The following is a 72089-nucleotide window of genomic DNA, read 5'->3' as shown; positions in this document are numbered from 1 at the left end:
ATATGGTCCCTCTTTGCATGACATTATTTGGTGGTATTGAAAAAGTCTTGATCTAAATTAAATTTTTATTGAGGAGGTGTTCTCATTTCGGGTCTATCAAGACGAAAAATCATGTCCCTTAAGTTGGGACACAAAATCTCGAATCCTCAAAAATAAAAACACTCACCATTTAATTATTTATATTTTAATTATTTTTTTAAATAAAGAAGGGACGTTCGATTATTTCGGTTCAAGGAGAAAATCGTGCCCAGTAAGTTAGGGGCACAATTTCTCAAATCCTCAAAATAAAGAATATCACCTTGGTTCAAATCATTTCTCATGCATTTGCGGAGAAAAACAAATGAATGTATGTAGCAATATTTACAATGCACGATGATGACAAAATTATGACATTAACAAAATAACAACATAAACAATAAAATAAATGACAGTAATATAATGAGTACAAATAAAAATAATGAAATAAATAAAAAATATTCAATTAATAATATTATTTAATAATGAAATAAATAAAAAAATTAAAAAAATTCATTTGTGTCAGCTTAAAAAATCGTTTTTCTTTCTTTTCTCTCTAAACCCCCTCTTGTCTGATCATAAAGGCGACGGAGCTCTACCGTGGCCACCGATCATCGAAGACGGTGACCGCCGCCTCTGGTGATCGAAGTTCGCCTAAAATTTCCCCTTTTCAAGCCCCGCATCCCTAGAACATAGACCTGAAGTTAGATCTAAAAAAAGAAAGGCCAAAAACTTTAAAAAACTAAGAAAACCTTTCGATTTCTTCCTCCCCGATGAGGCTCCGAGTGAATCCGAAGGGGCTCGGAGACCTTCAGCGACAGAGAAGGCCACCTTTCCTTAGGGACGAAGCCCTCATTCATCGCGAGGAAGCATTGCAGGTAAAAACTTAACCCTTTTATTTTTTTATTATTATTTAAAAAAAACTATAAACTAAAAAAAAACCTTTATTGATTTATGTTGTATTTCAATTTTTTATTAATTTTTTTTTGTATTCTCTTTTCTTGTATTCGATTTCTCCTTCTCCGTTGAGGCCGTCGACAAATTTCAATAGGTTTGAAGACTCTTCGAATCTGAAAAAAGCCTCCACCAGCGGAGGGAGGAGTAGAAAGGATGCATTAAGTTTTTCTTTTTTAGACATTGTTTTTATTTTTTTTATTTTTTTTATTTTTTTATTTTTTTATAAAATAAAAATAAAATTGTAACACCCCAAACCTGACCTAAAAGTTTAGACCGAATTCGGAATGCTACATTGATCACTGAAATGACCGTGAGAAAATATTTATATAAACATCATTTACTCGATTTTCGAAAAACATAAATATTACATGTTCAAAATCTGAATAATAAAATGATTAAAACATAAAACAACATTCTACCACAATGTTAATAAAAACCTTACTTTCAAAACTAAATAACAAATAGAAATCAAAAACCATAACTAATAATTTATTAGTCTTAAATTGCCTGAGTCCTCCGCATACCGAGTCCAATAACAAAATTTCGAAATTTACCTGAAAAGGGAAACAGAAGAGGGGGTAAGCTATATAAGCTTAGTGTGAGATCAAACTAACTAATACCGAAACAGAAACAAATACAGTAAACCTGAAAATAGTTCAGTAGCGAAACATACTTACAGAGCGACTTAACAAAACAGACCATATGTAACTTTACAGTCATATGGCTCTATTAAACACAATAACTGAAATTCTCAGAAGTCACAAACTGGGCCTAAGCCTTTTTCTAGAATCTGAGTCGATTGGGCCTTAGCCCATCACACAAAATTCCTTTAGCCACAAGTGCCTTCCAGCCAAATATTGCAATCAGATTTCCCAAACAATTAGAAAGAAAAGTTTCAGTCAAACAGATATAGTAGTCACAAAATCCAACAGATGCATATGAGTACGAATGAGTTATAAAATAACCCACCCATCCAACCAACACCGTCTTCGTCCCCCATCAAACCTCAATAGAGCTGTAAGCTCATCCAACCAATCACTCCAATAGGACCTCGAAAAGCCCATCCAACCTTATATCCCCTATTTATTGTCCACGACCCTCAGGGAATTGGGACTATCAGAAATCTGTACAGTGCTATGCGGAAGACCGCGGTACAAACATGCAGTATAATTGCCAAATTAGATTCGCTACGCAGAAAAGCTAGCGTATACTGTATTGTGCTATACGGTGAATTGCGGTACAGATGTGCAATATAAACTGCCAGATCAGATAATAGTACGTAGCGTAGCTAACGTATATGCGGTATAGTGCAAGACGGTAAACTGATATACGGTTAACGGAAATGTCCACAACCCTCAGGGTATTGGGACCGCCTATGACCCTCTGGGTGTTATTAAGGCATTCAGAATGTAGATCAACTGCCAGATAGTAAATCTCCCTTCTCTTCAACATCCCACCCAAAAAAGTTTATGCAGATGAGTGTATGCGATGGTATGAATGCCTATGTATCAATCCACAACACAATCTTAAACAAACATTCAGAAACATTCACTTGCAATCAGTCAATCAATTACAGAAACGTACACACTTGTGCACTCAGATTCGATACCTAACATGTCACACTTCAATCACAAGCAGTACATAAATCGATGTGAGAACAGAGTCATAATCACCCTCAGAAATCTTAGTCGAAAGGTTGGAACAAACAGAGATCACGAATATACTTAAATCAACCTAAAATCAAACTTGGTAAGATAGGGCCACACGCTCGTGTGCTCCGATCGTGTGAAGCAATCCAGGCCATGTGGGGGTCCAAATGCCCGTGTAGGGAGTAGCACACAGCCGTGTGGCAGAGGCACAAGCCCATGTGGTGCAGAGGCACGGTCGTGTCTAATTTCGCTAAATTCAAGTGCAGAGTAGACACGTCCGTGTGAAGGTGTCACACGCCCGTGTGGCAATCAGGCACTGCCGTGTGTCCCACAACTGTAATGCCCCATACCCGAGACTGTTGCCGGAGTCGAATACGAGGTGTTAACAGACTTAATTCATTACTTATACAGCTCAAACAATTTATTTTTAAAACTTCCAGACAAGCAGGCAATTTACTTTATAGTCGCTTAAAAATTCATATCTCGAGTTCCGAAACTCAAAATCCAATTCCGTAAATATTTCCTGAAACTAGACTCATATATCTATCTACTAATTTTTTTTAGAATTTTTGGCTGGGCTAATTAGTACAGTTTATTAGTTAAATTCTCCTCTGTTTTAGGGATCGACTTCTCTGACCTCTGTGTATTACGAATCAGATTTGTCTCCGTACAGAATTTCAATGACTATGTCATTTATTTCTCTTAAAACTAGACTCAATAAGGAATCTGTACATATAAAGAATGAATTGTAATTATTTTTTTATAATTTATGGTGAATTCTTAAAGTCAGAACAGGGGATCTAGAAATCACTTTGGCCCTATTTCACAAAGATTCAAATATCTCATAAAATATACTTCATCTACCTGTTTTGTTCAATCCATATGAAAATAGACTCATTAAGCTTCGATTCCTTAACTTATTCATCATTTAAGTCAATTTCTAATATTTTAGTGATTTTTCAAATTCACATCATTATTCTGACAATATTACATTTTATAACAAATTTCACTTTACTATAGATTTCCATGGACTAAATAGCATTTTAAACATACATGGCATCAAATATGATTTAGATTGGCCATTCCAATGGCTAATCATTCACAAACCCTTTTCTTACCAAACCATAACCATGTCATAAAATCATTTACACAAAGTGAGTATTTTGCCATACATGCCACATTCAAAATACACAAGCCATTTTACCAATTTAGGCCTTCGGATAGTGTGAACAAGTCTTCGACCTATCCCGATTCTCAAGCCGGCTTGTCAACAACTACAATGAATGAAAAGGAGGGGGTAAGCATAAATGCTTAGTAAGTTCACATGCAAATAGCAAGTAACAAAATCATGCAATTCCACATAAAACATCATTTGCATAAACAACATCAAGACATTCGTGTTTCGTTTGCATTTAATATCTTTCTACGATTTCATCATACCAAGTTCTCAACCTGAGGATTTAAGCACATACCTGTCAAATTTTCTCATTCACCACACTTACCAATATATCACCTTCGTTTTAGGCATTCTTCTTATTCACTTAAGATTCACCCGTTGAACACATCAGAATATAATTCGAATACGCGGATTTCATGAACGTAAGTGCCATACCCGCAGCTAGACAAACTCAATAGCCTGCGGAACTTATGTAGCCAAGCTACCATGTAACCCGCCCATAAGTGAACTCAGACTCAACTCAACGAGCTCGGCGTTCGCATCCATAAGTGAACTTGGAGTCAACTCAACGAGTTCGGATGCTTAGTTACATCTCACGAACTCGGACTCAACTCAACGAGTTCGGAACTCAAATATCCTAGTGACATGTCACTTGTATTCTAATCTATTCCCAAGGTTCAAACGGGCTTTTTCATCGATTACACATCTTTGCCGTCTTCCACGGAATATCGAAATCGATACTTTGGTGATAGTTCATACTTATCAAGTAATTCACATAATTACATATTATTCAACAATAACCACAAAACATAACATTTCATGATAATAATAAGCATCATATCATATAAACAACATTAAATTGCTTAAAATGACAATTATGTTTCTACATTTACACATGAACTTACCTCGATACAAAATATTAGCAATCGAGCCTATTCTTCGTAAACTTTGTTTCTCCCTCGATCGCGACTTGAATCTCGTTTCTCTTGATCTATAATGCCAAATTAATCTTATTTAATACATACATTCATCAAAACAGTCTTTAATACGAACTTTGGCAAAATTACATTTTTGCCCCTAAACTTTTGCATAATTACACTTTTGTACCTAGGCTCGGGAATTAAACTTCATCCCTTATTCTTATGTTTTATGACATTCTGATCATTTTTCCTTTCTATAGCAACATCAAATTCACACTATAACATGCACTTATGACTATTAGGTATTTTTACCGATTAAGCCCTTTTACTCGTTTTCACTTAAAACCGAGTAGTACAAGTTATCTAACCTAATTTAAAACCTCATATTCTATCATAAAACACCAAAATACACAAATTTCACCTATGGGTATTTTTCCAAATATGACCCTAGGTTGAATTATTGCTAGCATAAGCTTAATCGAGCTACCGGGATTCCAAAAACGTAAATAACATTAAAAACGGGGCTTGGAATCACTTACTATGGAGCTTGGAAGCTTGAAACAAACCCTAGCCATGGATAACCCTTGAAATTTAGGCCTAATGAAGAAGATGGACAAAAATTGGCTTTTAATTTTGTTTTTAATTCATTTTAATAACTAAATAACCAAAATGCCTTTCCTACTAAACTTTCAAAAAAATTCCATCCATGTCCAATTTTTGTCCATAGACTTAGAAATTGGTCAAATTTCTATTCAAGACCTCCTCATTAATATTCCAAAGCAATTTCATACTAAAAACTCCTAGAATGCAAGTTTTACAAATTATTCGATTTAGTCCCTAATTTCAATTTAAGCACTTTAGGCATAGGATTTCATCACGAAATTTTCACACAATCATGCAATCATATCATAAACATCAAAATAATTATAAAATAGTTATTTCTATCTCGGATTTGTGGTCACAAAACCACTATTCCGTTTAGGCCCTAATTAGGGATATTACAACAACACACACCCGTGTAGAACCCCTTGGCCCCAAATTGGCTACACGACCGTGTGTCCCGAAGCACACGCCCGTGTAAGAACCCTAAAATTTCCAAATCAGTCACACGACCATGTGACTAGGCCGTGTGACCCCAAATCTCAAATCCTTAGTTCCCAAACTCACACGCCCGTGTGGTTTCCTACAAAAATCTCCAAATCGGCCACACGTCTGTATGGCCAGGCCGTGTGGCACCTATAACTAGCCTGGAATCCTAATCTCCAAGTCCACACGGCCGTGTGCCTCGGCACACGCCCGTGTGGCCGTCGGGGCAATCACGAAACACCCAAAAATAGCTCCGAAACTACCACTTAAGCCACCGAAACGATCCCTAAGCCTATCCCTACCAACAGTACATCAGAAAGTGGCTATTTCTCACCACTTCCATCGACTAACATCCCCAAAACAACAGTTTAACATACTGACAAGAAAAATCGAAACAATTACTTAAAACAAAAAGGGAAATTAGTCAAAGTTCGAATCTCACACCTGTTTGACAGCGAAGAGTACACGACAAAGGAGCATAAAGATCGAAGCCTTTCGACCCCACAACACTACTGATCCAAAAATGAGGAGAAGAAAATAAGAGCCAATACCAAAAGAAAAGAATAGAAACTAATGTATAAAGTAAGAGAAATCAAAGAGAATAAAATAAAATAAAATAGAATAATATCCAAAATAAATGACAATATCCCTAATCACATTTAATAAAACAATTACTTAAAGTTAAACTTAAAATAGAAATAACTAAAACGTTTTCTAAAATGCCTACACAGTAACTCAAACTCCAAACCTCTAACACATTAACACACACCTTAACCGCTAGACCAGCAGGCCCATTCTTGTCACTAAACTGCACAACTTAGCTTATGTGTGCAGCCTCCCCACTATCCCTACACTCAAAACCCAAAACTTCTAGGCCCAAAATTCAGGGCGTTACAAAAAAGAAAATAAAAAAATATTAGATTGAAAATAAAGAAACCTTTTTAACTTGACTTTTGGATTCTGTTGAATTTCTTCGTAAAAGTAAAAAAAAAATTACAAGTTGTTCTTTGTCTTTTTATAGTCGAAAATACAACACATTCTTTTTGCCTTTTTCCTTTCTTCATTTTCTACTTTTCTTCTTCCTTTTCTCCGTCTTCTGCAAGTGATGGCGGCAAGGACAAGGCGATAGTGTCAGGCTTCAGATGGCACGCTTGTCAACGTGGCGAAGGGAGCGGCAGCTGATGGTGTTATGGGGGCTAGGATTTCTGAAATTTTTTTAATGATTTGGGCTTGGGGGCTTGGGTAATTTGAGTTTGAGGGTTTTGTTATTTGGACTTATATTTGGATTGGACTCTTTAATTAATAGATTTATTTGTGTTTATCTATTTTTTTTATTTTTGGTTGAGTTATTTTTGGGCCGGATAAAAATGACCTCTACAGTAAAAGAAAAAAATTGACAAAAAAATAAATAAATGAAAAAAAAACAAAGTGAAGATAGAACAAGTAAAACGATGGATATGATGGATAAATAGATAATGTCCCATTGAACCCTTTGAGATATAAACCTCAATAAACTCAATTAATCAATTGAAATAAATAAATAATAAAGTAATAAAACCTAATAAATACAATATTAGGCTCATATATAATAAAAATTAAGTCTAAAAATCGAACCCAATGTGATTTAAACTCGAATTAAAAGTTTGAAACTCGTAATTTCCGTAATAATCTTGTCTAGAAATTCGAATAAGCTCCAAAACTCAAAATTGAGTTATTCAAAATGTGTTTCGAAATTAAGAGATCAATTTTCAAACTCTGCAAAAACATCTCATCCCAAAAATATCTTAATCCCATTGAAAAAATTGTTACAAGTTAACTAATTTTCCAAACTTGAAAATTTACACTTATGTGAATGTTTATTTAGTGGTTCCTTTGAAACATCACACTCACCAACTCCCTTTATTTGACTTTGTTAGCTCTAAGGTCAACATGCTTCAATCTTGTAATGGGTTGTTTCTTTGCTAACCATTCGATTATTATAAAGATAGGGACTCATTCTACACTACATATACTAAGAAACATATTGTCGGCACCTACTTCATTTGCAATCCAACTACTAAGAAATTCAAAAGGCTTTCTTTTCCTACAAACCCCATCATAGGTTTTGAGTCTTACGTTAGTTTAGCTTTTGATCCTAGGAACTCTACTCATTACAAAAGCATTGTTGTCCGTCAAGTATCGGAAAACTCTTGCACGTTCGAGATGGATATATATGCATCTGAAACTGATCGTTGGAAAGTATCCCCAATTGTTTTTCAAGTCAGAACCTGCGGATCGCATAGCGTTTGAGGACTTTGTTTTCCGCAACGGTAAAATTCGTTGGAATAGTTATGGAAATGAGTCATTGAATTTCAATTTAGAGAAAGAGTGTGTGGCAAAAATGCCAATGCCGACAAGACATGTCCTTCCTAAGACTTACAGGTATTTGGAGATACCATGGGTTACGTTCATGCTTTTGAGTTAGATGTTCATGAGATGGCTAGCGACTACCCGCATTGGTTCTTGAAGCATCGCCTGGTTGTTGGGGACAGCAGGGAAGTTTACCCGGAGCTGGAGTTGTGTCCATTTTCACCTGGATTCTCTGGTGTGAGTTTCGTTGGAGCCGATGAGGCCAAGGTTGTGATGTGGGCGGATGGTAAAATTTCAATTGCGGGGCGTGGAAAATTGTGTACGAAGATTTTGATCATTTACAGGAACAAAGGTTGGTTGCATGCAAATGCTTTGAGAATCTGTCTTGTATTTGAGTATGTAATTAACTTGTAGGAACACCAATCAATGTTGTTCATTCTTATTTGAGTTGAAGCCTGAAGGTGTGATATCTTTTGACTCATTTTTGTGCAAAACATATTTTTTTGGGACCCTCTCTAGTGTTTCAGGAAGTCTGTCTGTTACATTGTGATTGATTGTGTAATTGAAATTAGCAATCTAAATTTTTTAAATTATTTTTATTTTTATGAAATTTTAATAATTTATTTAATTAATTCAAATAATAGAATTGTGAAAATGGTGGCGGTAGTATATACCTTTTATTTCATTTTAGACAAACCAAAAATAGTTAAATATTTAAAATATTTTTAAAGAAAAACAAATTTTGTTGCAAAACTATGTTTTTAATAATTTATATAAATCCTAATGATATTATCTTTAGAAAAACATTATAACAAAATATATGCATAGCAATCTGTTATCTATTTATATATTTTGTCATATTATAATAATATTTAAAATAATACTTCCAAAAGGAAAATCTTATTGAGAATTTTAAGATAAGTGAAATATTTTAAGTCCTAAAATATAGTCACATGTTTTTTCCTTAATTTCTTCATTTTTCATTATACCTTAAATAGAATATGCATAACCTATGATAGTATATTAAATAATTTTTATATTTTATTTATTTAAATTTTAACCTATGTTTCTTAATTTGTTGGGTTTTTTCATAAATAATATAAAATAAATAAATAAATACTAGAATAGGATAAAGAGATTAATATTTACAGGAATAGGTAAATGCAATATTGATATACCGGTGTCACGACCAATCAACGATACCACTTTAATTTTTTTAAAATTATTTTTTTCGAGTGCAGTCTAAACAATCGGCGACTCTCATATTTAACACTAAAAATAAGAAAATTTTAAACAGTATACGAAAAATTAAAAAAAAAAAATCTTGATGCTGTCAATGTGTTAGGCGGCACCCAAATATTTTAAAAAAATTTTAAGCTGAAACATTAAAAAAATTGATATGATAATTTTTTGGGGTATTGAAACCCGAGCATGTGACCGATGGGTTTGACGGGCAAACGTTTGTGACAAACAATTTATTGAGTTTGTGACCAACAATTTTAACCAAACGTTTGTGACCAACGATTTTTCAAGTTTGCTCAGTACACCTCGAGGACCGCTTATAGGTGATGACATTATAGTTTTAAGTGAGACAGACATTAACCATCGGGAGCACCAGCAACGTGAAAGAAGGCCACCGCAGCGATACACCTTGCGAACAATCCTGTCAAACCATAGATTTTAATGGTTTTAATTCAAATAATTCGGTCACGGGCTCGGGTTCCAATACCCTAAAAATTTATTATACTAATTTTTTTACCGTTTCAGCTTAAAAAAAATTAAACACTTGGGTGCAGCCTGATACATCGACGGCACCAATAAAAAAATTATTTTTCTTGTTTTTTCGTATACTGTTTAAAAAACTTATATTTTTTGTGTTAAATACAAATGTAGCCAATTGATCAAGTTACCCTCGAAAAAAGAAAATTTTAAATTAAAGTGGCGTGGCTGATTGGTGAGGCAGCATTGGTATATCACAGTCTCATCTGCCTATTCCCATAAATATTAATTCTCTTATCCTATTGTGGTATTTATTTATTTATTTTATATTATTTATGAAAAAAAACCCTATTTTGTTGTTAAAATATAACCTTTTTATATCCGATATTATAATGTCTAAAATAACATCATTATATATAGATTAGGCCAGAAGTTTCTTCTTATTTCCTCCATAGATCATTCAACAACCCTCCGATTTGCTTACTTAAAAGGAACCTAACGGTCCAGATCAATCCCGCACCATCTTCTTTATCTTCTCTCACCCTTCCTTCCTCAGTTCCTCCACTTCTCTCTAATTCATCATCTTCCATCTCGAAAGACCCTTCCATTTGCCTGCCATGGCCGTTCTCCTCAAAACGCTGCCGTTTAAATCCACTCCTCTTCCTCCTCTGTCTCCATCCCTAAGACCCATTTCCTTGAACTCTCCAAGGCCCTTTTATGCCTGCTTCAAACAAAGACTTCCTCGTACACCCGGTGCCCTCCGGTTCAGCCCCTCTCCTTCTCTTCGGTTCGTAAAGTTGGTTCCTTTTGCTTCTAATGGTGGTGAAACTGAAACCGCTGAGACCCAAGAAGAAGTTGAAGAACCTCAAATTGAGGTAACTTTTTAACTTTTCTCTCAACAAGGTTTCACTTCTTTTATGGATTTAAGTTTCTGGGTTTGATTTTTTTTTTTAATGTTTAGTTTAGGTTTTTCCTGTAAATTTGACAAAATTATTTCTGGGTTTTGGAATTTAATGTTTGAAATGTCTGAAATAAGCAAAAAGAGTGTAACTAGTTAGTGTATACAATTTAGCTCTTTCAAGGAATTTACTTACAGCAAACCTTCTCTCTTTCTTTTACCAATTACAACCCTTGTTTTGCTACATTGACTGCTTGTTAATTTCTAATTTATTGTCGGACACCATGTTCAAGTAGACATAATGAGATAGCTTGTGAATAAAACAAATTTTGGGGAAATAAATTTTATGTCTAGCTAATACAGTGTTGGCTAATACATGTTGCTCACTTTAGCATTTTCCATTGTCTTGGCTGTCTTAGCTTTCTATGATTATCTGTAGATTACCAGTGTCAAACATTGATTGGTTTAGGATTTGGAATGGATAGATATGTAATGATTTTGAATAGGATCCAATCAAATTATTTGATAATTCTCATGAAGGAGCAGTTTTTTATGTTGAGTGGAAGGGAAGAATGGATGGAACCTAGCAATAAACTAGGGGATTTTTATTTGTTAGGTCTCGAAGATGAGATGAAGCCAAAATTGATGAGAACTTTGTCGAAGATGGGAACCAGGACTTGAGTTTCATGTGCATACATCTGCCCAAGAACTATGGTGAAGGTTATGACCTTGCTGGAAACCTGAGTTGACAGCTTCAAACTTTATACTCAGTTCAATGCTAGTCGTCTCAAAATTGAAACATGGTTTTAGATTGAAATTTGGAGTCAAATTTTGTGGTTGGCTCTTTCCTGCAGATGAATGTAGCACGGCTTTAGTGATTTGTGCCATAATGTTACAACGATAGTTGTCTATTTCAAAGCTACCTTTTTATATTTATAAAAAAGACATATTTGGTTTTGACTTCTGAATAGTTTGATGACAAAACGTTTCTTCTGTCCCCCATTTATGAGTATCACTATGCTTCGATATCTCCTTATTTCTGAAAATTTTAGGTTGCTATGTTACAAAAAATTTATCTCAAGCCCTTTGGTTTCTATTCCCTTTCTGGACTCGGTATTTACTTGCTTTTGTGCGGCAAGAAGTCTATGGGAGCCAACACTGTCCTTATAAACTTACTGTTGTTGGAGGTGATCTTTAGTGAGGTAGGAAAAAAGTGGGTTTTAATCTGATCGACTCAACAATTCATATCTGATTCTCGGGTCCAAAAGTGGGGTGCTTAAAACTCTTTTGTTGTTTCTTTTCTTTTTTGCTGATAAGTTGGTATTCCGATGTTTCACAAGTGCATATCGTTTCTGACAAAGTTTCGATATCATATTGACTATTTTCAACCCTAAAAGTTCCCAACTATTATCGCATGATATGATACTTTAGAGTGATTTACCAGTTCCTTAACCTGATTTTGACTGTTTGTGTCAAGGAGCACCTGGCCTAAGGTTAAGACTACAGTGTTCAAGAGATTTCCGTATCATTCGATTTTATCTCAATATTTTTCTTTACTTGATTTTTCTTTTATTGCCTTGTCAGAGACATATTTGTGGCCGCATTTTTCATCCTGATGGATATATGTACAGGACTCTTCAGATGGTGCTGTCAGTGTTGAAGAGGACACCACTGGAGATGAGAGTAACGATTTTGAGGACACACCATCTCCAACTATCGTGTCATTGCTCCAAACATACAAAGAAGCTTTGGCCAGTAATGACGAGTCAAAAGTTGCCGACATAGAAGCGTTTTTAAATTCCATTGAAGATGAGAAAGTTGATCTTGAAAAGAAAATGGCTTCTTTGTCAGAAGAATTGTCAATTGAGAAGGAACGGGTTCTTAGGATTAGTGCAGACTTTGACAACTTTCGTAAGAGAACAGAGAGAGAACGCCTTTCATTGGTAAGTAACACCCAGGGAGAAGTGTTGGAAAATTTATTGCCTGTTTTGGATAATTTCGAGCGAGCAAAAGCACAAATTAAGATCGAGACAGAGGGAGAAGAGAAGATCAGTAACAGCTACCAGAGCATTTATAAGCAGTTTATGGAGATTTTGAGCTCGCTCGGTGTAGAACCTGTCGAGACAGTGGGAAATCTCTTTGATCCAATGGTGAGTTAATCACTCTTTGCTCTCCCAACCTTTCATAGACTTGATATATTTTACTAGAAATTTCTTTTTAACTTAATGTTTTGCATCCTGCACTTCCATGCTATGTTATTCCGACTGTTCAATTTTCTTGAAATATCCTTTCAAGTAGATTTGGTATTTCATGTGTTCATGCTGCGTCTGTATATAATCACATGTCATAATCGTATTTAGGGGATTATATATATTAATCTTGAAATATTAATAATTCATGTTCTTAAAATGAAGAGAGACTTCACGGGAGCTTCTTATATACATATATATAACTTTCTTACGAATTGCTTTGTGTGGTCTCTGGTAAAAGCTGCATGAAGCGATTATGCGTGAGGATTCAACAGAGTTTGAAGAAGGGATCATTCTTCAGGAATTTCGGAAAGGGTTCAAGCTCGGAGAAAGGTTGTTACGGCCATCAATGGTTAAAGTATCAGCTGGTCCAGGGCCTGCAAAGCCTGAACAAGGAGAGTCGCCGGAAAGTACAGAGAAGGGGGAGAGCAATGAAGGTGGTGAAAGCAGTGGAAGTAGTGAAACCGACCCGGGAACTGCAGAGACATCTTGAAGACAAAATAAAGAAAATGGATTCAGTTTTGTTTGGTGGTGGTAATAGTGTTAATGTTATCTCAATTTTGGTTGGTGGTGGTAATTTTTGTTTCTTTACAATGAGATGAGGAAATGGCATTGCATTGGGAACAAATGTCTGTATAAACTGTTTCTATCTCTGCTTCCAAACTTCTTTATGGATTTACATATGCGTAACTCTACTCATTTTGATTACCATCTTTCAGAAATCATAACAACTTCAGATTTTATTGAATTCGATTATTCTTAAACGATTATGAAATTTTGATTGGTTTTTTAAACAAAATTCAATGAAACCGTTCTAATAAAAATGTACAGAAATAACACTTTTTACATAAAAATTTCATAGATTTGACATTGCCAAATGGTCCACCTTTTCTTGTTAGCATCAAGGTTAAAATCATGATACCCTCACCTCTTTTCCCATCTTTTAATTGTACCAAAAAAAAAAACCCATTTAAAGAGAAACATAACCTAAACACATTAGGGTTTGCGTTTCAAAAAGTGATTTTCCTATTTTTTATGTTTATTTTAAAAAAAAATAGATCAGCGGAAAATAATTTATTATTATCAGAGTCCAAGGAGGAGCAGGTATTTTTAGATTAACAGAAAATAATTTATTATTATCAGAGTCAAGGAGGAGTAGGTTTTTTTAGGTTTCGAAATTATTCAATTTGTTTTCAATATTTCTAAGTTCTGGTTTAACTGTCTTTATTAATATATTATTATTTTGCTGAGTATTAATACACAATAATTATGGGTTAGGCATGTCGAGGAGGAAGTATCCCTAGGCAATTATAATAATCCAGAAATTCTGATAGTAGAACCCTCTTGTAGGAAATAAGAAAACAAAGAATGTTTCATTTCCTTAGAAGAACCAACTATTTTGCAAGCTTTGTTTCCAATCAATCTCAAAAGTTCGACCAAACCTCAAACAACACCGTTAATAAACAAGAAGAACATTACGAAAATATTCCCTAAAGATTTGGTAATTGGACTCTTCCAAAGTTCCAACAAACCAAGTTCACAAGAAAACAACTTTTGAAAATTTAAATTTTTTTTGCAGTTATGTCATATAAATAAAAGGAGTTTACCTATTCAAAAAGAATATGAAACAATCCAATTATTAGATAAAGCCATCATTAATAAACTTAAAAAAAACACACAAATATGTCCCTTTTGGATTAGTCCAAGTTGGTGCTAAACCTCTTAGTGTTGAAACTACTAAAAATTCCTCAATTATTAGGAACTATGGAAATAAGCTTATGTACTAGCCCAGTACATTTTAATTGTTATCCAAATCTTATAGTTTCTTTAATTGACAAAAATATTTTACAATCTTTGACCCTCCAAATTCATACCTATAACTACAAAATACTTCCTGATTCGAAGGTACTAACTTTAGTCTATAGACTTCACTTCAAAGCTATATATTCTATTGTTAATACCAAGGCTTCACTTCAAAGCCCAAAAGGAGAAACACTCTTAATAGAAACAGATACCTCGAGATCTCATACCACAATCCTAATAACAATACAATGACATGAAATCAACCTTCCTGATAGGTTGAAACTTGAGGGTGCTACAGACCCTATAACACCAACTCCAATAAGAAACACTTCACTAAATGAAATTTTCCAACACCAAGATGGCACAGTTGAATTAATATCCAACAGGCCACGAAGAATGCCTCTAAGACATTCCTTTGAAATAAGAAGTACCAGCATAACTTTTAGAAGATTAAATTTAGAAGAAGAATCAAATTCAGAAACACAAACTGCAGATTTTAGGACAGCTAAAGTCTCTGTCTTTTCTATCCCAACAACATTTAGAACCAATTTATAAGGAATAGATAATTCCTCAAATATAGCTCAACCTATCTATGCCAGATAGGAAGAGAGTCCCCAAAATTCACCTAATATGTCACCAACATATTCATCAATGACTGATAATGCAAGACAATGAGAAATTTCAAAAATATTTGTTCTAGAAAAATCTTTTGAGATAAATAAGGAATAGTGTAGAAAACACTTATATTCCAACAAAAATAAGCAAAAAAGAAAAGATTATTTTAAAAATTATAATGATAAAAAAGAAAGCATTCTTCAAGAATATTATGAATTCATGAATACCCATATTTTTGAATGGTTTGAAAAATATTATTCGGAATTCGTTAATATAATAAAACATAACACTAGATGGCAGACTAATAAAGTAGAAGTTGAATCTCAACATCCCCCTTTAATTGAGGTTCAATATACTCACAAAAATATTGGAATAAAAGCAAATCCTTTAAGAATGAGAGCTCCTGATCCAGGAGAACGAATCTCATCAAAATATATTAAAATGATAGTAGAACAAAACAACTATACAAATATTAGTTTTCATACAATAGGAAAGCAATTAGATTATATTGAGAATTTGGTAGAAAACCAACCGATTAAGAAAGAACCAGTAAAAGAGGTAACAGAAAAAAGTTCTAAAGAACCAATATTTACACCTTATGAAATTCCAAAACCTTTCGAAAAATCCCAAAATGATTTCTTAATAGAAATTCAAATATAGAATTGATGCTTTAGAAAATTACAAGTCTGAATTAATTGCACCTGATACCCCAATGCAAGCTCAACATTCAGTAAATACATTACACCAATCTTCCCAATCTAACTCTAACCAGTCAGATGAACAACAAATTAACAAAATGGCTTGGAAAGAACCAAAAAGATTATATTATCCAAAAATCACTGTCTTAATATAGAAGAAAAACTCATTTTCCAGAATAAATACAATGCTAATACAATTAATGAATGGAATTTAGAAGGAATGTCTGAATATAATATTCTCAGTTTATTACAACAAATGACAATGATTTCAAATGTTTATTAAACCCAAAATCAAAATGGATTAATCAGTGATCATACTATAGCCAATCTTTTAATTGCTAAATAAACTGGTCAATTAAAAGGATGGTGGGACCATGCACTCACTAAGACCCAACAAGAAGAATTCCTAAAAGCAATAAAAAAATATGATCAAGGGAGAATTATTTTAGATGAACAAGGAAGAGAAATCCAAGATGCAGTAGCAACTTTAATTTTCTCAATCTCTAAACACTTTATAGGAGATCCTTCTCATCTTAAAGATAGAAATTCATAATTAGAAATTCATAATTATTATCAATTTTAAAATGCAAAAAAATTAACTGATTTTAAATAGTATAAAAATGTCTTTATTACTAGAGTTATGCAAAGATCTAATAACCAACAACCATTTTGGAAATAAAAGTTTCTAGCAGAACTTCCTACTTTACTAGGAGAAAAAGTTAGAAATCAAATAAGAGAAAATTACAGGGGTATTATTTTGTATGAAAAACTTACATATGGTAAACTAATTAGTTTCACCCAAAAAGAAGGATTAAAAATTTGTCAAGATTTAAAATTACAAAAACAACATAAGAAAGAAGGATATCAATGTAGAAAGGAATTATGATCATTCTGCCACCAATTTGACATTAGAAATGAACATTCTTCTTCAAAAACATGTTGCTCTGTAAAACAACAAAAACTCAAATATAGAAAATACAAAAAGGAAAAGAAACAACAAAAATAGAAAACAAAGTAGATAAAACAATAAAATGTTATAGATGTGGAAAATTAGGACATATCTCAAAATATTACAAGATTAAAAGAAATATTAATAATTTAAATCTAGATAAAAATAAAACAAAAATTAAATGAGATTCTCTTAGAAACAACTTTTTCTGAAAATGATACATCTCTTGAAACAGAAAAATTACAAATAGATGAATTACATACAACATCCCAATCTTACGATGATGAAAATGAATCTTCAATTAATATGTTAACCAAAGACCAAGAATTTATTATTGAAATTATTGATAAAATTCAAGACTCATAACTTAAAAAGAGAATATTTTTGAAATTAAATCTATCATTAAAAGATAAATCAAAAAAGAAAAAGAAATTATTTCTAGTCAATCACAAATGTACAATATACAAGATATAATATTTAATAAATATGAAAAAATAAAACCGTGCAAATTACAAATTCGAATTACAATTAGAAATAAAATAAATTAAATTAGAACTTTCTCAGCTAAAAATGGAACAACAAGAAATGTAAAAACAAATGCAAACCTTAAAATATAAAATCCCAGAAAATAGTTCGCCAGAAACTAAATCTGAACCTGAAAAAAATACATAGGAATATATGATGGTTCTAACTGAAGTATCTATCCAAAGATATTTAATAAAAATAAATACTGTTATAAATAATGAATTTCAATTAGAAACAATAGCCTTTTTGATACAGGAGCAGACTAAAACTGTATTAGAGAATGGATAATTTCAACAAAATATTATGACAAAACATCAAAATCTCTTAAAACTGCAATTGGTAAAAAAACTAAAAATTACTTACAATATTTCTAATGCAGAAATATGCAACAAAGGTATAAAATATTAAACATGTTTTCTAATGGTAAAAGATATTACCCAATATGTCATATTAGGAACCTCATTCATATCCTTACTCAAATCATATAAAGTAACAAATAATTCTATCTCTACCAAAGTTTTAAACACTAAAATAAAATTTCCTTTTGTAGAAAAATCAAAAATAAGAAATCTCAACTTATTAAAATCTTTATCCATCCATAATGAGTAAATCAATGATTTAATTAATCATAAACAAAACAAATATCTTTTTAAAGAAGAAATATGCTTTAAAAAATTGACTGAACAATTAGAAAAAAGAGAAGTCCAAAAAAGAATAAATCAAATCAAAGAAGAAATAGAATCAACAATTTGTTCTGGCATTACTAATGTTTTTTGGAATAAGAAAAAACACGAAGTAACATTACAATATGAAAATAATTTTGATGAAAAACAAATACCCACAAAAGCAAGGCCAATACAAATGAACAAAGAAATGGAAGAATTTTGTAAAAAAGAAATACAAGATCTTCTTAATAAAAAATTAATTAAGAAAAGCAGTTCTCGTTGGAGTTGTTTAGCATTTTATGTAATAAAAAATGCAGAACTCGAAAGAGGAATGCCAAGATTAGTAATTAATTACAAAACTCTCAATTAAGCCTTAAACTAGGTTAGGTACCCAATACCAAATAAAAAAAAGTGTTACAAAAACTCTACAATGCAAATATTTTCTCAAAATTTGACATGAAATTAGAATTTTGGCAAATCCAAATAAAAGAAGAAGAAAGATACAAAACGACATTTACTGTACCATTTGGACAATATGAATGGAATGTCATGCTTTTTGGATTAAAAAATGCTCCATCTAAATTTCAAAGAATTGTGAACGATTTTTTTTATCAATATTCTCAATTCACAATACTATACATCGATGATGTATTAGTGTTTTCAGAAAATTTAGAAAAACACTTCAAACATTTATCCATCTTTATAAAAGTCATAAAAAATAATGGTTTAGTAGTTTCTAAATCCAAGATAAGTTTATTCCAAACTTAAGTAAGATTTTTAGGTCATTGCATTACCCAATGAACCATTACCCCAATAGAAAGGTCTATAGAATTTGCTAGCAAATTCACAGGCCAAATCCTTGATAAAGTTCAATTACAAAGATTCTTAAGAAACCTCAATTATATCATAGACTTTTATCCAAATGTTAGCAAATTATGTAAATCATTATATAATAGGCTCAAAAAGAATACATAACATTGGACAAATGATCACACCAATATTATCGCCCAAATTAAAAAAATAAATTACTAAGCTTCATTGTTTATATTTAGTTGATCCAAATGCCCCCAATATAATGGAAACAGATGCTTCTGAGATATAGTATGGTGGGATCCTAAAACAAGTTAAAAGGGGGAAAATAACAAATAGTCTAGTTTACTTCCAGACACTGGAATCCAAATAGTACTTTTAAAAAAGAAATTTTATCAATTGTCTGAGACAAAAGGAAAGGAAATGAGAGATCATCATCCTCTTCAAAATCTTCCAAAAATACATTCGTTCAAGATGTACAAGATCCAAATGAAATTGGTTCTCAAATCAAAAAATAGATTGAGTCCCTTTTTTAATCTCCAAAAGTGGCATTGACATTTTCACAAATGAAAGAGAAAACTCCTCTCAAGCAAATTACTGGTGAAGCAGCAAAGATTTCAAAAAATAAAGTGATTGTTTGACAGAAATCAAAATCTCTCAAAAAATATTTTAAAAGAGACATCTCTCCAAGATGTTTTTCCAAAAGAAATAATAGTTTCTTCACAGACTGCTACACAAAAATCCTCACAATATTTTCCAAACAAATGTTTTGAAAAAATTCTTATTATGGAGGAAGAATTTTCAGAAAAACCTCCACTTATACTTGCAAAAGAACTTTTAATGGATGGCATTTCAAGTCATTGGATTCTCAAAAACCCCAGCAGTATTAAGAAAACATACTGGTTCAAACTGGATCAATATTATTCAAACACTATACTGATTCAAAAGATTCAAATATTACTCATTCAACAACCCAAATGTTAAAAATTCTTCGACCAAGGGATTGGGGTGAAAATTCAAATTCTCTAAAGAAATTTCTAGCCAAATTGATCACCACCCATATTTCACATATTTGGATTACCAAATGGCATGGTATAACGCCTTCTTAATGAACGTGTAATGGCCTAAATTCAAGGTTATCGGAATAGTAGTTTCGTAACCACAAATCCGATTTAAGAGAAATTTATTTTAATATTTTTGCATGAAAATTGATATGATAGGAAAATCGTATGAAAATATTGATAGAAAAATTTTACCGATTTAGTGGTTAGTTAGAAAAAGAAATTATTGAAGAAATTGGGTAAAAATAAAGTATCGAGACCTTTATCTCGTAAAACCGAGTCAAAAATAATTTTATAAATATTTATGAAATGTTAGTAATGTGGTATTAAAATTTCGTTAATGGCCTAAATTCAAGGTTATCGGAATAGTAGTTTCGTAACCACAAATCCGATTTAAAGAGAAATTTATTTCAATATTTTTGCATGAAAATTGATATGATAGGAAAATCGTATGAAAATATTGATAGAAAAATTTTACCGATTTAGTGGTTAGTTAGAAAAGAAATTATTGAAGAAATTGGGTAAAAATAAAGTATCGAGACCTTTATCTCAGAAACCGAGTCAAAAATAATTTTATAAATATTTATGAAATGTTAGTAATGTGGTATTAAATTTTCGTTAGGAAATTTTAATGTTTGGATAGTTAATTAAATGAAAAGAACTAAATTGTAAAAGATGTAAAAGTGGATGGGATGATTAAATAGCTTAAGTGTCTAATGAGAGAGGATTTAAAAGGAAAATAGACCTAAAATTTATTTGGACTGGACTGCAAGAGCATGAAATCAGCAGAAAAATTGATAAATTAAGGGAAAATTGAAATATTGCAAAATTAACTAAATAAAGCTAGGACTAAATAGGAAATATCTAGATTTCTCTTCATTTCTCTTCAATTCCAGAGCTAAAAACGCCATAGGAGAGTTATCTAAGCTGGTATTTCATAATTTTTGCACCAAGTGAGTTAATCCTTGCCTTTTTCTTGTAATTTTTGTGTTTCTAAGACTTTTACAACTAGGTCCTACTATTAAATTCATTAGTTTTTGATTTCATGGATGAAATTGAAAGTCACCATGGTTGAGTGCTGTAAGCTTATAATGAAATAGAATGAAATTAAAGCTTTAATTTGTTTATGAGATGATTTTATTAGGTAATTTCAATAGAAATTGATTTTTAGGACCTAATTGTGAAAATGTTTGGAATTAAAGTCTATTGCTGAAATTATGATTTCTAAAGGTTTTAAACTAGTTTAAGGTGATATAATAAAGTGTTAATTGAGAAAAATAAGCTCAATTGAGAGGCTAATTAAGTAGGGACGAAATTATCATTTATTAAAAGCTTAGGGGAAAAATGGTAATAAACAGCTTGCACTAAAACAGTTTGGACAGCAGCAGTAGACTAACTTTAAAAAATCACCATAAATTGTAAGAATTGAATTAGAAGATGAACAAAATATTGAATTAAAGCTTATTGAGTCTAGTTTCTTATAGAAGAAACAGTGTAAGCAATGGATTTGTAAATTTTGAGATATAATGAATTTTGTGAGACAAGGTCAGAATGAATTCAGGTTCCCCTATTCTGAATTTGAAAAATCATAAAAAATTGAATAAAATAATTAGGGGCTTAAATTTATATGTCTAGAATCTTGAATGAGTCTATTTTTAATAGAAATAAACGAGAACATCATTTGAATCCTGTATGAAGAGATAATTAATTTTTAGTGAAGAAGGGTTAGAATTGTTAGACAGCAGAACATGGGTGACTTTAAAGAATAAATTGTACTGATTGGCTAAACCAAAAATTATGAAAATTTTATGGTAAGAATATATATGAGTCTAGTTGTAGGGAAAATTAACGGATCTTAATTTTGAGTTCTGAAGCTCAAGATAAATAATTTAGTGACTATGACTCAAGTAGACAGCTTTGAATGAACTATAAATAATAGTTGAATTATAGAGAATGTTGCATATGAACATGAAATGTATTAAATTGATAATTAAATTTATTTATTTAGATCCAGAAGATTCAAATACGAAGCTAGATCGAGGAAAGGAAAAAGTTCAGGATTAGTAGATTTTTGTACACGAACAAGTATCAAGGTAAGTTCGTATAACTTGAATTATATTTTTAAATGCTTGAAATGTATGTTATTTATGTGAATATGATTTGAATGTTCATTGTATGAAATTTTATGAAACATTGACATATTTGATAAAATGGGAAGAAATCCCGGTTGAATGAAAGGAAAATTCGATGGATCTCTAAAAAGGAATTGACGGTAAAAAAGGATCTAGCCCGGACGGGTGATCCTATCCTGATATAGCCCTCCCGAAGAATATGTGTAAAATGGATTTAGCCGGACGGGTAATCCGAATTAGGGTCTCAATTTAGCTTTGGCGGTAATTCAGATCCAAACTCATTAGAGTAATTGTCGTTCTGGGGATTTAGCTTTGACCGGTAATCCCGACAATACTCTATGAGTTTATATTGCGAGATTTAACTCGACCGTAATCCCACGCAAGGTTGAGGTTCAGGAATGTGCTCTCTGAAATGGAAATGTGCGCACATGAATATGAATTGACAGTCCCAGAATTGTACACTAAAAGTGTACCTCTGAAAATCCATCGAAATTCCGATAAATTCAACGGGATAAATATGGAAAAATAACAAGGAAATGGAAATCATGGTATTGATGAGCTCATCAATCATAGTATATATTATTGGTATATGGAAATTATTGTACTAACTTGAATGTTGAGTTTGTGCATGTTAGGGTAATAATGCATTGAATGGATATATGAATGTTTATTGTATTGTATTGAAAATATTAGGTAAGTATAATTCTTGTTACATGAGCTTACTAAGCACAAAGTGCTTACCCTGTTTCATTTTCCCCTGTTTTGTAGTGTTAAGAGCTCGGAGGTCGGATTCGGTCGGAGACACATCACACTATCAACCTCAGGATTTCGGTATATAAAGAAACTTTATTTTGTAAATCAATGGCATGTATAAGCTAATAAAGTAAATGTTAATGTGAAATGAATGTAAAGTTAGCCATTAGTATGGTTAACAAACCTGGTTTTGGGTATGTGATGACGTTATCTTATAAATATGCATGAAATTATCTTGAAAATATGTTGAATTGGTTTAGTTGATGTGGATTGGTCTCGAGTTAATATTGCAGGGAAGGTTAAATATTTATAAAGGGACTATATTGAATATAATATTGAATAAAAAAATTAATTCGTAAACTCCGGTAATACCTCGTATCCTATTCCGGCAATGAATACGGGTAAGGGGTGTTACAGAACGACCAACATATGAGACATTCTTGGCTCATATATTTCAAATACGGTGCCAAATTCAAATATCCAAACTGGTTCCAAGAATGGTGGAATTGGTATGGACCATCATCTTTCGAGATCCTATCAGAAAAAAATTCAAAACTTATGGCTCAAATTCTTTGACAAATTTCAACCTGAACCAGACCAAAAACACATTTACAGAACAATCCATTTTTTTCTCAAAATTGTGCATTTCTTGGATTGTTTCTTAGAATTACTACTATGAACAAGATCCATATAATGAAATTCCATTATTAGTTCAAAACTTCAAAACTAAATGGTGAGACAAATTTAATGATGAGAAATATGATTCAAAATATTTGGATAATTTTTTCAACAAGAATCCAAGATTATGTAAATCCGCATCCCTAGATCAAACCACAGCAAAATTCCTTCAAGCAAAATCAACAACTAGAGCAATGTTAGCTCAAGCCAAGACTAAGAAGGAATACAAAAAACTCATGGTTGAAATGCTCAGCTCAATGGCTTCTAAATCCAAAGACAAAAAATCTTCAACGTCTTCAATCAAAACGGTGAATCTTGCAGACGATATCACTTCAGTAACCATTGGCAGAACCAAGAAAAAATGATGCAAAAGAAAGAAATGAATGAAGATGAACAGGAAATATTCTCTAAAGTGAACAGGAAATATTCTCTAGAGTGAACAATAGAAATATCTTGCATAAACAGTAAATATTCTCTGTAGTTTGTACTTTTGTAATCAGGGAATATATTCTCAGAAAAGTTTTAATTATGTAATGGAAGTTTCAATTATATAATAATGTAAGAGATTGAATTTCCAATTTCAAATGGTATAAACAGACAATAGCCCTCTATAAAAGGCAATCAGATTTAGAATGAAATGCACAATTTAGAGATCAAAACTTGTTTCTCCAAATTTTAAGTTTCTAAAATTTAAGTTTTTAAATCATTTTCCTTCTCAAAAATTTAACAATCTTTTAAATTTTAATTTCAAATATCGACTATCACGTTACAAATTATATCCTCAGATGTTTTTGGGTTTACGGTTTACCTTGAAAGTTGTCCTTCCCTTTTTTCTGAAAAGTAAACGATAATTTCTGATATTTAGTCTTTTACGAGGAACATCATTTGTAGATAAAATTTAAATTTGATCAAGACACATTATTGTATATTAATAAAATTTTAATTTTAAAATATTGATCAACATATTATGCTTTTTAAATATTATATTAATATTTAATAGTATATAATACATTATTAACATAATTAATTGTTTTAGTAAATTTATTAAATATTATAATTTTATTTTAACAATAACTATATAGATTATAATTCATAAACATCTAGCAATAAATATTTAATAATACAAAATATAAATATGAGTACTATTCAAATTCTCATTCAAATAGAAAGTTTTAATTATTATTATTAAAGAGGGATACATCCACACTTCCGCAATGTAAAAATTAAAATAGATAACAATTTATATGATAAATATTTTTAAAATAAAAACAACCATTTAAAACCAATGTATCCAAAAAGAAAATAATTAAGAGCTAGGAAATCCATATCATGAAGAAATTAGACTAAATAAACAGAAAATCAACATTTTTAGGGTTGGGGTGACGCAGGTAATGGCCATAAGTATTATGGTTGAAGCTCGAAGCTTGATTTCTGTTGTACAAATCTCTCTCCCTAGGTCAACATTTTGTATATCGAAAAGCAGAATTCTCACACTCTTTCCATGAACTATATTCCATTTCTTCAATGAATGTATAATTTTCTTCGATTTATTACTCATCTACAAAGCAATTATGTATGACAAATATTGTTTGAATGATGAAACACATCCATTTTTCGAAGGCAAGACTGTGGTCACCTTCTCAGGAGATTGTATGCCGGTAAATCTTTCACAGTGGAGACATCTTCCAGTGAGAGCTCCCGTTCTAATTGTGTTCTTGTAGATTTCAGAACATCCTGCAAAAGCCAAAAAAAAATGAGATCGAATGAACTTCCTATGATGTCTAGGAAAATAATTAATATCTGTTATTCGAATTTAGGTGCGAGTGTCATCAATCCGACACAGATATGAACTTTGTAGGAATCAATTGTTAGAATAGTTTACGTTGAATTCCATGTACGAAGCCCGCTTCACAAGCCATTGTGCATCCATCATCTGAAAGGCTACACAATAAAGATCATCGAATGCCATTTCGTCTTCCCCCAGTAGTTTTAAGAATCGAATTCCAGCCAGGGAAGATGGTTTTCCTGCAGGTAAAATTTATTTACGGTAATGAAATTAAACACCAAGTCAAACAGGCAGCAGATGATGAACATACTGTACTTTGTTCCACACAATATGAGATTCCAATAATTTTTGCACAAGTGATGCCAGTAACAAATTGCAACCTATTCAAGGGACATTGCAAAAACCCCGGCATGCAACACTCAAGATGGCTAACACTTTGAAAAATCTCACTTTTTGTAAATAAGCCCCTATACTTTTATTGAACCCAAATAAACCTGTATCTTTTGATTTGTACCTAATTAAGCCCTTCTTGAGTTATTTCATACGAGCTGTTGATTTATGCTAAGGGTTTATTTAGTATAAGCTTCTTCGGATGAGCTTATTTGGGTACAGATTAAAAAGGTCGAGGGCTTGTTTGGGCATAACAAGAAGTATAGGTGCATATCCTTCAAAAAAAAAAAAAGTATAGGCGCATATCTGCAAAAAGTGGCAAAGTCTAGAACTTTTTTTTATTATTTCAACCACACAGTATCTAACTAGTTCTGAATTTAGATTACCTGATTGCAGATCCAACATCTGTGTTAACATAAATGAAATGTTGATACCAGCTACAGCAAATGGATATTCCCAATCAGCTCGGTTTCCATCTTGTTTGTGCAACAACCTTTGAAAAGATTCCTGTGCAAATAAAGATCAGATCAGCATTTGATCAACCACGGTTATATTTCATGCTGGTGAATAAAATAATTGTTTGGTTACGCATTATTATCATATGGTAAATCATAACAAACAAATGCAATCCAGGTAATTAGGGAAAGGAAACAAACCGGATATTTCTTGGCAAAAAATATGAGATTCTCCAATGATATGAATCCCCCACCCCTTCAAATAGCATGAAATGACAAGAAGAAGCATATATATCAGAAGGAGAAAAAGGTCCAAGAAAGCCAGTTAAAGCCAAATCCTTAGCATACCGAAAATCTGTGGAAGGATCTGGCCCTTGCCAACCCATGTCCTTCCAAAGCTCTGATTTAAGAGGTGGAAGCTCCCTGTCAGGATAAGCCAATCTCCATAGCAGCTTAAGAGCATCCTGCAAGTCAAAAATAAAACTACATCAGCAGTAGTATGATAAAGAAATTCTTAATTGGTGCATATAATTGATAAAGAAATTCTTAATTGGTGCATATAATTGGTATTGGGGTAGGTGATGAAGGATGATGGCCGACTTCCATTCCAAAGGAAAATTAGTAAACATACTTGATGATCCACCCGAGATCCGTCAAACGGGACTCCCAGTCTTTGCTGTAGATTTCTCAACCTTTCTTCCTGCAAGAAGACAGTATATAGAAACATCAATACACCACAAATTAGCAATATAATAAATTGAACACAATGGCCATTGACAACAAGGTCTTTTGCTCTTTTAAAAGATGAACTGAATGCGAATAAAGAGTTGTGATATTTTCTGACTCAACTCTTATACAAGAAAGGATTTTTTGCCATGAGTTCCAAATTTTGCCAAGCTGATTCGTGGAATCAACTTCAAAACTCCAACTAATTTTTCTTTCTGCCCCAATGACGGTTAGCACTTTTTCCACATAAGAGCTAATAATCTAATATTAGTCGAATTAGGAGCATATAAATAGATAGCAAGAACTTTGCATTTTCAATAAGAGATGCTTCAAGATCATCATATACCAAGAAAAGGAGGAAAGGTCCTTGCACCCTCTCCACTACGGGAAAAGTACACAAAAATAATTTTAAAGAACGAAAAACCGTATTTTATTATCAGAGCAGTGCCTCTCCCTCTCCCTCCCCCCAAAAAAAAAAAAGGCGTATGCACACAAAAAAGGGAGTTAACTCAAATACAGTAAAAGAAGTGCAATGATGATAATACCTGTAAAGGGCTAAGAGTAGGCACGACAAGTTTTGGGTTTGATCTATTTTTGGTGTTAGAAAGTAGAGGTATATGTCGTACAATAAATGATCCAGATCCAAAGACAAGGTTTGCTGGAAAAGCCAAAGGTTAAAATATCAGTAACCCAAACCGCTATAAAAGTCTCACCATTTACAAAAGAAGCCAAAGAAAGAAAAGAATTTAATAAGGTAATGGATCATACAACATTACATTTGCAGCAGAAAGTCAAGTAAAAGAGGCACTTAAATGGATATCAAATTGCTTATTTGAAACTTAGAATTTAAATATAATCAAAGAAAATATAAATTTTTATTTATACAAATGAATGCGAAGTTAAAAAATGATATGATGAGATATCAACACCAATAACCAAAACTGATAGTAATTGGGCATGTGTTTCCATAAACTACATTGATGGAGATATCCCCAGGAGCATAAGCACATTTAAATCAATCATACCTAGACTCTAGCAAAACTAAATAATATGAATAGCAATCTATAAAACCAAAATACTCGTAAGTAAGGATAACAATGGAGCAAGAAGGGACAGAGATAGCTTTATCCACCTCCACCCAACTCTTGCATGTATGTTGAAAACATTTGTCTCCACTCCACACTGCTCCACCCCTCTTTTTTTCTAATGATTTTAATTTAATATTGTAAAATAAATATTTAATAATTTATTATATATATAAAATTTGAAGCTGGGGTGAAATCTGTGGGTGAATAACAAGCAACCAAAGTAGTAACTGGCTAGCTTAATGGTTTAACATTCTTAGTTAGAAACCAACAACCAAAAAAGAATAACAAAACTACAATCATATGAATTATAAACCACAAATTCACAGATCTATAACTAAGAAACCACACTGATAATACCACAGACCTATCCATTGCGCCCATTGCGCGATCAAGTTTGAGAACAAAAGCGTCCAATGTAACTGTTCCTTCTTTCTCTCATCATCCCAAATTTCCTCCATCACCCTCCCCTATAACATATAAAACAAATTAAACTATACATTCACAAACTCCATCCACTTTCCAGCAAACAGGTATAATTAGCAAAAAATAACGACATAACCTCAGAATGTTTGTCATCATAATCACGTTTCCCTAACAAAGGTTCATCTAAACCATCTAATCCGGACGTCTCATAATTTTCGCTCCTTATACAGCCAACATCACTGTGATGAAGCCGCCTTCTCACAGTGCCAATGCCGGTGCCAGACCTCATTAATTACAGGTTAAATCTTGCACCAAATTCTTCTCAAACCCTGAAAACACTTTTTGATGATCAACAGAATGCTACAACGGAACAAAACAAGATAGTAATCAAAAATCCAATTAGCAGGACAGAAATTTGGCCGGCAAGAAATTTCTCTTCAAATTTTCAAATTAGCTACAAATCAGTGTCTTAAAACTGCTGTAGAGCAAATAATAATAATAATAATAATAATAATAATAATAATAATAATAATAATAATATTCGAAGTCTAAAGAAACATCCAATTTTGCGAGAAAGTTCTACTACAGAGGTTAAATCTTGGTTTAAAATCTGTATCCCAAACTATTGAAATTAAATGAAAACAGAAAAAAAAAAACGACTTCATTATTTCTCCGGAATAACAAAATTATCAGTAATGCACCAAAAAAAAAACGAAAATCAAAGGGGAAAAAGAAAGAAAACTAACCCGAATATTGAAGAGAGATAGTGAAACCGAATATGGAGAAAGTCTTAAAATATAGTAAGAGGAAACCCTAGAAGCTAAGCAAAGCACGAAAACCCCAATAATTAAACTAAAAAATAATAGAAACTGATTTGATTTGAGTTGAAGTGAATTGAATCGACTGTTTTGCTTAATAGTGAAGAAATTATGAAGAAACCGAAAATAAGGTTTTTCAGATCTAGTGTCCGATATTTTCTCCTATCTGTATTTATATTTTTATCTAATAATTGTTGTCATTTGGGAGAAAAGAATAATGATAATAAAATTTACTTAATTTTAGTTGAAATCTAATTGTGTATATGTTTTTTTATTGATTTATAATAATATAATTTATTTTTAGAAAGAATGAATTAGAAAATTATGTTTGATCTACAGCTCCAATTTAATCAAAGTTTTATTACAGTAGAAATACAATTTTAATTAGGATTATTAATAAACACCAATTTTGTTATAAAATTAGATGCTTAAGTGTTACTAGTTTTGTTTTCAAGTCTCATATTCAAGTTCTCTTATAATCACATTTGTACTTTTTATTTTATATTATTTTGAATTTTTAATTAATTTTTAATTAATAAATATATTGTTTTAATTTTTTAATTCATCTTCTCAATTAATAACTGTTTTATTTATATAAACAAAATAATAATTATACAATTATGTAATAAAAATATTTTTAGTTTCCTTATAGGATAGTTAAATCAAAAACTATAAAACTAAATTTAATAATTAAATTTGAAAGAATTTTAATTTTAAAACTGAATTTGATAATTGAAATTGGAGAATTTTTATAGAAACTTTTAAGTTGTGTATTAAGTCGTGTCTTTCATTACAAAATGAGAGCCTTTTATAGAGTGCTAGTATCTCTTTATAATGAAATTATTATAACTATTCATTTTTCATGTTATCATTTTTACAAAGAATATATTCTCTGGTTATAATCCTTTATTTTTTTACGAAGAATCTTTATTGTTTATTGTAGCGAATCTTTACTGATCATTGTAGAGAATCTCCATTGTTCTTGTAGAAAATCTTCACTGTTCATTGCAGAGAATCTTCATTATTCGTCTTTGTTTTCTCTTGCAGGGAATCGTTACTGTTTTACCCTGTTCACTTTTTATTTTTTCTATTTTTGGTGATTATTATTGTGGTGGTGTCATCTGCAAGATCCACTGTTTTGATCAAAGATGTGAGGATTTCTTAACCTCCGAGTCAAAACCCATGGAGTTGAGTATCTCATCCATAAATTTTTTCTATTCCTTTTTTGTTTTAGCTTGAGTTAACATTGTGCTTGTAGTTGATTTGACCTAGAGGAATTTTGCTATAATTTGATCTAGGGTAGTGGACTTGCATAATCTTGGGTTTTTATTGAAAAATTCATACAAATACTTAGAATTATATTTTTCATCGTTAAATTTGTCCCACTTTTTTGTCCTAAAATTTCAGATTAATAATGGGATTCCCATGTAAAAATCTTGTTCATATGAATAACTCTAAGAAACAATCCAAGAGATGCATAATTTTAAGAAGAAATAAATGTTTTTTTATAAATATGTTTTTTATTAGGTTCAGGTTGGAATTTGTCAAAAAAGTTGAGCCATAGGTCTTGATTTTTTGCTAGTAGGATCTCAAAAGAGGATGATCCATACTAGTTTCACTATTCTTGAAACCAATTGGGAAATTTAAATTGGGTACCATATTTGAAATATATGAGTCATGAATGTCTCATATGTTGATTATTGACAAGGAAAGCATTGTACCAGGTTATTTGATAGTGTGAACTCTGGAGTGATCCGACTGATATGTTCCACAAAAGTGCCAATTACAAACGCAGAAAATGAAACAAAGTAAACATTACAAATGCTTAGTAAGTTCATTGGAATTAAAACAATAAACTCACCTCAATTACTATTAATTTAACGAATTAGTTACTATACGACTTTCTTGTTTCAACATTTAACAATAGTAAGGTGAGATCATTAGTTGCGAGTCTCAAAACATTTACTCAATTCAATATTGTTTAAACAGTATCATCAAATATTTATATATTTCAGTTACATCATTCAATCATCATATAACTTATAAAATTCTGAACACATATCATCATTTCAATCATATAATATTTCCAATTTATACAATTCAATCCAAATCAATTCCATTCCATTGAAACCTTTGAACAAAATCAACATATACTTCATTTCAATTTCAAATAATCAATTCCAAGCACAAATTACAATTTCAAACAATCGATTTCTTTTAATTTTAAGGAAATTAGCCTGATGAACTATAGCAAAAGTAACTCAGATACTTGGGTACCTACACCACACCAAAAAGCACTATAGTGCAAACAGGGACACCAAAGTGTAAATAGGGGCACCGAAGTGCAATCTCGTACAAGCACGCATTCTAACCCTATTAGCATGCCAATAGTATCCTAATCGTTTACTACGTTCAAACGGTCATTTATACATTATTCATGACATTTATAATACAGGGGCACTTTCATGTTTTCACTACACATGTCATAATCAAGCTGCATTCATTCAATATTTCACACAAATAATATTCATCATGTATGCTTAGCTTTACGTTTAGATCATTAATTTGACTTATGGAAATGAGATCCTGATACCTCAATTTCCAAAACCACTTACTTTAGGGTCAAACCACTTGTACTTTAGTGAACTGTTCAATTAACAAATTTGTCAAATCAAAATACAATATAGCACTATAAAAAACTCGTAAATATTATTAAATAATATTTGTTAACCTGATCATTAGAATACGGGGTTCCAAAATTGTCGTTTTCGGTATAACTGAAAATGGACTTTTACAATTTTGGTCACTTTACTTCAAAAGTTGCAAAATGGTCATTGAACTATTTGAAGTTTTTATTTAAGTCATTGTGTTGTTAAGTGTTTTTTTTTTAAAGTCGATAAGCAATCCCCAAGCATGATTCGATGATTGGTACAATAGATTAGTACCCATCAACGAGTAACAGAACATACCTTAGATCCAAGTCAATTTGATAGTTAGTGTCGAAGATGAAAAATGTTTAGATTTTCGTTTGCAAATTCTTGATGTTTAAAGTTTTTTCAAGAAAAAAATTGAACAGTAGGAGAGATAGATCGATTTCGATTGGTTCAAATAGCGTAAAGAGAGAATGTTGATTTTAATAGCCCGATAACTGAAATAGAAACTTCCGAATAGTTGAGTGACCAAAACATAAGTTTATTAATAGTTTAGTGATATTAGATATAATTTATCTTTTATCTTTATATATCTTTTATATAAAAATAGATAAATAAAATTTAACATAAAATATTATAATATTTTTATTTTACCATTTAAACTAAAATAACTGAATTATCAAACAAACTCACTTATTTCAATTAAATCGATTCAGATTATAAACACCACCGGGAGAAAAGAGAGGAAAAAACTTTTAGAGGGACTTTTTTTATTGTGTCTTCAATTATACTGAATTATGACATTTTCTCACAATTTTTATAGCAAATGAAATAAGAAATTCACATCTTCAAATATAGTAATATATGTTTTCATTTATTCCGTGGGTCACATTTCATACTCATATCCACGTGTAGCTAGGCTTAGTAATTCATGTCAATTTTAATCCCTCAACTACAAAAAATTTTAATTTTGTCATCAAACATTGAATTTTTAGGTCATTAATCCTTTCAAGTCATTAAGGGAAAAATGACAGTGACTTTTTTTTTAATTCTCATAATAATAAATTTAATCATCAATGTCTAGAAATAATATCAGTTTGATCTCAATTTTAAAATTTTAACTCTTTTTAACATTTACACTTTTTATCAATATTCTCCTTATTCTAAAAATCAATTAAATATAAAGATAATAATAATAAATTCATAAATATTCAAAATTTCAATAAAAAGTTGCATCACATATTTATTGATAAAGCTATCCCTTTATTTTTGTCAAATAAAAATATGAATCTCACACTATCTATCTTTTAAAGTGATAAAAGTTGGTCCTTTATTTTATGGCTTCCCTATTGAAACAGTTATAGCATGGCGCAACATACAAAGACGAGAGAGACAGTAAAAAGGAGATTCAGGATGGAGTGATAAGTTATAGATGCAACTTTTATATATTTTGATCTATTTTTAAACAGACAAGTGATAAATCATAAATCACAAAATTTACATATATGACAAATCCATTGCACAACTGTATATATATTAGAATTCAACAATTCCTCACTTTTACAAACAAAATACAATAATTTACACAAATCTTTCAAGTATCAAAATCAATTCTACACCTCAGATTGCCTTGGCTTAACCAAAAAAAAAAAAAACAAATCAAACCATAACTCATTCTTTAATAACTCAATCAATCAATCAATCAATCAACAAAACATGATGATAACCAAACTAGGAAACCTAAAAATTCGTTTCTTGTAAAGGAAAGGGGAAAAAGAACCATTTTTAGAATAAAACTGGAAATGCCAAACTATATTTTTCTTTCTTTTTGTTGTTTTTTCATTCAGAATCACTGGAACTCGAGCTGGAGCTGGAACTGGAACTTGAGTCATGGGATTTTGTCTTTTTACCTTTAAGTTTTAGGTTTGGCTTTTCAGATGACTCCTCATGATGTTTCTGTTCTGGCTCACCAGCAGCATTCTCAGCATGTTCTTGAATACCAGAGACTACATTACTAGCTTCGATCTCTTCTGTTGAAATCTCATCATGCCTTTCTATTTCTGATGATCCAATCCTTAAGTCCGAAGAATGTGACAGCTCGCCTGGATTAGATTCAGGGCCTTGTTGGAAAGCATTATGTATATCCTCCAGAGATCTTGCCTCGACAACAGGTAATGTTGAACTGGTGTCTGCATGAACCTGTTGGTTCACAATCATACTTGGAATAATTATTTCCTCCACATCTACCCCTTCATGAAGTTGCTTAAATGCCACATCGATGTCTTCCATTGATTTTGCTTCAAGTAAAGGTAGCACCACCTCAGTCTCCATCTCTTTTTCTACCATTTCTTTGTATTCATTTTTCGGTCCACCAGCAGCATTCTCACTCATTGCTTGAATACCAGAGACGGGACTACTACCATCAATCTCTTCAGTAGAAACCACATCATGATGCTCTACTCCTGAGGAATGTGGCACCTCAGCTAGATTAGATTCTGGGCCTTGTTGAAAAGCACTCTGTATATCCTCCAGAGATCTCGCCTCAACAACTGGTAAATCCGAATTAGTATCTGCATCACCCTGCTGATTCTCAATCATGCTTGGAAGAATTACTTCCTCAACATCAACTCCTCCATGAAGTTGCTTAAAAGCCAAATCAATGTCTTCCAGTGATCTTGCTTCAAGAACAGGCAGCTCTGCATTGGTCTCCATCTTCATTTCCTCTGTTTCTTCATGGTCATTTTTTGGTTCACTGGCAGCATTCTGACTATTTTCAACTTCAATCTCTTTATTAGAAACCGCATCATGCTGCTCCATTTCTGATGATCCATTTCTCAAGTCTCTGGAAATTGGCAGCTCAGCCAGATTAGGTTCTGGACCTTTTTGGAAAGCATTATGTATATCCTCCAGAGATCTTGCCTCGACAACAGGTAACTTTGAAGTGGAATCTTCATGATCCAGCTGATCCTCAATCATGCTTGCAAGTACTACTTCCTCAACATCTACACCTTCATGAAGTTGCTTAAAAGCCAAATCAATATCTTCAACCGATCTTGCATCCAGAACAGGCAGCTCCGCATTGGTCTCCATCTTCAATTCTTCTATTTCTTCATATTCTTTTTTTGGTTCATCAGGAGCAACGTTCTGAAGATGTTCTTCAAAGCCAGAGACTGCTTGGCCAACTTCAATCTCATTAGAACAAACCACATCATGCTGCTCTACTTCTGATGATCCATGCCTCAAGTCTGCTGTATGTGGCAGCTCAGCTGGATTAGGTTCCGGTCCTTTTATGAAAGCATTATGTATACCATCCAGAGATATTGCCTCGACAACAGGAAATTCTGAAGTGGTATCTGTATGATCTGGCAGATTCTCAATCATACTTGGAAGAATTACTTCCTCAACATCCACTCCTTCATGAAGTTGCTTAAAAGCCAAATCAATATCTTCAACTGATCTTGCTTCAAGAACAGGTAACTCCACATTGGTTTCTGTCTTTAGTTCTTCTATTTCTTCTTCATTTTTGGGTTCACCAGCAGCATTATCAAAACCTTCTTCAATACCAGAGACAGCATTACTAACTTCAATCTCTTCAGAAGAAACAACAACATGCTGCTCTACTTCTGATGATCCATTCCTCAAGTCTGTGGAATGTGGCAGCTGAGCTAGATTAGGTTCTGGGTCCTGCAGCAAAGCATTATGTATATCCTCCAGAGATCTCACCTCGACAACAGGTAAATCCGAGTTCGTATCTGCATGATCCGGCTGATTCTTAATCATCCTTGGAAGAATTACTTCCTCAAAATCAGCTCCTTCATGAAGTTGCTTAAATGCCAAATCAATATCTTCTACTGATCTTGCTTCAAGAACAGGCAGTCCAACACTGGTCTCGGTCTCCATATCATCTGCTAACATTGCAGATTCAGTATAGGCAACATGAGATCTCTCCGGTAAACCAATTTCCCCAACATTAAAGTCCCCAACAGTGTCCAGTTCAGAGAGTATTCTTTCATCAATTTCTTTAATCTCATCAACTTCTTCATTATTATTTTCCTCATCAACACGAGGGGCATATACATCAGCATAACCAAAGTGGTCACCGGGGCCCTCATTTTCAATTTCTTTTAGGACCTTCTCTTTCAAGTCTTCTCGATCCATTGGCAAAGTATGTTTGAGAATCTCAGAAGGTAAGGAAGAAGATCCTGAAGTCATCAAAGAGAAATTTGCTGAAAGTTTGTCCTCAGAATCATCAACTTCATGCACATTAATGTCAGTGTTGACAATGTCTGCTCCCCTTGTAGACTCGGTTGCAATTATAGATGGTTCCTGACTCACAGTGGCACAAGTTAGTTTAGGCATCACCATTTTAATATAATTAGGATATGAGAAAACATGAAATGAAAAGGAACACGAGTGAAAGCAACAGAAGCAAACAATTCAACTCCTGAGAAAATTCATATATGTAAGGAAATTCACATATATAATGCAGTAAATTGTTTAAACACACAGTATTTAAGCATACATGCAGTGATAACATTTTTGACGAGGTAAATCACACATAGCAGTGAAACCTTAATTGTCCTTGATATGAGTATCACATCTACTTCAACATCATTATTCGACACAAAAGCAAATTATTGCTTTCAACTAGACTCGTTTTCTTGTGCTGGTACATCTAGCAGTAAAGCTTATTTTTATACAGCCATCAACTCCCTAGTAGATGAAAAAAAAAAAAAAAAAAGAGACAGGCATCATTTTACTCCTACCGGAGTCTGAGCTCGCAAAAAATTTCATAACAGGAGAACCTTGATCTAAGGAGGCCAACATAAGCACCGGTTTTGAATAAGTTAAAAAAATTATTGAAGACAAAATATGCAAAATAATTGATAATTATTCTTCGAAGAAGTATGACAATTCATCAAGGGAAGGAATTTTAAACAAACAGAAGAAGAGATGAATAATTTACCTCGAGCTTATCATGTTCATCAACAGGCAGTTCATCTTTATCAAACAACAGTTGTTTCTCTGATTCTGATGAAGGACTTTCTCTAGAAGACAGATCTTGGTGGCTAGAGTTTGAAGGAACTCCCTCATCACAACCTGTATTGGTCTTTGAATCAGAAAATGGCGCTTGGGTTTGATCCATTTCAGATTCCTTTTTATGCTCCTCCCAGATGTTAGCCTCTGAAGATTCATTGGGGTGCCTTTGATGCTGTTGTTCCTCAGGTGAAGAATCCACCACCTCACCCATTCCTTCATCAATGGCAAGAGTTGTCTCTGCACCAAGGCTCAATAAGTCCACGTGGTTCTGGATAGAGCTTTCTTCCTTATTTGGCACATCCTCCTCTAATCCCTCATCCGAAGATGACCTTGCCTCTCTTGAAACATATTCAACCACATATTCAGGCACCATTGATGCATTATAATCGGCAGAAGTGGAAGAAACCATTGCCGAACCAGCAAAAGTAACTTCATGCTTAATAATCTCTGGCAGATCCCTTTCCCTCGGTTCATTTCCATTAAGTAAATCTGAGGAGCCTCCATGCATCACTTGAAAACTAGAAGTACCCTGCTCAGCCATTTCACCATGTGCTTCATGTTTCTCATCAATAGATTCAACCAACATTGAGGGTGAACCCATTTCAGATATCTCAGCCTGTTTGTCAGAAGAGACAGTTGAAAATGAGAGGAAAGTCTCAACTGATGGAGGGTGAAAACTAGAATAAAAAATGGACTCCGTATGTTGATTATCATCCACCACTCCACTTGTAAAATGAAACTCCGATTCCTCAAATGATAGTTTTTTAGAAATGCCAGATTCTTTAAGTTCATTATCTCTGGGTTCACAACCTGCAGATACAACTCCTTTGACATCTGATATCTTTTCATCAATTTCTGATAATGATGACAAACTTGATCTACTGCTATAATCCTCCTCAGCTGGCTCAGTTCTGGGATGAATTTCAGTTGCATTGAGTTCCACATGAGTAGTTGCTCGAGCTACATCTCCCAATGTTATCACAACCGTATCGTGATGAACATCTCTGTTCTCGGCTTCACTAGCAGTGTGTTCTGAATGATCTGTAGCACCAGCTTCAGACACTGGTTCAATTTCCAGGTGACTTTCTCCGTCTCCCAATGTGATCTCAACCACATCATGATGAACATCTCTATTCTCGACTTGGTCGACATCCCTGGACTCCACATCGTCAGAATCAGATGAATGGCTCTCTTGTTCATCGACAGAAACATGATCTTCATTCAAGATCAGTTCAGTTTCTCGAGAAACATCTTGCTTATTTGGCTTGTTGTCCTCCTCATCCACAACTGAACTCACTGACTCCGAATCAGGAATGGAACTCAACTTTGACTCGCTAACTTCACTTGACTGCCTCTGGAATAAGGAAGGGCTAGCTCCTTCTGTTACTAATTGCTCCGGAACAAAGTAAGGTTTCCACTTAAGCTCTTGCCGAGGAACACCTAAAGAAGATGATCCGACATTAAAGCTTTCGTGTCTGCTAAAGAAGGCCTCTCTTTGGGAATTAGTTCCCCTTTGATTAAAACCTGAAAACTCTTCTTGGAAACTGTCTCCTTTAAGATCAGGTTTTTCCTCACTCGAGTCATAAGGAAGATCAAAAGGGTTTCTTCGGGGCTGCAAATTGGATGGAGCTGACCCAGGAATGGGAGGTAATCCAAGGTCATCATAGGAATATGGAAGGTCAAAAGGGTTACCTCTTGAGGTTGAAATTGGTGCTAAGTTTAAGGGAATATCAGCAAAATCCAAGTCTATTAGATTCTTCTCTGCCATCAAACTCATACTTTTACGAGCTCTTCTCCTTGCAATAAGCTTATCCAATCGTAGGTTTCTTTCAACCTCTAAATTCCCTAAATCCATGAGATTTTTCTGATCATCCTCTGTCCATTTAATGGCAGATTTACTTTCATCCTCGTTATCTCCCTTTGCTCCTCCTTCTTCCTCATTATTTTCTCCCTCTCCCTTATTTTCTGACTCATCACTTTCATCATCACTACTACCATGAGAACTCTCAGACGCAGAATCCAAACCATCACGAGACAACTGAGCAGCCTGTATAGCTTCCGAGCCCAAAAGCGGATGCAACTCATCAAGCATCAGACTTATATCTGCCAGTGAAGCATCGGGAGAGGAACTCTCAGCACCATCAGATCCAGAATCGGAAGATTCATCATCGTCATCATTGTCGTCGTCATCCTTATCACCATCACCAGCATCCTCGTCACCCGTAACGCATTTCCAAGATGACACCAGAGAAGAATCCAATTCATTACCCCTCGGAACATCATCGATATAGGATGTGAGTTTTCCATCACCCAATTCAACATTTCTATCTCCTACTTCCTCTGCCAAAAGATGTTGACTCTCCTCAGCCCTCCTCATACTCAACACCCGTTCACTCTCTAGCATCTCCCCCCGAATTCCCGTCATCTTCTCCAACAAAGAATGATTCAACAGTCCCTCCACCTCATCAATCATCCCATTCTCACAATGAACATCCCTAGAATCCAAATCATCATTGATTAACGGCTTATAAAGAACCGAACTGTCACCTTCCTCCACTTCATTGACCTCATTATCAACTAAACTGACTTTCTCATCGGCATTCTCTACAATATCCCACCTCTTCCCTACATGTCTTTCTACAACAAAATCATCATCATTGAAATCTCTTTTGACAACAGTATCATCCTCACTGACCCCAGTTTTCAACAGAGAAACTTCATGACTGACATTCTCTTCTTCATGTTTGTCGATTTCAGGTATGTTTGGTGACCCAAAACTCAAAAGGGTACCAAGCAATACAGCAGTGCAAACCAAAACAGGAGATGCAGTAACCAAAAAGGAAAACAACAAAGGAAATGATCTATACAAAAATATTAAAAAGCAAGCCAAACCAACCAAAAATGGATGATTACAAACAAGTTTATAACATGTTCTAACTGATATCACTATAAATTTCCTAACTTTAACTCCAACGTCCATTCTTTCAAGCCCCATCTCTCTCTATATAAAAGAATTATTTCTTCTCAGTTCCCAATCTGTAAAAAGAGAACCAATTACAAACAAAACAAAATATTGGATCCAGAAACAAATTCATCACAAAAGTTGTTAAGTGTGAAGTCACCTTAGAGCTAAAATTAAAAGCAAACAAATGAAGATCAACCCAACAGCAGAAAAGCAACAATTAAGAGCTTTTGAGTGGTGAAATTGCTGCAAAAAAAAAAAAAGACAGGAAATTTAAAGCAAAGCTGAAAACTACTCAATGGCAAACAAAAAAAATTCAAAAGTTCCAAGCAAGATATTAAAGACCCAACAATACCTGGAAAAAACCAAGAAAACCCCAAGGTCCTAGAAGCTAAAGAAATTGAAACAAAAAGGATTTTCAAAGTGGGTTAAAGACAAAGCGATCGGAAACTAAAAACAAAGAAAAAAAAAAGGAATCCTCTGTTTTTTTTTTTTCCTTCTTTATGTGCTGTGTTTTTTCACTTTCTTTTTGCTTACTTTTGATTACTTAGCAGAACAGCTATGAAGTTGTTGGCAATTGTTTTGTGCTCTTTTGTGAAATTCAATTGTTTTTTGCTTTGAGAAAAGATAAAAGAAGAAATGGGAATGGGGTGGCACGAAAAGAAGAGAAAGATTGAAAAAGAAAGTCTCTATTATATTCTCCTTTTGTTTTTCTTATGGTTTTCTTTTAATTTATTTTATTTTATTTTATTAATTGCGAGTTCCACACATACTAAAGAAAATATATTTTAAAAATTAACTGTAAAAATGTCATTTCTTAAGGCGGTAAATTTTGTATAAACAATTATATTTTAATAAAGTATTATAATATAAAAATATATGATTATTTTATTTAATTTTTTAAAAGAAATAATGTATTAAAACATAACAATTTTTTAAGTATTATTATTTGATACTAATATCACATTTATTTTTTAATTTTATGTACTTCCATTGTTACCAATAAGTTTTTCTTTTAAAAAAAAAGATAGTTATTGTTTAGGTGAAAAATTTTAAAAATATATATTTTATATTTTTAACATCAAATTCAATTAAAATTTTACAGTGGTAATATGAATTATAATTAAAATTTTATTTATGTTTTGAGAGGAAAAAAGAAGAAAAAATTGATGTTATACCTCAATGATGAACCCAATTTAAGTTGGCCTAAAATTGTGATCAATAAATCTTTTCTTAAAATATGTGTTGTGAATCATTCTTTTCTTAACCTATGTGTTAAGAATAATTCTTTTCTTAAGAATTTGTGTTTATGATGCTTTGAATTTTTCAATTTTACTAATTTCTCTTTCTTTATTAACGTTTTCAACAAAGCTTTAATAATTTAGATATAAACTTTTAAAGTGATAAAATTCAACTAAACGGTAGATGTCATATGCCATCAACGAAATGATTATCAATGTTATATCAATAGAAACTAATAGTATTAGTGTAAATATATTAATTTAGTTAACGGAATATAAGTTTAATTACTAATTAAGTATACAAAAAATTTAGATACCAACGAAGTACTTTTAGATAAGTTTAAGAAACAAATTACATATTAATCCTATTTTTTATCTAAACTAGTCTCGTAATCTAAATAAGATTTTATCATAAACCAATATTTCATTTAAAATAAAAAAATATTGAAATACTAACTTTTGATAAAAAATACAAATTAAAGAATAAAAACTTATATTAATAAATAATATAAATTTTATTAATTTAAGAAAAGAAAACCAATTCCACGAATAATTTTAGTTTCCAGTTATTATTCTCTCTATATACCAAAATTATAATAAAAAGAAGAAGAAGAAGGTATAACACAAAGGCTAAATATAAGCTAAGATTGAGCCTTGTAAATATTTAGCCAATATTTATATTTAAATATTAATCTATTAAGTTAGGGTAACCATCCTATTTTATTACAATGATAACATTAACATTTAAATAGTTATTTAATATAAAATAAGAAAACATATATATATATATATATATATATATTACACTTGGTTTCGATATGGCGAAGAATGAAAGAATTAGTAAATATTTTACCAAAAAATTTATCAATAGAATCACTTATTTTTTAAAATAAAGAATAAAAATAAAATCTGTTAAAAATCCGATTTTATAGTAATTAAATTCATCACACTGAACAAATAATTCAGAAATTAAATATTTTATTTACAACACCAGCCTTATTAAAGTATAATTGTTAATGTAGTGTGGATTATGCCATGATGATTAATACATCTGATAAAGCTCTTATTGGGTTGAGTCCCTCAATAAAGTAGCATTAAACAAGTATTTTTAAAATAAAACCTCCTTTTTAGAAACAACACATCTGTGCATGCCAACATGGATTTCAATTTTGGTGTGAATTAAACAAATCCAATTTTTGCATTATTCTTAAAAATAGCCAAGAAGAAAAATCATATTTTACATTATCCTATGCTCATGTAACTATATTTTCTCAACTTCAACATTGCTTAACTCGAATTATTTATTATAAATATAAAATATTTTTTTAATTAATAAAACTGACACCCGAGGAGACTTGAATACCAAGGCTTGTGAAAAATTCGTGCAATGCACATCCATTGTCGGGGGGTATTTCACTATTTTTTATTATATTATAAACGGATATTTTATTAATAAAAAAGTAAGAACATTCCGCCGACCATTGGTATTTATTTATTTATTTAGTTTTCTAAACAGAAGATATTGACCTAATTTGTGATCATAGTTTAATCTCAATGTTATTGAAAATATATAGACGTTGAAGTCGCTTTTGTAATCTACAGTAGCAGAATCTGTTTATTCATTCATAAACTAAATAAAACTTCATCAGAGGTTTGCAACATTTTTTACTGAAATTTTGTATGTACCTCCACAATACAATTAAATCATTTATGTAAGTGAAAGCCAAAATTGATTTTGACTCCATATTTATGCTACTTGCCTTGATATTCATTCAATCCAAACTGATTGAATGTTTTAGGATTGGACCCTGAATTTAGTTTTTTTTTTTTTATATTAGCCCTTAAACTATTTTTTTTAGATCATATTAGCCCCTAAAGTTAACAACTATTGCATAGATTAGTTCCTATAACTAATGTAGTTAACTTTTTTCTACGCAAAATCAACTAATAACTGATCTTATAGTGATACGTGTATAAATAAATAATTTTTATATATCAAATAATTTAATTAAATAAATATATATAAAATAAAAATTCAAAAAATAACAAGCTATTTTTTATATTGCTTTTTCCAATCACAAAATGCACAAGTAAAAAAGAAATTAAATCAATATCAATTAGTGTAGTAAGATGCGATTTTACTTCCACATTAAATGAAAACGCGCCTAACAAGACACACTTTCTGACTTTTTTAACACTTTAGCTTCTTCAGCCAAATAATTAAATATTAGTGGTTTTGTTTTAAGTCTAGGGTTTGATTCTTTTCCTACTAACATTGATATTTTTTATTTCATGTTGTTTCAAGGTTTTTTTTTTAATTAATATTTTGTATCTCATTAGCTCCTTTGGTTAAATAATAGTGATTTTATCCTTTAACCATAGGTTTGATTCCTCTTTTAAGCACATTTGAATTTTTTATTTCATGTTGCTTCAAAGTTTTTCTTTTTAATATTTTTAATTAATTTTTTAACTCTTGAACTTGTATTTTTTGTCAAAAATCACCCAACAATGGATGAAAAAGTTCACTTTATCAACTTTACTAACATGGCATACATGAGGATTGCCATGTGGATGGCATGTTAACATTTAATTAATTTTTTAATTTTAAAAATATTAAAATATATATTTTTCATAATTTTAATTATTTTTAATTTTTAAAATAAATTTTAGATTTTTTGAAATTTTGAAATTTTAAAATTAATTAAAAGCTTATATATTATCCACATGACAATCACGAATATGTCATTTCAGCAAACTAAAAGAAGAATTAATTTTTGCATCCACTTTGAGTTGATTTGACAAAAAAAAACGTAAGTTTAAAGATTAAAAAAGACAAAATGTCAAATGGAAGACTAAAATAATTTTTTTGTAAAGTTGAAAAGCCAAATAAATTATTATACCTCAGGAAAGTGAGGAAGAATACTTGCAATATCTTTGCAAAATAAATGCATCCACCAAGTGTATTTCTTTAGAGTAAACTATATATATAGTCACTCAACTATTAAAAAAAATTTATTTTAAGCACCTAAAATGAAAAGGTTTGCAATTTAATCACCCACACACATAGTGCGATCATTTTGGTCATTTCTGTTAAAATCACAAACAGTATGTTGACGTGACAGTTAAAGAATTGGTATAATAACAAATTTAACCATTAACTTTTCTATCTATTTTTTAATTGTCACGTCAGCTTGATGTTTGTAATTTTAACTGAAGTGACCAAAATGATCAATTACATAATATAAATGCTTAAATTATAATTTTTGTTTATTTTAAATGCCTAAAATAATATTTTTATAATTGGACAGTAGTTTTTTTTTTTTTTTTATATATATGTTGAGAAATGTTGAGAACAAAATGGGGCATGATATTATTGTTAATGTGAGTTGGTTAAGAATGAATTAGTTAATGGTGGGTCAGGTAGGGATGACGGCAAGGTGGAAAGGGGACATAATTATGGCGGAATTAAATTATTTAAATACAAAATTTTAATATTAGAATTCCACATCAATTTTCAAAGTCTTTTTTCTTTGTTTATTTATTTTAATTAATTCAATTCAAAATGTGGCCAAGATTCAATGCATTTAAGGCCAATTGCATTCCTCTTTCATAATTATTTTTGTTAAACAGTCTGATTATTACTCTAATTTCATCTTAACAATTCTTTCATTCCAGAAGCTTAACAATACTTTTTCTTTTCTTTTATACGAAAAGTTTTGACATAGTTATTTTTAATTATACATTTACCAAAGTTTGCAATTACACTCTTTAATTCTTACAAAATGGTGAAAATTTAGATAATTATGTTGATAATTACAATACCCGTATAATAAGTTAATTTCCAATAATAATACCATTTTAATTTTAACGCTTATATTTTATTTTTAAAAAATATTTATATGTTATTTTATTAATCTCCTTAAATAATTTGAATTTTTATTAATCAGAAATATTTTGACATGCATTTTGAACTAACGAATATTTTTACTAAATTACATTGTATTTACTATAAATTATTTAGACAAAATGATAAATTTATCCTCTAGAGTTTACTTATTTTATCATTTTGGCTCTTAACCTTTAAAGTTTAGTCAAATTACTTTCTTTTCGATAAAAAAATTTGACTTAACTATCAAAATTTTAATTATATTGATGTGACGACACATAATTCATAAAAAATAAAAGTTCAGAATTTTTTAAATAGTTTATAAAATGTTTTGGAAAAAAGTATCTATGTTAACAATTGAGTGTGCATAGGCTACCACGTGAGTTGTCATGTTAATGCTATCAAAATTTTAACAGTTCAATTAGTTTTTTTTGTTTAAAAGAAAGCAATTTTACTAAAATTTGAAGGTTAAGAGCTAAAGTGATAAAAAAAAAGAATAAGAGCCAAAATGACAAAATGAATAAACATTAGGGCTAACTTTATTATTATAACTATTTTTAACAAATTTTAAATAAATTACATAATATTTATTATTAATTATATCTATACTTGGATAATGACCAAAGATATTGAAAATGAGTGTAATAATGCCATAATAATTAAATAAAATTGCATAAAATATTTATTTTTCCTCTTAGAATTATTAGTAATTATATTGTCAAATTTTTTACTAACATATTACATATGATGATTTAATTTAAGCTTTGTTTAGTTAGTATTTTTTTTAGAATTAAAATTATGTATATAATTATAATTTGTACTATAAAATATGATATAAAAATTAAGATCTAATTATAACCAAACATATTTAAGAAATTAGAATATTTATAATTACAAGAGGATGTAATTACTATCATTGTAATTACACTTTAAAGCAACTCGCGCTAATGTCTAAACACACCCTTATTTATTTATTTTTTAAATGTAAGACTTCATTAAAAGAGATAGGGGAAAAAGACTATCGAAAGAACCAACAAAATCGAGGGGGAACTGCCAACAAGTTTACTCTATACACCCGTTCTTGAGTGCCCTCGAAGTCTTCGGACAACATTTGTAGCATGAATATCAAAGGGATATCCCAAGTGAAATGAATTCCATATAATGGGGCCGCCGAAGCTAGAGCATAAATCGCCTTATTAGCATGTCGGGGTTTCCAATGGAAGGAAGGACAATTTCTCGAATTAGGACTTCGGCATTTAACAATTGTGTACTAGCACAGCAAAATCCGAGTAATCAACATTTGAAGAGGTTAAAACATGAGCTGCTTCCTTGCCATCGAACTCAACTAGTATATTGTCAAAATTCATAGATTTCAGCGAAGAAAGAACTTCTTTTATGGCCAAAAGCTCAACCATTCGAGGCTAAAAAACAACAAGAAAAGAACTCGGTTATCTCTTAAAAACAGTCCTTTTGGATCCTGGACCATTGCGGCAAATTTAGATGCGCTGGCTTTGCTTCAACACTGCTGCATCAGTGTTGCATTTAGTCCATCAACCGTTCGGTGGCACCCAATGACCAGTAGGAACATTCTGATGGAGAGGGGCCTCTGCACTTGTTGGTACGGATTGGTTGGATTAGCTGGACCAAGATCCGATGATCTAACCTACTTACTATGATTGTTGGACTGAGATATAAAAAGTTAGATATCTTTGAAATAAAGTCTCAAATCTAAAATCTTTTATTTAAAAGTTTTATCTAATTTAATTTTAAATTTAATTGAAACTCAATAAAATTGTTAGAGGTTAAAACTCTCAAATTAAAAATTTGAATAGATTAATTTAAATTTTCTTTTGGGTGCAAAAAATTGTTTTTTAATCATAATTCTATTCAACTCGATTTAAGTTTTTTACATAAATGATATAAAAAGTAAAAAATTATGAAAATGGGACAAGTAAAAAATTATTTACAAAAATAAGTAAACTCAACAGTTTCCGCCGATGCCGCCTGACACATTGGCGGCACCACCCCACTTTTCCCCCAATCATGTGGCCATTATTAGTTTAAAAAAAGAAATTTTTTATTGTCACCACTATGTCAGGTGACACCAATATGTATTTTTGAAAAAAATTCAAAGATATCGGATTACAAAAAAATATATTTTAATGGTGCCGTTAGTGTGTTAAGCAGCACTGGCAAGATTTAATCTGTAAAACAAAAAAAGTAGGGGACTAGTGATTGTCCAATCATTTTCACAACAAATGGTCAGTCCGATATATCCATAATTTTTCCTAAATTTTTTTCCGTTAAAAAAATATTAAAAAATATTTTCGTAATTAAAAGAAAATATTACGAAACACATAGTCGAGTTATACTCTTCCATCCAGAACATATCGTATCATTTGCGTTTTCGTTTGTATTGCAAAAGCGTATCCGGACTTAACGTTGTAGATGCCATTCCTAGTATGGTGCCAAATTAGTTGGCTGCATGGTTTAGACGTTGCAATAGGCAGGTTCAAAATTCTACTAGCATCATGAGGAGCCAGAATCCCTTCAACTAGCTGCTCATTACATTGCATACCCTTCTCGTGCAAAAACTTGCTAACTTTCATCAGTTCCACGCTGTCCAAAGGATTCGAAACAACATAGAAATTCTCATCGTCAGGTAGGCATGGATCATTAAAAACTTGAATATCATTCCCAATACCAAACCTCCATTGGGCCCCTTTAATAATAATTGATTTGCCACATGCATGCTCTACCATACGAAACAAAGGGCTGCTTCCCTTGGTTGAATCATTGAACCCACCTCTAGAAAAATATTTAGCCTTCAAAATTTTACCACAAACAGAGTTGGGGTTCATTGTAAACCTTCAGCATTGCTTGCAAAGCATGTAATTGAAACAATTCAACTTTTAAAAACTCATTCTCCCCCATTTTTTATTTTTTATTTTGCCAATCAAATCTATCTCAAGACATCTAAGGAATCCCTTTATTCTCATAAGATCCCAAACCCTACCAAAAAGAACTCATCATACGTTGCAAAGCTTCACACGCACCCAACGAAAGGAGAAAAAGGCTCATACGATACACCAGTAAAACTTGTGCAACGGTCTTCAAAATCACTTCCTTCCCTAGTCTAGAAAGAAGTTTATTATCCCAACCAAAAATTCTTTTACTTACCCTCTCTTAGATGAAAGAAAAAAAATGCTTTTTGTTGCGTCCAAAAAGAGAGGGCAACCCCAAGTAGTTACTGTAATCGAAAGAGGAGAGCACCCCCAAAATCAAGTGAACCTCCTCATGTTCAAGCTAAACATAATCCTTGATTTGTTGAAATTTATTGCTTGTCCAATGCCAGGATATTTTTAATAGTTTGGTGCTCAAATTCTCTCGCTTAAAAAAAAATAAAAAAATAAAATAAAAAGCTATTGTCCCAAGTAGGTCACAACAGGCATGAGTATTTAAAATGATTATGCAAAAATTATATTATAAATATTAAAAATATATATTATAAAAACAATTTATATATATTAAATAGAAAATTATATTATTTAATTTATAAAAATGTTGTAATATATTTATTTATAAAAATTATAATCAAGTATGGATATAACTTATTCATGTGTCTATGCTATATATTATAAAAATAATATACTTAATTCATAAAAATGTGATAATTTTTATCATAACTTATTTGTAAAAATAGTTTTTAAAATTTTAAAAAATTATATCATTTATAAAAATTATTATGAAAGTTTTTGAAAATTTATAATAAAGATTATATATTATAAATTTTATATTATTTTTACTTAATTTACATATTATAAAAAGATTTAAGCTAGCATAAGTCTTAGTTTATATAAGTTCTTACTCAAATATTATAAGCTCGATGTTAATTATGCAAATAAAAAGATTTTCTTGCACTATATCGTAGGGTATAATATCATTTGAGAGAATGATGCTAGATATAACTACAATGGATAGCTCACAAACTCTTTAATTTAAGACATTTGAGATTTCAAAATGTGGTTGAAAAGACATTTAATGTTCTAAAATAATATATTTCTCATATCAATATCATCTTAGCATAGCATAAAAATCAAAGTTAATCGTACAAATATGTTGCATATTTCATACCTTCGATCATAAGGGAAATTGAGGCAATCCATACTTTGTAGAGTACATGAAAGGAGATCTTCATAATTTTAATTATGCGAGTTCAAATTCAAATGATGATGAACTTAATCAAGTACCAACATATGATAATAAAAAGTATATGTTAAATATTAAAAAGAAATAACTCAACAAATATGAACTAGAATAATTAGATAAAATTGTAAATGATGTTTATTTTTCTTGTTATTTTTATTATCAACTATTTTTTAGACAATTTTATTGTGTTAGTTGTTTAAAAATATTTTTATCATACTAATAATATTTTATAGCGATAACTGTGTAATTGAAGGAATTACAATTCTACATAATTACACTACACTTTCATTCAATTATTCTGTTTATTGTCCAAAGATTCTTAAGGATATCTATGTCCAATAGATAATAGAATACAACTATAAGTATAATCCTCAGAAAAAATTAAACATACCATAATATACACACTGAGATAACACAAAGTTTGGCTTGTCATAGTGCTGTTGAATAAGGTATAGTTACAGCAAAATAAAATAATCTGTACATCGGGAAAAAAAACATTTAATATTGGTATGAAAAAGTTTATTGTTCTTCACAGTTGAGTTGTGTATATATAACTGTGAAAGTTCATGTCAAAGTTCAAGCTGAAAGCTCAAGCTAATCTAATGCGGTTAATCAGATGGTTGCACTGAAAGACTGAATCCAGGTCACTATCTAAATATGAAGTTTGATTACTCAAAATGTTAGAGAATAATGAAATTTAACTTGAAGCCAGATTTAAATGTACCGGAAAAAAACTTGAAACTGGATCGAGTCTTTCTGTCAACTTGCTTATTGTACTTCTTTTGCAACTGCTGCTTCACCTACCTGAATATCTTTGCAGTTGGGTGACACCCCTTGTGTCGTGTACTCATCAATGCGTTTCGAATTTGGAAGCTGTTGGTTCCTCAACAGATTATAATCTGCCTTCATCCGAAGCATTGGAATCGCGGTCTAAATCCGTTGACTCGTGTTGTTGTGATTCAGACAAACTTGATGAATGATAAAATGGTGATGAACAACCAGAGCCATGGAAATTCATCCTTTTGCTGTCATCATCCTTCATCTGTCGTGCATACACTTCTAAATTGAATCCAGCTGGGTTTCTCCCACCAAATGCAACATCCAGCTTATCCAAGTCGAAAATTTCTTCAATTACTTTCAGGCTTTTTGGATCATCAGAATAGACAAATTTCATTTTCTTGTATGTCTTAGTCTCAAGGAATGGCTTCACTATCTGCCAGAGTTTCCATCCATTAAATCCATAAGAATATCATGTAAAACCAATGAACATGTCAAAACCATCAAAACCAGGGAAAAAAATGTATGACAAACAAACAGAGTATAGGTTTCTTTTATGTTACTTGGACTCGGGTGTAAATAATGGATATGGTATGTGTCTAATTCGGATATGATCAAAATGTTCTAAATTTTTCCAATGAATTTGGATGGTTCTTGGAAGCAATATCCCCGTACCCATGAGTTGGACACAAGTTTCAGACACAATTACTTCAAGAAAAATGAACTCAAAGTAACATAGCATCTAATTACTTTCTCCAAATTTAACGAACTTAATGCGTTATGTAAACACACAACATAGAGCGTACTAAGTATCTCCTCTATGCTAGCACTCTGCCATTTCTCATGTATGGTGGGGTAAAATCGAACCAAGCTGAGTTCATGCTGTAAGAAACTCCAGCTTGACTAGAAATTTGAGGATCAAAACTTGGTTTGAGCTCAATCGAGTTTCAATTTTAAGGCTTGAGCTCAATTTCAGATAATCAAACGGCTCGAGCTCACTTGATTAGTCTCATTTCAATTCAAGCATAATTGAGCTTGAATTCAAGTTCGAATTGAAATTTTCAAAACTAATTAAAAAGAAAATGCTTGATTAGGTTCATGAACTATTTGAGTCAAGCAGTAGAATACCCATTCAGCTTGCTTGATAGCTCGAGCTTGATTGGACAATGACCAAGTCGACTTTTAAATTTTTCTTCAAGCAAAACCCAAAGAGCTTGTGAGCGCCAGTGTCTCACTTACAACTTTAATCTAGCTAATCATCGTCAAACAAATGTATATGTCATGGCTGTTTCCTTATCATTTACAAGATAATTATAGAATTATATAAGATATACATATCATATCACCTATTTGATTAAAATGACTAGTTCATCATAATACTTTAACTTGAAATGAAAATATGAAATGAGGATAAGAAAGAAACAATATACCGTCCAAAAAGATTCAAATATTTTTGGGGGATTATAGAGAATTCCTATGCCCAGTCTCTCTGGATAGTGGTCTTGCAAGATACGAGCAGTTTCCCGAGTCACCTTAACAGATATACTTGTCATTGCCCACCCTTGGAAATCAACAAGCCAAACCATCTGCTCTTGATCTTGGACCAGATTCATTATAGCATTTTCTATGCAATAAACCAAGTATTTGATCTGCCCCACTGGTGAGTTTGTATTCTGAAAACAGAGAACTTGTCCAAATTCATTGATATAAAGAAAAACTAGAATAGTAATACATGAGAAGCCGGAAAATTAATTGAACAAATACCTGGAGACCAGGTCTCATGACAAGAACAGGCCTCCCAAGTTTGTCACAGTAATTAGCTCTGTAAACTTTTCCCGTCTCAGCTTCTTGAGCAATATCTTCCTACAAGCATAACAAAACGTTGTCTCAGCAAGATACTGATTTAAGCCAAAATTCAGTACTAAGAGGGAACATGTACGGCCAAAAATATTTCAATCTCACAGCTACCCATTAATTATAGTTACAAAGATATCCATTTGTGAAACAACTTTAATTTCAACCCTCACCACCCAAGGGTATGGCATGGAACGGCTGTAAAATATCCATATCATAAGAAGTAGAGAGGAACAGTAGTAGAACTAAAAGCCATCTATGTTAGTCAGCCTCGGGTGTGAGTGTTGAACAAGTATGCATCCGACACAAGAGTTTTTCTATATTTTCCTTGTATTTGGAAGAACCTCGGAAGGTCATATCCTCATAGCCAATACTGTATATGCATCAGATATGGGCAGTTGAAGAGTTGGGGCAATATAGCCATCCATGCATCCCTTATATAGTGAGACAATTGAACAGCTCAATCAAACAATATACAATCTCTAAATAACTTAGTTATCAGAGGTAGTGTGTGACTTTGTGATGCTTAAGAAATCCAAATTTCATTAAAAAATGTTCAGTTGGAAATAATAGAATGCGAACCCATCGGATTGCCTCTGGCTTGTATTGAAGTCTCCACTTCAATGTTTCTTTTAACATTTTGCTCGCGTTCTTTGTATTCCAGTTCCTTGCTCTGAGGAATCTTAAAATAGATGCATCCGAACAAAGGACTGGTAGTTTGTCAACTACTGGGCCAATTAGTTTCCTAACATCGTCAATCTGAAGTGAAAGGAGTCAATTAGTTGGAGGTCATTCAGCTCAAGTAAAATTTTGCAGTCAACCATTTCATTGCAAACAAAGTTTAAGATAATACAAAGTGCATTCTTGGAAAACGAATAGAATAAAAAAAAATTATGATCATAGCTTATGAAACATCCCAGTGCACCGTCTTGGTTTACAGCATCATGAAAAAGTTGATGGGAATATTTAAACACTTATCTCTGGCTTTCCATATGATAAGAGTGTGTTGTGACATCTAACTTTGTGTTGGAAGCAAGAGACAATATTGTGATTCAATCACAAATGTCATTCTCCATATTCCTGCCAAAAATTGTATGTAACCTAGGTTTACATTCTTTAAATATAACTTGTCATCATTGAAGATTAATATATGGAGATTCTAAAGGCTCAAAGATTCTTACATGTAGACCTTTTGAGGCTCTATCACCTCAACAAAGTGATGTGTATTTTTATTTCAGACTTGATTGCTTTTGACTACTAAGGCACTGACCTAGCATACTCAAAACCCCCCATAAAATTTATGTTGCTTCGACTCTTCTTTTTTCTTAAAGCAACCGTGCCCAACACTTGTATCCAACACATATCTGAACAGGGATATAGGGATATGATCCTCTGAAGACTTACCAAATAAATCGAATCTTGGAATAATATTGAAATACCTGTGCCGGATGCATTACTCATGTCCAATACAAAACTGAGTCCAAGTAACATAGCATAGAAGTACTACTGTATGTTAAATTGAAATCATTTGAAAAATATGCATGTTAAAAAGGCATGCTATGTTGATTTCATAGTTTTTTCACCTCTTTCTTTGGAATAATAACTTGATATACCCTATTTTTGTTTTTGTTGCTATTGAACCTTTGAAGGCACAAGGATACTAGACAGCTACATGGATGGTTTCACTAGTATGCTTGAAGCTTCTACATGACAAGTGGTTATTAGTTCATGAAATAAAACACGTAAGAATTTCTTATTGCTTTCCATTTTGAGCCCTCCAACTTGAGATAATAGCAGAAGACAAGTCCATCCATATCACTAGAAGGCAATGGAAGCCTTCATTTTCTTATCAATAGTAGCTAAATGATAAAGCAAAAGTCTTAATATGGTTACTCATCCAGTGACTCTTTTAATCAATCCACGATATAGTCAATTTTGTTTCAAGACTTCGGCTAGTAAAATATACCTTTGCTTGTTGGTCGACAGGGGACAAAGACTTATCGCTGGCACCTCGTTTCAATTGTATAGATGACATTTTCGGAAGTTTACAAAGCTCAGCTGGTCAAAATGGCAGAATAGAACCTATAACCTGAAGTATGTAGTGGTAGAATATATGGCCTTCAGAAAGAGTTCAAATCCCAAAACATAAAAATTCATTTAGATCTCAAAGCTGAATAAGGACCAATCAATGTCATAATCAAACAATTGTAATCATTTTATGACTCAGAAAACTCTAATAGCAGATATCAAAAACTAATTATTAGAAAAAGAAAACCATCGATACTGTGTCCTAATATGTGAAAAATGCTTGAGAAAGGACCATCAGGTTGAGGGTTCTACATGGTCTAGACATCTAAAACTCCATATTACTTTAAATTTACATATAAAGTTATTATACTTATTCATCTTTCTATTTCACGTGTTTTTCAATTTAATTCCACATAATAGACTATAATCTCACATAATCACCAATAGAAAATATCCATGTGGAGCTTGGAGTTTGAACAGTGTCATCCCTCTTCAATTGGTCAAAATATAAACTGTAATGTTGTACAATCAGAATTCTAAATTTATTAATTCCATTCCTCCCAACTATAGCATGTCAAAAAAGTATATATTTAACAGAAAAATACATAACAAAGAAACAGGGGATAGGGAAGACCAACAAATATAACATAATTAAGAGAAACAAATATAATCATTCTATCTGTGGGAAAAGAGAAACAAATATAACATAATTAAGACTTCAACTTTAGCCAATATAAGGAAGTTCTAAATCTATAAAGATCTAATAAAATTAGGAACAGTTGATTCAGGTGGAGAAACACTATCTACCATCAAATGGTGTAAAATGTCTCATCTCATTAGCTTAAAGCTGATGTGAACTTCTCTGTATTAATCATGGTGATCACAGCCAATTTAAGGATTACTAATATCCAGCTTTTGATACCCAAAAATGAAAAACAAAAATTTGAGTTAAATTTGGAAAGGAAGTTCTGTATACTTCCAAAGCCCATTGTGAAGTGAATTACCCAAGTTTGCTCTAGTTTCTTTTAAAAGGGGACAGACGTCTCAGCAAAAGGAGCAAGAATCAGTTGGAAGGCCATTTTTGCCAGCCAAAATCAGAGGGAGGCCCAGGACTGAAAGATTTACTATCACGGAATCAGGCCTCAAATCATTAGACACCTTTGGACAATTCTAATAAATGCTGGATCATTGAGGGTAGCCTGGATAAGCAACTAGATACTGTAGAGCAGAGATACCTGGCAGATCACTGCACAGGGTCATAATAGCTGGAATCAGAAGAAACTACTCCAACTCAGTCAGTTGCGGCTCACCATAGGTTCAGACAGGAAAATGAGAACACTAAGTGGCCTTTCCCAGGAGACACATATTCAACTGCAACAGTCTGGAATGAGATCTGACCAAGGAGTGGGAAGGTGGCATGGCACAGGCTACTATGGTTCAAATTTCATGGCCCTAGACACTTGCCACTTACCTGGATGACATTGAAGAATACACTCCCAACAAAAGACATGATAGTTTCACGGGGGAATGCTAGTGAATGAGACGTGTCTTCTCTGCAAGCAGGAGAGTGAATTCAGAGATCACCTATTTTTTTGGTCTATGAGTGTTGGGCCAATGCAAAGTTCAGAAAAGAGTAGCAGGTTGAGAAGAAGAGCTAAGGTGATCTATGAGTGAGCCAAAGGGCAAGTTGTTGATCTCCGCTATCCTTCAAATTGCCTGGTATGCTTTGGTATACATGGCGTAGCAAGAAAGGAAAAAAAGAACAGACTACAAGTATATTGAAAAGACGGGCAAGGTTATTAGAACTAATCAGGAAAATTACATCCATGCAGTTGTAGGAGAACAGCCAAAGACCCTGTTAATTAAGACCTCCTTAAAGCTTGGGGTCTAAATTCTACCATTCTGTAAAGCTCATGTACACTTTTTGCAGCTTCTCTGCGTCCTGTATGGTTAGAATTCATCTACTTATTCAAAAGAAAACAAAAAAAAAAGGACACTCTAAAAGAAACATATAAATCTGTTATTCTTTCTTTTGTGTTTTAGAAAATAAAAGAAAAATCCATATGGTACTATACATAAAACCAAAAACAAGTTTCTTTTTCCCTGAACCACAGCTATTACAAATTAAGCATTTGAATAACAATAATCTTCTACCAATTTACCCTTAAAAGGACTTTTAGCCAAAGAGAGGTTTTGCCTCCTGGCTCCAATAAACCTAACAATCAAACTTTGGTTTAATAGTTTAGCCCTCACATATGAAAAACTTCCACCAAAACTTGGAATTCAAAGTATTGCCATAAAAAAACAATGAAAAACTTTGGTTTCTAATGTGCTTTATAATTTATCCCTCACAAATAATCTTCATACCTTCAATTTGAGTGCTCCTTTAGATTCACCGGAATTCCTTTTATAGCCTCCTTAAAGTGAAGATTATTAATACCCAACAATGCCTTAACAATCCTCTATCGTTATCCATCTCCATCATTTCCAGCTTTAAAGTTTCTCAATTCTGAATTTTCATGAAAAATCACCTACAGTTTATATCTCTTCAATACTTCCTCACTTAAACCGACAAAACCAATTATGGCTAAGTTTGGGAACAATGTGCTTATTCTTTTCTTCAGATTATAAAATAAAAACAAAAAAGGCCAAAATTCTTTCCTTCAATCAATTGTTTAATTCCCATATGAAAATTTTATTTTATTTTCCTTAAAAATGTTGCAACTTTAGGATATGATTACAATCTTCCAATGAAAAAAGCATAAGATTTAAAAGAATCCCACGAAAATTATATCGAATTACGATCTGGTAATAAATAAATCATAAAAAACTAAAAGCTTTTAAAACCAGAAATTCACCTCCGGAAGCTTGTTCCTTAGCAAGCCTGGCTTATTTGATCAATGAATTTGGCATCACAAATAATCATTCCTGTACCAAAGAGGGGAAAAAAACACATCAAAAACAAAACATTCAAATAATAAAAGAAGAAAGAAGAAAGAAAAACCCAGAAATAATATCCAATGAAACAGAATAATCGTACACAAACCGGAGAAAAAAATGGATGAAGCAGGTGTAACTCATTTGAGACAAGAACAATAAGGAACAGTAAAGAAGATCAAAACCAGAAATAAAAAACAAAAAAAAAAAGACAAGACAAGAAGCTTACCTGCATGGAAACAAACGAAATGTTTGTAGGAGAAAAAAAGTGAAAGAAATAAGAATAAATAATAAAAAAAAGGGGGGAGAAATAGGTATGGAATTTGACCAGAGGGTGAGGAGGTTCGGTTGGGTGAAAGTGATACGTGGCGCACTGGACCTTGGCTTACGCCCGAGATTCGAGAGGACTAAGACGTTGGACCATAGGGCGCCGTTGTTTTCCTACGAGTACTGCACGTGTTTGAGGCGTTCTTCAACCATGCATGCAATGAAATGCAAAATATCAATTGCTATAAACATCCCATCCTATTTGGTTATTTTCAGTAAAAAAATAATTTTTTAAAAAAGTTATATTAATAGATTTCAATTTTTTAAAATTTAGATTATTTTGAGTAACAATAAAATAGCTTCTTCTTTTTAAGTTTTGGAACCAACTCAAAGATTAATTTAATAGGTTTTTCAATTTATAATTTTTTAAAAAACTGTTTTTAAGGCTTTTAAACCAAATCAATGGTTAAATTAATAGCTTCTTTTAAGTTTTTTACTATAAATTTTATCTTTATGTATTTATTTTACTAAATTAAAAACATAATTAAGTTCTAAACCTTAACAATTAGATATGCTACGACTGGATGAGACATCAACTTAACTATGTGAGTATGATTAAAGAAAATCAAGACATTGTTTGATAATCCGGAAAAATTGGTTGAAAATGCCGATTTTAGATTTTTTTTTTGAAACATCGGATGATTTTTAATTATTTAGTGGAATAAGTTAATTTTGTTGATGTGGTGTATGTAGGGCAAAAACGTTTCATATAGAAAGTGTTTTTTGTTGACGTGGTAAGTTTATAGGACAAAAGTGCATATTGTCGGATGCATATAGACTTACATGTCTTTTTTTTTGTTTTTTAAATCTTAACATTTTATTTTTAAATGATTTTAAATTTGGGTTCTTAAATTGAGACATGAAAAAATATGAGATGAATATGATGATTTCACATTTTTCAATAAAATGCTATATTTTTCAATTATCTTTAAAATCTCGAGCCTAATTTTTTAGTAAAATATTTTTTGTTAGAAGTGTTTTTTTTTTTTAAATTTGTATAGTTATGTCTAATCTTTTCCAACAGTTTCAAATATGTTTCATATTTTGTTACAGAAGTTTCTTATAAAATGAAGATGATATAAAGAGATTTTCGAAGTTCAGATAGCCTTTGTAAAGAAAATTGTATGTCGAGGGGAAGGGTGTTCTGTTGAATCGTCGGTACACCTCATAACGCAATGGAAAAATTATTTTGTCAATTGTCAATCCATGTATGACGAAACGTTGAAACAAGGGTCGAAAACTATACTTTTCGAAACTGAAAAATAATGAATGACGTTATTGATAGGATCCCTTTCGGAGATGTCGATTCCAAGCTTTAGGCCTAGAAGTTCTGGGTCTTGAGTGTAGGAATAGTGAGGAGGTTGCACATATGTGTTTAGCTGGGCAATTTAGTATCAGAATGAGCCTGCTAGTCTGGTGGTTAAATGAGTGTTAGTAAGCCTCATGGTTTTAGGTTTGAGGCGCTGTGTGCGCATTTTTGGGAGTCTTTTTATTTTTTTATTTTTAGTTAGTTAATAATTATTTTATTTTATTGGAAGATTATTATTTTTCTTTTCCATGTTAGTTTCTCTTCTGTTGGGGTTTTCCTTTTTGTTTTTTACTTGGACTTTGAATATGTGCATTCTCTCTACTTTTGAATCGATTTTCCTACGGATTCTGGTTGTTGCACTTCTATCGTCTTCTTCGTCGTTCAATCAGGTGTGGGATTCAACCCTGTCTAATCTACTTTTTTTTTTATTGCAATGTAATTGAGTTGGCTTTCCGTAAGGACGCATTAACCTATTGATTTTGGGTTCTAGACGCTGGTAACGAGGGGATTACTCCCTTTTTGGTTGTACTTTTGATATTGCTTAGGTTGGGGATAGTTTGGGTGGCAAAAATGGTGTTTTCGGGGCTGATTTGGTGTGGTTTCGTGACCTTTCTGGCAGCCACACGGGCGTATGCTGTGGTACACGACCGTGTGAATTTGGGAACTAGGGTTTCCAGGCTGAATTGGGTGCCACACGACCTAGTCACACGGCCATGTGGCCGATTTGGGGATTTTGTCGGAATTCACATGGCCATGTCCCTTTGGCACACAGACGTGTGAGTTTGGGAATTAGGGATTTGAGATTTGGAGTTACACGGCCTGGCCACACAGCCGTGTGGTTGATTTGGGTATTGGGAATTCCACACAGGCGTGTGCTTCGGAGCACACGGCCGTGTCTTCCTTGCACCTTGTTTTAACGATTTTGGACAGTGAGTTACGCGGCCTGTTAACACAATCATGTCCCTGCACCACACGAGCATGTGCCTCTGCCACACGGTTGTGTGCTACTCTTCACAGGGGCGTTTGGACCCTCACACGGCCTGGATTGCTCCACACAGCCGGAGCACACAGGCGTGTGGCCCTAACTCGCCAAATATTATTTTTAGGTCAAAGTTATTGGTAATTGCTACTCTGTATGATCTAACCCTTGGTTAAGCTGCAGTAAGGGTATTTACGACTCTGATTTGAGTTTGAATAATATGCTCTTTGTGATTGGGTATGTGACATGTTTGATTCTGAACCCGATTAACTGGGTGAATGTTTGCTTCTGATTAATTATTTGAGACTGGTATTCTGGTTGTGTACATCTGATTGCATACATACATACATATGTATAAACTATTTTGGACGGGGTTGTAAAGAAAAGAGAGTCTGATCTGAACTGGTAGATGCTCTGCTGGTTATTACTGATAGCCCCTATGTGACACCCCTAATTTGACCCTAGTCGGAAAGTGGTTTCGAGACCACAAAATCGAGTCACAAAAATAATTAATTGTTATATTCTATGCTTATTATTTGTGAATAAGTATGTGTAAAAATTTCATGTTTTAATTTTGTCATTTGGATGTGAAATTAGCTAAAAAGGGACATATTTGAGAAACTTTAAAAATATGATAGGCAAATGTCCAAGTGATTAAAATGTTAAATTACTAAAGTTGTGGACTTGCATGTCAAATGGCCCACTTTTAACATTAGTGGATGGTAATGATGTTATAATTTTCGCATTATGTGTATATTATATTTAGTAAATAATATTTAATAGTTTATAATTTGAAAACATGAATTAAATAAAAAAAAGAATGGTGATAAAAACAAAGAAACTTTTCTCTTTGTTTTCTCTTATTGCCGTAACTAAGCAAGAAAGAAAGGAAAGAACACCAAAGGCACTCGGTCACTTGGTGTTGGGAATTAAGGTGAGATTTCATGTGTTTTATTTTTAATTTTTGCGAAATGTTGTTAGTTTTGAAGCTCACAACATGACCCTTATGTTAATTTTTGTGAATTTATTTCATAAAGCATTCGGTCATGGCTTCAAGGATTAGATTGTAGATGTTTTGATGATAAGTGTTTATGGATGAAGATAGACTAATTAAATTTGCTATGAGGGGCAAGTTTGAGTAAAATTTCATTCGGTTATTAAAGTGTAAAGTAAGGTTGTGACAAGTTTTTGGAAATTATATTTTAAATGTTAGATTGTAATTATACGGATGCTGAATGAGGAATTGAATGGGGAGTTGAACTAAATTATTGTTTATTAAAATATTGATGCATTCGGCCGTGAATTTGCAATATGTTATAAATTGAGTGTTAACTGCCTTGATGAATAAAAAGGTGGTTAAATGAGTGCATGTGGTTTTAGGAATTTTGTTAAGTGAGGTTATAGGTGATTAAAATGAGCAAATTGTATGCGGCAATTAAAGTGAAGTATGAAACTTGTGCTTAATTATGGAATGCTATAATTAAATTGCTAATATATGTTTATATACTTGCCGAATTTGAATTAAGGTGAAAGACGAGGTAAAGAATGAGTTTGAGTTGAAAATTTATAATTGTAATTAAATTGATAGCATATATTTGTATATTAGCCGAATATATGCTAAAATGAGAAATGAAATGAAGGATTAAGTTTGAATATTTATTTGAGTGGTCTCAAGTATTGAAGCAAGCCCATGGCAAAATCTAGTTAATAGAAAAAGATGACATTCTGGCCAAGGAAGTTTTGTGATAGTATTTTTTTTTGGCTAAGGATGCTTTGTATGTTATGCATGATGTGTTTAATGTCTTGATGAACAAGTAGTCATTAAATGAGGCTAAGCTTGTGAAATTATGAGTTTGGATGAATATATATATATATATATATATATATATATGCATGTGGCAATGTGTAAAATATTGATTGTTTTAAATGGTTCGTAGTTAAGTGGAAATGGAAGCTTGATAAAAAAAAAATTTCTGTTAAGGATGAGTAAGAGATATGTGCATTCGGCCATTAAACATGTGCTTAATTGTTGATGATTGGTTGTAAAGAAAATACATATAGGTCAAATATAGCCTTGGATAAGAAGATTTTTATGTATTGAATTTGTAACATGGTTATGCCGATTGTGAACATGTGATAAAGAATTATTCAAATGATTGTTTAAATAATATTCGGTTTATTAGTATATGTATAATTAGTTAAAGTGTAAACTTTGCATGTGTATTAAAGGTTTTATGTGATATTCGCCTTGGGAAATCTAAGCTTAAAAGGTTTGAATGTTAATTGGTTGTCTTTTTAATGGCCGAATGTGCTAAAAGCTAATGCATGATTTAGTTTAATCGATGTAATGATACAAATTATGATATTTACTTGTGGTTTTGAAGTATAGAAAATTTGTTAAGTTGATTAAGTGGTTGCCGAATGTGAAGTTTAGGTAAGGAAATGTGTACAAATAATATTTGTATGGATAATTGGTTTAAAGGGGTCGGCATTATACATTGTTGATATGGTGTTATTAATGTAAAGCACTTTAGTATAGACGTATATACATATGGTCACTTAGAACGTATTGAGATGGCCGAATAAGGCTAACGATGAGTATGCTTTGATTTTCTATAATACTTAGTAATTTGTTTAAGGTGGTTAAAGATGTGTACGATTATTTTATATTGAGCTAAAAGTAGTTATATGGCCTATTAAATTTCTTGTGGTATTCGGCCATAAGCAAGCATAATGGGATTTTAATAAGTTAAATTTGTTTTAGATTAAGCTCAAGAGCTTAAGGAGCCCAATTCGGATAGGGGAAAAGCTAAACTAACCAAATAGCCGATCCGTAGTCGTTCGACGACATTCGAGGTAAGTCTCTAAGTAATTAAACCTATTTTGAGTTTTTGATTAATGGATACTATTATAGAAATGGCTAAATTGAAAAATATGATGTGGCCATGATATGTTCTAAGGCCGAATGGAAAATTTTACGTATTTGAATCAATTTACTGATGTGATTTTATACCTAAGACGAAATAAATTGACAAGGCGTAATATCTAGCTTAAGATCGAATGGCCAATGTGATGAATGTGAAAGTGCATACATGTGATAAGGTTGAATGGCCAATGTGATGAATGTGAAAGTGTGTATACGTGATAAGGCCGAAGGGCCAATGTGATGAATGTGAAAGTGCATACATGTGATAAGGCCGAATGGTTAATGTGATATATGTGTAAGTGAATATGTGATAAGGCCGAATGACCAATTGTGAAAAGTGTGCAATATTAGATATTTAATGAGGCCAAAGTTAGTAAAATATATATATATATTAAATGAATTGTGCTGAGATTGTATCCGGGTTAGAGACCCGCTGGCTTCATGCTGGGATTGTATCCGGGTTTAAAGTCCCGCAGGCTTGATGCTGGTGAATTAAGTAAGATTATGATCTTGAATGTTCGCAGTGAACTACCATCAAGTAAGTACTATACATTTAAGATGTTCAGATACATATTACCTCCTCATTTGTAAGTTTACCTCAAAGAGAATCACTAGCATTCAAGAAAAACGTATATGTGATTAATTATTATATTGCGAAAAATGAGGATGACCTAATCAGTCTTGGTATGCTTGTATAATGTAGTATATACTAAGCTTTCATGTATGTACTCGTGTACATTCGGCCAACGATTCGGTGAATTATTAGTATTAAAGAACGATACATATGTGGGAATGATTATTATATCTTTGAATAAGGGAATAATCTATTCGGTCAATGGTTGTTAGTACGACAAAGTATTTGATTTAAATTTATCGTATGAGCTTTAAGTAAAGAAAAGTATGTGCTGAGATTTATATATGTAATTGTGCATATTCGGCCAAAAAGGCCTTATAAATTGAGAATAAATTGTATTCGGCTAGATGTACAAATGCAAGGGAAGGATTGTGTTTTGTCAACCTACGTATATGTGATAAGGTTTATGTTTAGTTCTTTGCGTACACATACTGTAATTCAATACATGCCACGTTGAAATACTCGAAAGTTTTGATGCGATTATGAAATAAGGAACTAAGTTTGTATATATATATTCATGTATGTGCATGAAACGAGTACGTTTGAGCAAGTGATTATGATTATTGAAAGAGTATATGTTATGCTAAATGAGTAGTGACTCTATGAATCTATTCATGATAGATTATGATATTACTATGTGCTTCTAAATATGGAAACTAAACATGGTAAAAGTGTTATGTTTTAGTTTGATTGATTGAATTAGAAGTAGATATGAGGTTTCTAGATGCGAAAGACTATGTGAATCAAATTTGGAAGAAATAGATAAACTATCTATGCGTGCATGAGGTTTGAACTATTTGACGGAATGGTGAGATCTCTTGATATTGTTAAACGGGTTTCTGCAAGGTCTAAGACGATGAGGCTTAGTAATGAAACGACAGTTAAATATGTTCAGTACATTAAGTTGGCCAGGTATGTATCAGGTACTTGTATGTGATTTTCAATTCGAATTAGATCAAAAGTATACAAAGCGATGCATATGTGAATAAGTGTATGAATGCAAATGTGATCATAGTCTATGTGACTATGATACATTTGGCCAATGTGTTGTGCCATAAGAATGTATTCGACTAAACTATAATAGAGGCATTTAGATTGGAGTGTAATTATGAGCTAAGTGTGCCTTGTGAGCATACGAATATTTGACCATTTTGGTCATTATCATGAAATAATTTGTGGTAACTAAACGATGTGGTTATTGAAATTATAGTTCGTTATGGAGCTCTAGATTGACTTCATTGATTAGAAGAATCGAGTGATAAATGATAATTGAATTTGATTCTGCAAAATTATCGTTTTACTTAAGACTTACTAAGCTTATGTAAGCTTACTCCGTTTGTCTTTTGTCTTTGTTTTATAGATTGTGGACTCTGATTACCAGCTCGGGGGTCGTCAGCACTTTATCACACTATCTACTATTATGGAAACCTTGTGATTTGGATTTAGCTTATGGCATGTATAGGATAGATTATAGTAGAATGATATCATAACTATTGTTTATAAGCCATGCGAATATGGCATCCTTTGGAAGTCTACTTTTATAAGTTATAAGTTTGATCTTTGATTGTGTTTAGAAATTTAATTAAATGAATAATCTTTATTCACGAAAAAGAAAAAGAAATGTTCAAAATTTTACTGTTTTGATCTGCTTCCAAATTTTTTTTTTTTGGTAACGCCTCGTCCTATTCCGACGACTGTTACGGGATAGGGGTGTTACACCCTAATTCCTAGAGGGTCGTGGGCAGTCCCAATACCCTGAGTGTCATAGACATTATTGATAACAATATAGTGGATTACCGCCTTGCACTGTACTGCATGTACGTTAGCAACGCTACGTACCACTATCTGGTCTGGTAGTTATACTGCACGTCTGTACTGCGGTTTACCGCATTACACAGTACAACTTATACCCTAGCTTTACTGCGTAATATATCTGATCTGGCAGATCATACTGTATGTCTGTACTGTGGACTTCCGCATGGCACTGTACAGCTTACTAATAGCCCCTAATACTCAAAAGATCATGGGCGGTCCCAATTCCCCGAGGGTCGAGGACAATGCTGATGTCCATTGTTACCGGGCAACCAGGGATGACATCATATGGAGTGTAGAGTTGGCTGGATGGGTTGATTATATCCCCACATGGAGTGATTGGTTGGATGAGCTTACAGCTCTATTGAAGTGTGATGAGGGACGGAGAGGTGTATTGGCTGGATGGGTGGGTTCCTTTAACTCAACTGCACTCATATGCATTTTATCAACTATTTGTGAATGCGACTGACTGTTATTCTGTTTGACCAAAAAGCGTTTCTGACACTGTATACTCTGATTACGACTGTCTGAGTGAGCCGTTATAGCGACTGTGTGATTGAGTGTGTTTCAATATGTGCTAAATACGGTTATCTACCGGTACGTCCATTTAGAATGTACCAACTGATTCCGTATTGTTCTGTAAGTATGTTCCACTTCTGAATTGCTTTCTAGATTCTCTGTTTCTGATTCAATAGTAGGTGGTTTGATCTCACACTGAGCTCGAATAGCTCACCCCCTTTCTGTTTTCCCTTTCAAGTACAGTTTTGGATTTTGTTGATAGGCTCAGTATGCGGAGGTTTCAGACAGTATTGGAGGAAACGAGCTATAAGTTTTATTTCAGTTTTTAAATTGCTATTCAGTTTTTTTGTTGAACGGTAAAGTTTTTTAATACTGTGCTGCAACTTTTTTTTTAAGTTTTCATTCGTGCATTTTATACTGTTAAACTTACTGATGGAGTTTAAATTATTAAATGTTTTAGACTTGCTTCAGGATAAATGATTTCAGAAATAAAATTTTGAACGCCTTGATTTGTAACATTCTCTCACGATCACTTCGGTGATCAATGTAGATTCTGAATTCAGTCTAAACTCGTAGGCAGGGTTTGGGGTGTTACACAGCCTCTACATAATCCACCTAGTCAAAGAACAAACAACAAAATTCTCTTGAATTTTTTCAGAGAGAATTTTCAAGAACGGCTACTAGACCTTTTATTTTGTTTTCCTAGTAACCCTAACACACCAAGGGATTCATTTCATTTTATTTAATCTGATATCATATATTAGAAAATAAAAACGAGACTATTCCCTTATTATTAGAGAAACAAATAGAAAGTCAGGAAAAAGATTATATTCTTTCCAAAAGAATATCACTTTCCATGTCCTTTTATATTTTGACCGAAATTATTATAACTGCTTATATTAATAATTTCAATAAAATATATATATAATTAATATTTTGTATGAATCAAATTCATATATTAATTTTATTTATGTTCTCTATTTGTGTATAACAAGTTTGTACATATAATGTGTTTAATATTTAATTATCAAATTAAATTAATTCAACAATTAATTTAATTCATGTGATGATAAATATAATGCCAAATGTATTTTGATTCTGTTTGCTTCAACTATAAGGTGTGACCCTGTAGGCTATTGTAATGTTGGTAGTAATATTAGAACGTTTTTAATATTATAAGCAATGAGTGGCATCTAGCAATGCATCATTGCTACCCAAGTTACAATAAGTCATGATTCAACATAACCTTTTTGTGATAATATTTTCATGTATTATATCCTTTAATCATTAATATCTAGATTGGATACAAGTCATGGAATAGTTACACTTATATAGTCCAATCTCATATTTCTTAATTTTTTTAAGTAGACTATAATAAATAAACAAGTGTGATATCTCATATCAATTTATTCAAGCATGGCTATGCATTTCTAGTCTCACTCCATCAAAAGGCCTAAGATATTACTCCCATTATGTAGGAAGGATAAATCCTATATTGATCAATCATATCTCACCACATGGATTGTGGTATACCCAACATCAATCTTTATAACAAAGGTATATGTTTAACTGTATCAAAATATATGACTCATGATGTTGAGACAATGATGATCTCAAGTCTGAGGATCATATACATAGTTATCACTATGAGTAATATTTGTGACTATTACATAATAATCCAAGAAACATACTCATGGCAGGTCAGTCCAGTATGCTGTTCTCCAACATATACTCATGTATTGATTTTGACATCCGTATATCAATGACAACACTTTGTCATCAATCAACTACATATTAGTCTAAATGCATTATCATTGTCCAAGCCTACAATAATACTTGACTAAAGACATTTTAAAGAATAATCATATTATTCTTAGGACTTTATTATTAATCAGTTTATTTATACATACAGAAAAGACACTGAAATAACAGTGGCGATGCCTTATATTAACAAACAAGGTAAAATGAGTATGTGATTACAATCATCTCATGATTGGTCTTTGGCATACTCTAACATGTTGATGCTAAGAATATAAAATTTTTTAATTTATTTCCTCTAACAAAGTTTGTCAACATAACTTAAATACTCATTTCAGTAGACTATTCTGCTTCAAGTAAGTAAATAATTATTTTTCGTTGTTTCCTATTTATAATATTTTACAAAAAATTCAATATACATATTTACGTGTTACTAATTTTATGTTGAAAATATACTAGAATAATAAATTAATAAATATTTTTTGGTTTTAATATGATATTTAATTTTATGGTGTATTATTAAACATGTTTTATCATAGAAGATGAGGAAAAAATTTAGAGCCATTATGTATTATGATGGTCGAATTCATGACACTGAATTTATGGTCATATTTGTATCCACTCAATTTATATATAGATTTGGCTTTTGATAGGAGCGTCAAATTGAATTGACCTCTCTCAAGAATTAGTGGAAAAGTCACTGGTGTAACGCCCCCACGCCCGAGACCGTCGCCGGAGTCGAGTATGAGGTGTTACTAAGCTTAATTTAACATTTTTAGAACTTTGGATTATTTGTTTCTACATTCACAGCTTTTAAGCTACTTGCGTCACAGTCACAAGAAAAATCATATCTCGAGTAAGGAAACTCGAAATCAAGATCCGTAAATTTTCCCTGAATCTAGACTCATATACCTATCTACTAATTTGTTTATAAAATTTTTGGTAGGGCCAATTAGTACAGTTTATTAGTTAAAGTTACCCCTGTTTCAGGACTTGACTGGTCTGACCTCTGTTTACTACGAACCACATTTATCTCTGTAAAAAAATTCATATGACTATGAGGTTTGATTCTCCTAAAACTAGACTCAATAAGGATTCTGAGGATATAAAATAAACCACCTAATTATATCTTTACAATTTATGGTGAATTTCTAAAGTAGGAACAGGGGATTCAGAAACTGCTATGACCCTGTTTCACTAAAATTCAAATATCTTCTAACATATAATTCCTTTACCTGTTTCATTTGTTTCATGTGAAACTAGACATAATAAGCTTCAATTTTTTATGTAGTCCATCACCAAATTCAATTTCTATGATTTTTAGTAAATTTTCAAACTCGCGTCAGTGTTGCTGTAGTATCCTGTTTATGGCAAATTTCATCCCTTTTGATGAGTTTTTATACACTAAGTATCTTATTAATTTTCCTTATCATCAAACATAATCTAAACTGACCATTTTCATAATTTATCATTATCAAACATTTCCTCAACCATTCCATTACCATACCATAAGATCATTTAAACAAAATAGATATATTGCTATACATGCCATACTTAAATTTACAAGCCTTTACCAAAAGTCTTCCGATAGTGTGGTCGAGCCTTCGACCTATCCCGACTCGAAATGGCTTGGCCAAAACTACAATGAGTAAGAAGGAGGAGTAAGCATAAATGCTTAGTAAGTTCATATGTAAATAATAAATAACATAACAAACAATCAAACTAATCAACATTAGCATATATCATCAACACACTTATCACATTTTTTTAATCATTTTTCATCATCTTATTACCTTATCGTGGTTGTAATCAACACTCAACCCGAGGGTTAAATACATACCTGTCCAAAATATCCATTTCTCATCACTTACCAATACGTCTCTTTTTATCTCGAGTATTCCTCCATTTGAGTAAAACTTTACCCGTTGAACACATCGGAATATAATTCGGATACATGGATAACTTGCACATAAGTGCCATATATGCAATCAAGCAATCATGTAACCCGCCCATAAGCGAACTCGGACTCAACTCAACGAGCTCGGGCGTTCGCATCCATAAGTGAACTCGGACTCAACTCAATGAGCTCGGATGCCTAGTTACATCTCACGAACTCGGACTCAAATCAACGAGTTCGGACATTCGCATCCATAAGTGAACTCGGACTCAACTCAACGAGTTCGGATGCTCAACCATCCTAGTGACATGTCACTTGTATCCTAATCTATTCCTAAGGTTCAAACGGGCTTTTCCTCGAACACTTATCCTTGCCGCCTTCCGTAGAATGCCAAATCAATACTCAAGAATAATTATATTTAACAAGTAGTTCACATAATTTACATATTATTTGAAATTAACCACAAAGCATACATTTCATAATAAAATTCAGCTTAACATATAATTAACATCAATAACTTAAAATAACCATTATGCTACATTATTTACACATGAACTTACCTTGGTACCAAAATACAAGGATTTTGCAATCTAGTCCACAATCTTTTCTTTTCCTCGATTGAGGTCGATTCCACGTCTTTCTTGATCTAAAATAATACATTTAGCTTATTTAATACTCACATTATCAAATTAATCCTTAACTCAAATTTCAGCAAAATTACAATTTTACCCCTAAACTTTTGCATATTTACATTTTTGCCCCTAGGCTCGGGATTAAACTTTATTCCTTATTCTTATGTTTTACAACATGCTGATCACTTTTCTCTTCTATGGCAACATCAAATTCTCACTTTAACATGTACTTGTGACTATTAGGTATTTTTACCGATTAAGCCCTTTTACTCGTTTTTGCTTAAAATCGAGTAGTACAAGTTGTCTAACATAATTTAAAACCCCATATTCTATCATAAAACATCAAAATACACAAATTTCACCTATGGGTATTTTTCCAAATATAAACCCTAGGTTGAATTATTGCTAACATAAGCTTTATCTAGTTAGGGATCTCAAAACGTAAAAATCATTAAAACGGGCTTGGAATCACTTACTATGGAGCTTGGAAGCTTGAAACAAACCCTAGCTATGGAGAACCCTTGAAATTTCGGCCTAATGAAGAAGATGGACAAAATTGGCTTTTAATTTTGTTTTTAATTCATTTTAATAACTAAATGACCAAAATACCCTTACTACTAAACTTTCCAAAAATTCCTTCCATGTCCTAATTTTGTCCATGAACTTAAAATTGATAAAATTGCTATTTAAGACCTTCTAATTAATATTTCAAAGTAATTTCATACTAAAAACTTCTAGAATGCAAATTTTGCAACTTATTCAATTTAGTCCCTAACTTTAAATTAAACTCGTTATGCCCAAAATTTCTTCACGAAATCTTCACACAATTATGCATTCATATCATAAACCTCAAAATAATTATAAAATAATTATTTCTATCTTGAATTTGTGGTCACGAAACCACTATTCCGATTAGGCCCTAATTCGGGATATTACAATTCTCCCCCCCTTTAAGGATTTTCGTCCTCGAAAATCTTACCAGAAAGATGTGGGTATTGATTTCTCATAGTTTCTTCGGATTCCCATGTAGCTTCTTCTACTTCATGCCTTTGCCACAACACCTTCACAAGTGCAACATTTTTATTCCTTAGTTGTTTGACCTCTCGAGCTAAAATCTTAATCGGTTCTTCTTTGTAGGTCATATCTGGTTGTAGTTCAATTTCTGTCGGTGAAACTACATGTGAAGATCCGAACGATACCGACGTAACATAGATACGTGGAACACATCATGAATCTTCTCTAATTCGTGGTAATGCTAGCCGATATGCTACCGGTCCAACTTTTTCAATTACTTCATACTACCCAATAAAACGCGGACTTAATTTGCCCTTCCGTCCAAATCTAAGGACTTTCTTCCATGGAGACACCTTTAAAATACTTTATCACCAACTTGAAATTCAATGTCCTTTCGTTTTAGATCTGCATAAGATTTACATCTATCTGAAGCGACTTTCAAACAATCTCAATTATTTTCACTTTTCTTCATTTCTTTTATTAGATCAACTCCATAAATCTAATTTTCCTTTAGTTCAGTCCAATACAATGGCGTTCGACACTTACGACCATATAATGCTTCATAAGGTGCCATTTTCAAGCTCGTCGATAACTATTGTTGTAAGCAAATTCTACCAATGCAAATATCTTTCCCAACTTCCTTGAAATTCCAATACACAACATCTAAGCATATCTTCAAGAATCTGAATTACTCTCTCTGATTGTCCATCAGTTTGTGGATGAAAAGCAGTACTAAAATTTAACTTTGTACCTAACGCGTCTTGCAACTTTTGCCAAAACCGCGAGGTAAACCTTGGATCTCTATCTCAAATAATCGACAATGGTATTCCGTAATCTAACAATTTCTCTAATATACAGTTCAGCCAACTTGTTAAGAGAATAATCCGTACATACCGGGATAAAATGAGCCGACTTTGTTAATTTGTCAACTATTACCCAGATGGCATCTTTCTTTCCTGGAGTCAATGGCAATCCTAAAACAAAATCCATAGTAATCCGATCCCATTTCCATTCAGAACCATAATAGGTCAAGTAATCCCAAGGCACTTGGTGTTCAAATTTTCACCGTTGACAAATTAAGCATTTGGACACAAACTCGATATATCTCTTTTCATTCCATTCCACCAATACATTTTCTTCAAGTCATTATACATTTTCGTACTACCCGGATGAATCGAGAAATAACCGCTATGTGCTTCCTGTAGGATCTTTTGAATCAATTCCTCATTCTTCTATACACAAATCCGATCTTTAAACATTAAGCACCCATCGAACCAATTTTGAAATCGACTCAGATCAACTT

At 32.2% G+C, this 72089-nt stretch overlaps 4 protein-coding genes across 15 annotated transcripts; 1 reads left to right on the top strand and 3 right to left on the bottom strand.

Moving 5' to 3' along the window:
* Window positions 1-10274: 10274 nt before the first annotated feature.
* On the top strand, window positions 10275-13767 carry LOC108464391 (uncharacterized). Its single transcript, XM_017764671.2, has 3 exons — window positions 10275-10747; window positions 12402-12920; window positions 13261-13767. Exons 1-3 carry the CDS (start codon window positions 10490-10492, stop codon window positions 13510-13512), a joined length of 1029 nt encoding a protein of 342 aa, XP_017620160.1. The 5' UTR covers window positions 10275-10489; the 3' UTR covers window positions 13513-13767.
* Window positions 13768-25088: 11321 nt separating this feature from the next.
* LOC108461353 (uncharacterized) lies at window positions 25089-29617 on the bottom strand. 2 transcript variants are annotated; one of them, XM_017761179.2, is made up of 10 exons: window positions 29323-29617; window positions 28713-28936; window positions 28518-28620; window positions 27611-27723; window positions 26971-27039; window positions 26688-26803; window positions 26541-26595; window positions 26271-26391; window positions 25591-25733; window positions 25089-25442 (listed from the first exon to the last, which is right to left on the bottom strand). In XM_017761179.2, exons 2-10 carry the CDS (start codon window positions 28863-28865, stop codon window positions 25341-25343), a joined length of 975 nt encoding a protein of 324 aa, XP_017616668.1. In that variant the 5' UTR covers window positions 28866-28936; window positions 29323-29617; the 3' UTR covers window positions 25089-25340. The 2 variants fall into 2 exon arrangements, with proteins under 2 accessions (XP_017616668.1, XP_017616667.1); XM_017761178.2 differs by having other exon boundaries at window positions 28713-28905; window positions 29323-29616.
* A 3945-nt stretch (window positions 29618-33562) lies between these two features.
* On the bottom strand, window positions 33563-40763 carry LOC108463814 (uncharacterized). Of its 3 annotated transcripts, XM_053023826.1 has the most exons (5): window positions 40585-40763; window positions 40403-40438; window positions 40208-40293; window positions 37012-40121; window positions 33563-36371 (listed from the first exon to the last, which is right to left on the bottom strand). In XM_053023826.1, the coding sequence occupies exons 4-5, from the start codon at window positions 40078-40080 to the stop codon at window positions 33885-33887; spliced, it is 5556 nt and encodes a 1851-aa protein (XP_052879786.1). In that variant the 5' UTR covers window positions 40081-40121; window positions 40208-40293; window positions 40403-40438; window positions 40585-40763; the 3' UTR covers window positions 33563-33884. The 3 variants fall into 3 exon arrangements, with proteins under 3 accessions (XP_052879786.1, XP_052879788.1, XP_052879787.1); XM_053023828.1 differs by lacking the exon at window positions 40403-40438; XM_053023827.1 differs by lacking the exons at window positions 40403-40438; window positions 40585-40763 and having other exon boundaries at window positions 40208-40396.
* Window positions 40764-49793: 9030 nt separating this feature from the next.
* LOC108461839 (uncharacterized) lies at window positions 49794-57517 on the bottom strand. Of its 9 annotated transcripts, none has more exons than XM_053023895.1 (8): window positions 57209-57517; window positions 56901-56970; window positions 56410-56573; window positions 53981-54103; window positions 52597-52773; window positions 51925-52023; window positions 51591-51833; window positions 49794-50596 (listed from the first exon to the last, which is right to left on the bottom strand). In XM_053023895.1, exons 4-8 carry the CDS (start codon window positions 54047-54049, stop codon window positions 50276-50278), a joined length of 909 nt encoding a protein of 302 aa, XP_052879855.1. In that variant the 5' UTR covers window positions 54050-54103; window positions 56410-56573; window positions 56901-56970; window positions 57209-57517; the 3' UTR covers window positions 49794-50275. The 9 variants fall into 9 exon arrangements, with proteins under 9 accessions (XP_052879855.1, XP_017617290.1, XP_017617291.1 ...); XM_017761801.2 differs by having other exon boundaries at window positions 56410-56551; XM_017761802.2 differs by having other exon boundaries at window positions 57308-57517.
* Window positions 57518-72089: the final 14572 nt, after the last annotated feature.

The sequence above is a fragment of the Gossypium arboreum genome, chromosome 13 (assembly GCF_025698485.1).
Source record: "Gossypium arboreum isolate Shixiya-1 chromosome 13, ASM2569848v2, whole genome shotgun sequence".
In the NCBI taxonomy this organism is placed as follows: Eukaryota; Viridiplantae; Streptophyta; class Magnoliopsida; order Malvales; family Malvaceae; genus Gossypium; species Gossypium arboreum.
This window is presented reverse-complemented; position numbering and strand designations above follow the sequence as displayed.

What these genes read in the sequence shown, in the direction of transcription:
- LOC108463814 (XM_053023826.1), bottom strand. Translation starts at nt 40,080, where the DNA reads ATGGGGCTTGAAAGAATGGACGTTGGAGTTAAAGTTAGGAAATTTATA. An exon ending in ATGAACATGATAAGCTCGAG is followed by an intron (nt 36,372 to 37,011) that starts GTAAATTATTCA and finishes ACTGTGAGTCAG; the next exon opens with GAACCATCTATAATTGCAAC.
- LOC108461839 (XM_053023895.1), bottom strand. Translation starts at nt 54,049, where the DNA reads ATGTCATCTATACAATTGAAACGAGGTGCCAGCGATAAGTCTTTGTCC. An exon ending in CTGTCGACCAACAAGCAAAG is followed by an intron (nt 52,774 to 53,980) that starts GTATATTTTACT and finishes CTTTCACTTCAG; the next exon opens with ATTGACGATGTTAGGAAACT. An exon ending in TATTTGAATCTTTTTGGACG is followed by an intron (nt 50,597 to 51,590) that starts GTATATTGTTTC and finishes AAACTCTGGCAG; the next exon opens with ATAGTGAAGCCATTCCTTGA.
- LOC108464391 (XM_017764671.2), top strand. Translation starts at nt 10,490, where the DNA reads ATGGCCGTTCTCCTCAAAACGCTGCCGTTTAAATCCACTCCTCTTCCT. An exon ending in TTGAAGAACCTCAAATTGAG is followed by an intron (nt 10,748 to 12,401) that starts GTAACTTTTTAA and finishes ATATATGTACAG; the next exon opens with GACTCTTCAGATGGTGCTGT. An exon ending in GAAATCTCTTTGATCCAATG is followed by an intron (nt 12,921 to 13,260) that starts GTGAGTTAATCA and finishes CTCTGGTAAAAG; the next exon opens with CTGCATGAAGCGATTATGCG.
- LOC108461353 (XM_017761179.2), bottom strand. Translation starts at nt 28,865, where the DNA reads ATGAGGTCTGGCACCGGCATTGGCACTGTGAGAAGGCGGCTTCATCAC. An exon ending in ATGATGACAAACATTCTGAG is followed by an intron (nt 28,621 to 28,712) that starts GTTATGTCGTTA and finishes TATATGTTATAG; the next exon opens with GGGAGGGTGATGGAGGAAAT. An exon ending in GATCCTTCCACAGATTTTCG is followed by an intron (nt 26,596 to 26,687) that starts GTATGCTAAGGA and finishes TGCTATTTGAAG; the next exon opens with GGGTGGGGGATTCATATCAT.